We start from the raw sequence: 65815 nt of genomic DNA, 5'->3' as shown, positions 1-65815 counted from the left end.
CTTTCTTTCTTTCTTTCTTTCTTTCTTTCTTTCTTTCTTTCTTTCTTCTCTGTGTGTGTATACATGTACCACAGTATATAGAGGATAGAGTGTATAGGGGTTAGAAGGCAATGTATGCAGCTGGGTTCTCTTCTGACGTGTGGGTCACCTGGGATTAAACTCAGGGTGCCAGCCTTGCCTGCAAGAGCCTTTTCTCACTGAGCCATCTCACTAGGTCAACGGTAGAATTTTTTTTTTAAGAACCTTAAAGAAACCACTGATTATTAAAAATCGGTATCTGTGAAAGCGGAAGGGGGACTGATTGAGAAGAGGAAGGGGAAAAGCAGGATGTGTGAGGTAATGGGAATGAATATGGCCAAAATACATGAATATGTATGCTAAAATGTCATAGTGAAACTCAGTAGCGTGAATGATTGGCATTTACTAAATTCTGTGGCTAAAACAGAACATTTATCTTTGAAATCACCAAAGAAGATAAAGAGACAAAACCATCAGACTATGTAGCACAGAGCGAGTATAACCGGAAAAGAAACTGAGCGTGGAGATGATCAATATGAAACATCCCAGCATTCTCAGTTCAGTTAAAAACCATTATTCATGCCAGGTACAGTGAAGCACCCCTTTAACCCCAGCATTTGGGAGGCAGAGGCGGGTGTTGAGTTCAAGGCCGGCCTGGTCTACATAGTGAGTTCTAAGCCAGCCAGGGCTTCATAGTGAATCCTATAAAACAAACAAACAACAGCAACAACAAAACCCAGAAATATTACTGGACTCGGCTCTAATCAAGATGTAGAAGTGACACAGTGTTCAGCATCACAGTCTTGTGACAACAGAGAAAAAGAGAAGCAGAAGCAAGCTCTGACAGCAAATGGCAGAACCGGCACAGAGCCTCAGGAATAAGGTCATGGCGCTGAGAAGTTTGTTTTCTGGGGGAGCAGTGGGCATGAGAGGGGAGTGGGGCTCGGAGGGAACATCGTGGTAACGCTGGCATAATGAAGCCTACTACTTCAAAAAACAAATACATGCTATAAAATATATATACTCAAAAGAGGGGGTGAAAGGGCTATTTTCTACTAATAAAGGGGAAATACAGGCTGGGGGTACAGCTCCGTGGTAAAGCACCGGCCCGGTATGCACAGGCCCTAGGTGCCCCAGCAACACAAACACAGAAATAAAGAAGGACAGGAAGATAAAACTGAAGCAGCGCTGCAGTCTCATGCAGGGACAGCACGACACAGAGGCATATAAAGACGGGATTTAGAGATGTGCTAACCAAGGCAAAAGGCGTTGGAAACTTGAACAGATTCAAACGGGCCAAGCAGAAAAAACACACATTAGAATTAAACACACACAGAATTAAAGAATTTGATTGATATTATCTAGTCGTTCTTGAGTCTGTTTCTTTTTTAGAGATTTATTTAGTTATCATTTATACATCATTCTGCCTGCCTGTGCACCACATGGTTGTGAGCTACCATGTGGTCGCTGGGAGCTGAACTCAGGACCTTTAGCAAGAACAACCAGTGTTCTTAACCTCTGAGCCAGCTCTCCAGACCCTTGAGTCTGGTCTTAAGACAATCAGTAACCTATTTTTTTTAAATCCTTGTAGCTCTAAGAAACATTCGCCAAAATGGATTATCTATCTAGCAAGAATAAAACACCCATCAAAAATACAAGGTAGGCCTGGCATGGTGGTGTATGCTTTTAATCCCAGCATTTGGGAGGTAGAAGCAGGGGGATCTCTTTTGAGGTTGAGGCCAGCTGGTCTACAAAGAATTCCAGACAAGCCAAGCTTCATAGTGAGACCCTGTCTCAAAACACAAAACAAACAAATAAACAAAAAACCAAGCCAGAAATTGTATTGCCTATATTCAAAAAGTATATACAAATAGTATAGAAGAAAAATAATTGGCTGTTTAAAAATAAAGTGAAAGCCAGGAGACAAAATGCTTACAATGCAAGAAGTTTTTGATTTGTTGCTTTAAAAAAATTAATTCACAGGATGCAGCCCAAACCATTTGGAGACAAACATATTGCTCTGGCTACTATAATTTATGTTTTGTTTTGTTTCATTTTGTTTTAAGAGAAAAAAGGGAGAGAAAAGTAAAGAAGTGAATTAGGCAATTCACTTGAGCATTTAGAATGAGGGTGTGGGAAGAGTCCCAGGAAAACTGGGGAAATAAAGATTAAAAACAGAAATAGCAGAATCCAGAAGAGTAATGGGTGGGTCGGGGGCCGACACTACACTGGACCACACACGCCTTGTTCTAAAGCAGTCCTCACCTATGATCAAGAAAGAAAATGGAAACATTCATCTAGAAGTAGGAGACTTTAAGCTTGGAGAAGAAAAAGATAATTGCTGCAAGAAACATCCACTGTGTAAGCCACACAAAACCTTCACACTGCTGAAGACTCACAGTACCAAGCACCGATACCAAGCACAATACCAATCACTACTGGGCAAGAAGGAGAAGCCTCCATTAGATGAATAATCATGAAAGAAACAGTGTGCCATCAAAGAAAAGCAGCTGGTGATTCCCGTTTGCTATGAACTTTGTCAGAACACAAGAGAGTATTAATGACTGTCTGCCATCAACGCTCGCCCGAGTACCAGATGCAATATGTGTAGCACAAAAGAGAAAAACCAGCGCTCAGATGATGGCTGCAGGCATCCTAACTGAGAGGCTAGCAGGAAGACTTCGGTACACTAGGATTATAAATACCCTGGCTAATTCAGATCTGAGGCAGAGATATAAACTAGTTTCAACTGAGACATGTGCTAACATAGTGGATCACATTATTAAAGTGGAAATGAAAAGCCGTCTGCTTACACAAACAGTTTCTCATGACAGTTATTTAAATGAAGGGATAGAAAGCACTTCTTAGAATGATAAGGAGTAATTTGCTGACTCCACGGCAACTTTGTGTTTAATGGTAAAATAATAAAAGCGTTCTTATTGAAACCAGACACCAGCATTCAGATAGCCCAGATAATGTACTAAGACATTTGGCAGAAATAAGATTAAATAAGGCACCCCCACCCCACTTCCCTAAAAAAAAAAAAAAAAAAAAAAAAATCAATAGTAAAGGTACAATCAGTGGTTTGAAACTATTAGATTACGTTGGTAAGAACTAACTTAGGTCTTTATCTGACAACAAACAGCTAAAGATACTCAGACTCATCAAGGAATTGTATTTGACAATAATCAAACCAGAGGATAAAGCTAGATGAAAATTCAACAGACAACCTGTTTATAAAAGTCACTAGAAGGGAGCTCTTGGTCAATTTAGTATAATTGAAAAGTAAAAGACAAGGCCTGAGGTACAATTCCTAAAACTTAAAGAAAAGAAAGGGTGGAAGGGTCTGGAGAGTTGGTTCAATGGTTAAGAGCACCTGTTACTCTTCCAAAAGACCCAGGTTCGATTCCCAACACTCACACGGCAGCCCCCGCTCATCTGTAACCCCAGCCCTAAGGGATCTGAAGTCCTCTTCTGAACGCTGTAAGCACGCCTGGCACGTACGGTACAAACACACACGGGGACAGACACTCGTGCACATAAAATAAATAAATTTTCAAAAATTTTAAGAAAAAGAAAACAACACAGCTTTGCAGAATAGAAATTTTCTTTTTAAAATTAAGATAAAATAATATATCCTGGATAAAACAAAGTGCAACAAATATTCTAGGTAAACAATGTCCTTTCTCTATTAGGAGATGCTTGATGAACAAAGGACACAGAGGAGGCTTTTCTGAGAGATAAATGTTGCCAAGCTGGAGAAGCCAGCAAGGACTCACCAATACTCAAATGTGTATGCAAGCCGGTACGTGGCACACAAGTTACAATATTTGCTTAATCATAAGTCACAAAATCCTATTCATTTTCTATTTAGTAACTCTTAGACTTTAAACAAACTATGTACAAGAAGGAAAGTATGTAGAGAAATACGTTCTTTTGGCGTTTGTTCCTAATAATAAAAAAAATACACACATGAAAATGGTAAGCAATGGTTGAGCTCACTACAGTAAATCCACTCAATGGAAAATTTCTGATGCTATGTTTATGCTGACAAGGTTACATAAAAACCCACAGACTATAAAATTATGCATTCAGAATGATTGCAACTGTGATTTTTAAAAACCCACAGAAAGAGAGAGAGAGAGAAAAAAAACTAGAAAAAATTTCCATATGCCAGACAGTGTTGTACTCTAAAACAGTTGGATGACAGGTCGCTTTTCAAATTACTGCCTTTTTATGTATTACTTCTCATGTATATTATTAATATAATAATACAAGAAAACATGGGAACAATGTACGAGCCTGTACAAATTTTACCAAGTGCCAGAAACGGAAGGAAAATGATAAAAATAGCTTTTGAAACAAAGTGTGGTCTGGATGAACTCAGGGCGTGGCAAGGGGGTGAGGGTCACATAAAATGAAAAGAGACACGTTGAACTTCCCAGCCCCTCAGCTGAGGGGGCATTATCTTCCCAGGTCACAGAGAACCTTTGGTTTGTTTGTTTGTTTGTTTTTTTTTGGCGGCAGAGGTCTCACTATGTTGCTCTGGCTAGCCTAGAGCTCACTATGTAAACCAGGGTGGACTCAACCTCACAAAATTTCAAATTTATCCACTATTTTAAACTTTTCTTTTTAGTAGCCAAGGTACAAGGGTAGATAGCTGTAACAGATATCTGTAATCCCCACACTCGGGAAGCTGAGCCAGGAGGACCTCAATTGAGACCAACCTGGGCTATTTGAGACTCAATCTCAAAAGAAACAAAGAAAGAAAGAAAGTTGGTGAGAGTGATGATATCTAATATATGATTCTCTCAAAGCTTAGTGAGCTATTAAAAGACATAAATGCAGACACCTGAGTTTTAATTTTTTTCTGATTTGATATTTAGGCTAAATGATCTTATCTACTTCAAAAAGACAAAAGGAAAAGAAATTTTATGATAGAAACTGAAATTGAAAAAAAGAACAGTCTCCGTATAGAAGGGGCCAATCCTGCTGACGTTAATACAAACACAATCAAGAATTTCAATGTTAATATCCTCTGTGAAAAGAAGCATTCACTTCAAAGTCTAAATATTATTTTATGGATAAGAAACAGAGAAAATGAGAAGGTCTGGGCATACTAAAAAGATGGTTTCACCTTGGTTCATCTGGCTTGTAGTATGCTAAAAAAGGAAAGAAATGGAAAAAAAAATTTTTTTTTTCTAGTCAAAAGAACTGCTGGGGTAGCAGAGACCCTATGATGGTAATGGCTATGACAAATAATGAAATTTGAAACAATCAATTTATGTTCTGATGAGCACAGCGAAGAAATACATGCTGGGAATGTGCCAGAAATGCAAAGCAAAGTAAGAGAAATGGAAAACTAATTGTATTTAGCGACCGTGGGGACTGACTCTAAAAAAATATCATTAATCAAATAGAGAAGGCAGAGAGAGTTCTGGCCAGCCCGGCTCGCAGGAGCGCTAGCAGCACAGAGAGCAAACTCTGAAACAAGGGAGTCTCTGTGGACAGGAGGGTCTCATTCGCCATCCATCCCACTCCTGAGTAAGGGCAGCACTGCGAGCAAAGCTGTTCACACACTCCCCCTTGACTGACACGGAAATGCCTTTTCCACACGTTCTCCTTCACTTCAAAGATTCTCTAGCACAGTCTCTTAAACAACCTGAGTCTGAGATAAAAAATCGGAAGCATGGTGCTGAGCTATTGGAAAGGAGCAGAGACGTGCAAAATCAAAGATGGAGTTGCAGCAAATGAGAATTCCTAGGTATTCTTTCCTGGGCACAGGAAAGTAAGAAACGAGGGAAGCTAAGACTACCTTGACACCATTTAAAAGAGAAACAGAGGCAGCCTTTCTTGGCCCTCATCACCCTGGGCCCCAAGGCTGGCTGGCCGCGGCGCAGGTGAAGGGCTGCAGAACCAGGGAGAAGCAGATAGGAGGAGCTGAGCTCCCGACCCACCCATAGAGGGGAGACTCCATGCTCTGGAACTCAGGACAAGTTCCACAGAGTTACTTCGTGGGAGCCAGAGGAAGAGCGGCCACCAGGGCACCTGCCCGTTCTGAGGGCAAAGAGGCCTCACTGTGAGTGAGCGAGCGAGCGCCCAGTCACTGGATGTACACAAGCGGAATCAGGAGGCCTGCTTATCCAGAATACTGCAGAGAGAACGCGCACATATACTAGGGTCTCGCTGCAGGATGTTTTCGTTTGTTTGTAGCCCTAAAAGGGAGTCTTCCCTCAGCATACTGTTGTTTTCTAAAAGCCTAATAAAGAGAAAGAGTACCCACCCCCTGGAAAGCACTGGCCCCAGGCTTTAGTTCGCTTCTGGCTCTATTAGAGGACAAAGCTTTAGCTTTTGTTTTGTTTTTTGAAACAGCGCTTCTCTGTGTAGCCGTGGCTGTGCTTTGTAGATCAGGCTGGCCTTGAACTCACAGAGATCTACTTGCTTCTGCCTCCCCAAGTGCTGGGATTACAGGCATGCGCCACCACAGCCGGCTGCTCTAGCTGTTCTCTCCTGCCCGTAAAATGCTGCTTAGGCCTGGGCATTTGGAGTCAGCCTCGACACACTGGCTCTCACCACCAGCGTCACCACACAGGAATATGAACTCTGACGACTGTCGCCCCCGTGCCTGGGGCTTCCCCCACCTGCCACATTGGGGCAGGGCAGAAACTGCATCTTCACAGCTGAGACGGAGAATCCGAGCTGTAAGGCTCAACACCATCAGGCTCTCCTCTCCCTAAAGCAGCCTGCGTTTTCCAGACCTCCCAGGTGGCAAGCACAGCACACCCAAGAACGTTTGCAGGCCAAGAAAACGTCCCTCAGCAAGCTCATCTGTGCCCACCCCCTGCTGTAGACCCCTAGGGGCTAGACTGAGATGGTACCCCAGATCACGAGAGAGCAAAGCTGCTGTAGCTTCAGGAATTCAGCTGGAGGGGGTCCAAGCCCCCCCCCCTCCAGTGCCAGCCCCTCCAGTTTCTTTGCTTGAAGCTCTGGTATCCGTGGGGTTACCAGGTTAGAATGTAAATACCAACCCAAAAGCAGTAGAAATGAAATGACTGTGCCTGAGCGGGGCTTCTGCAAACCAGAGTTCGAGGACACAAGCGGGACTGGAGAGGCTCAGCCAGCAAAACACTCACTTTACAAGCGAGAGGGCTCAAGTTTGATCCTCGGCACCCCCACGAAAACTAGGTGCGCCCCTGCAATCCCATGTCTGGAAAGACAGAGACAGGGGCTTGCTGACTAGTCAGTCTGGTCATGAACGGGAGACCCTGACTCAAAAAATAAAGTGGAAAGCAATTAAGAAAGACACTCAACCTTGACTTCTGGCCTACACCCCCCACGCATGAGTATGTACATACAAACATACACACATGTATGTACACAAGTGTATACACACAGACAAGCACAAGACAAAGCATGTGGATCTCCTTGATTCCGAGAGGTACCATGAGGATTGAGTGGATGGGCGGGTGGAGGGGTAGCTCAAGAGACCAGCGATCTGATCGGCTATGTGCTAAGTATTCCACAGAGGGGGCGGGATCCATCTTGGATGTTGTGGAAATTGTGTCCCTTTTGCAAATGAGGAAAGCTAGGCTCAGACAGTCTGCCCAAGGTCGGCTGGGCACAGTGACTCCGGCCTGTAATCTCAGCGCCCCCGGAGGCTGAAGCAGGAAGATTGCCATGAGTCCAAGGCCAGCCTAGGCAACACAAGAGTTGTAGGTCAGTCCGGGGTACAGACTAAGTGCTAAAAGGAGAGGAAAGTTTAGCGGGCAGAAAGGGACCAACTGGGACTCGAATCAGACAGCCACATTCCTGGCATCCCATAGGATTTGCCCTCTGTGGTCAAGGGGGGACTAGCAGGAATCACTTCTGGGCACCAGGACGGATGACCCTGCTGTCCAGAGATGGTGCCATCACGAGAACCTGTCTTGTTTGCCTTTGTATCACCAACTCATACAAGAACTGGTCCTTGAGAGGGTCCTACTAATGAAAGAATGGAAGGCGGGCAGACTGATGGATTGCAGGGACTAGTGAGCCCCGAGGGGGGCAAACGAGATGAGAAGAACCCTCCGAGAGGCTATGGGTTCTTTGCACGCCGCTGCCCCCACCTCGCCCCCACTGTGAGCGGCATAAAGCCAGACATTTCCTGACCTGTCCTCACTGTCAAGGAAGAATCCAGAAGTTTCAGGGCTCTAAATGCTGGTGTTTTCTCCACCAGGCTCTCTAGGAGACGCTTGGCTGCAGTTCAAGGACAATCCCTGCTAGAGGATAGCAGTCCAAGCTGACCGTTTGCTCCCCAGGGTCCCGTCCTTTAGTGCCCTCAAGAGCCAAATAAAGAGACTAATACCACTCCCTCCCCGCCCCCGCCAGAGGTAAACTGAGGCAAGCAAGTGACACAGCTGGTAAGCTCCCACACACACCCTGGCTCATCAGGAGCCTCTTGCCCAGGGTTGTGGAACAACTCCTGAGCACATGTAATCTCCGGTGCTTGGTGATTTCCCAGCAAGATTTCGGGGGAGTGGACTTCGGGCCAGGGGAGGCTGGTGGCACGCAAGCCAAGAGCGCTGGGGAAGGCTCCTGCGCTGCTCATGAGGAGCTCCCCCACCCCGACCTGCAACCTTGACTCAGATCAGGAGGAAGTTGAGGGTTCGTAGAAAAATGTCACCCATTACCAGGGACAAACCAGGTCTTCCTGCTGCAGGCTGCAGCCATCAAGGAGTGCATTCAGGGGCAGCTTACTGGCCTGCTACCTAGGGAAGCCCACTGATCTAGGACAGGTGTGGATAGAGCCCAGACCTTCAGGAAAGCAAGGTCAGGCCAGAGGCACTGGGCCTCAGTTTCCCTAAATGTCCCAGAGACTGTTACCTGTAGGTGGTCCAGTGCAGCTGATTAAGCATTGAGGTGTCATTTCTCCTCCAGGACCCAGCTACCTGCAAGCTCTGGGCAGAGCCACTTCCCCTCTTTGGGCCTGAACTTCCTTGGGGGGGGGGGATGTCTGTGCAGGGGTGGGGCCAGAGACTCCCAGGCAGCTCCAAAGTTAACCTGTTTGGCTTAGGGGCTCTTCCTCAGGGGCATAAAAAGGGGCTCAGCACCACCCACACCCCTCTGAGCAGAACTAAAATGTTGGGCGAGGACAGTGAGTTTCTGCAGAGTGGATGTCCACTCTCTTCTGTACCTTTAGCTGGACACTCACTCAGCTTCCAAAAAATAAAAGAGCCAAGAATGAGAGGGTGGAAGATGGAGGATGAGTGTAGGCTGTCATTCCCTCAAGCACATCACCCAAGAACAGAGGCCAGTTGAAAGGTGTTACCAGGACATCTGGTACTTTTGGTTTAGGACAGGGAACTATTGGCCAGAGAAGAGGGTGGTTAATGAAAGGCATCTTACTTAGACCATGAATATGAGCAAGGCCCCATAATCCAGCGGGGCTTAAGTCAGACCCACACAGGTCTGCAAGGATATTTCCCTGGGTCCCTTCTTCAAAGGAAAGCTGAGCCAGCCCCTGCAGGGTACTCAGCAGGGGGCCCACACACATTCCAGATAATTAGGAAAGTCAGGCAGACTTGCAGCCTGGCAATGCAGCTCTTGTGCCAGGAGGAGCCAGGGGGCCCCTCCGAGTGTCAGGGCAAGGCTATTTTTATAGATGGTGCATGCTGTGACTTTCATGGGTCTGCAGGAATAGAAACTCCCTAAGGTGGGCCTGGGTGATTCATGCTGGTACACGGGTGCTCCCTGAATAAATATCGGCTTCTGTGGGAAGCAAGGGTCCTCCAGAGCTCAGGCTCCTGGCGTTCAGCAAAGACATTGAAGGATCTGTGATAGCCATCCCCCCACGCCCACTGTCTCTGATCACCACCCCCACACGCCCCAGGCTGTGAGATGGGTACCACCAAGTACATTCTCTGTACCGGGACATAGAGACTAAACTGCCCTAGGAGCCAAGAAAGGACCCTGAGCAGACCTTCCTTAAGTGAGGCCACACCCTAGCCAGAGTCTGACTACAGGGCAAGGCAGAGAGCATCTAGACCAGGGCATTACAACAGGGCAGCTGGAAGCGTGATAGGCAGGAGGCACACGGATGCCTCATACTCACCCTGTTGCCCAGAGCCTGGGTCTGGAAACCCAACAAAGGGCTGACACAGGCCTGCCACTGCTCAGAGCGGGGCTCACCCACCTCCTGCTTTTACTACTTTCTTTCTCTTTGTGTGTGTGTATGTGTGTATTCACCATACAGCTAGGATTAATGGTGTGTACCATCCCGATTCGTATATTCTTTTGCAAAAAGAATATGCCTTGCTGTTGCTTGCTCTTCAAATGCTTAAATGTCTCTTCATGAGTCAAATACATGAGTGAAGACGTTCGGTAAAGTTTTGTAAACTGCCACTGTCCTGCCTCCCGTAAGTGCTCTTTAAAGCCTGGGAAGATGGAATGTCTCAGTAGCAGTCAGGCAGAGGCCTGCCTGTGGTTCAGAGCCCTCTCCCTAGCTCCCCACATCCCTTTGAAACCTGAGAAGTCATACATTAAAAACAAAACAAAACAAACAAACAGAAAAACCAAACCCTTCACAGGGGTTTCTTAAGCCTGATATCACCACCTTGATCTGTCCTGCCCGCTTTTCCTCAAGAGCAAGCTAGAAGCTTTGGCAGCTCGGGGTGGGGTGGGGTCCCTGTCTCCTTCTAGAGGGATGACCCTGAAGCACATACCTCCAACTTCATTGAGTGAACCAGGCATCAAGAGAGCTCCAGGAGCAGCTCCTTCTCGGGCAGAGAGCAGGGCCTTCTGACTGCTCGCCAAAGAGCTGCTCCACGTACCACATCCTCTCCTGAGGGCTGCTCCATTCACCCCTTCAGCCATCAAAGGCTCAGCACCCTCTCTGAGGGACAGACAGACTTGCCTATGTAGGAGCTTAAGTTGGGCCAGGCAGGGAGGCAAGGAGAGGAGAGAGGCCAGAGCCACAGAGAACAGCTTTAGTGGCCTTCTCGTACACAAGGGTTGCTTGACATTCAGAAAGGTCAGGGGTGGGGGTGTCTCTAAGGCCAAGGGTGGGGCTGTCTCTGTGTAGCTGAGGTCCAAGGATTGCAGGGAATAAGAGCAGAGGCTTGAAGCCAGTCATCCCGGAATAGGAGCTGCTCAAAGGTCTCCTTGAACAAACACACTGAACAGGAACATCATATTGAAAGTTGACCAACAAAAAGAAAAAAAAAAAAAACATTGGATGTTCCTCCAGCTCATCTCTAAACACAGATCAACTCGGTGGATGGGGCAGATCAAGGGCTGGACACAGGTACTGCCCTTCACAGGCAGAAGGAAGGTTAGGGTAAGGGAAACAGCCATGCTGAGAAAGAATTGGGACAGGAAGTGGGGAATGGGGTGTCTGGAGAGGAGGTCACAGGGTCACCAGAGACAGCCTGATTCCTAAGGAAGCCCAATAAAGCCCAGAGAGTGGCCACACCCCTTTAAAGAGCCTGCCAACTTCCTCATCTTCCAGCTGGGGTCACAAGTTCAGTCAATCAACAAACACTTGCTAATTACCCTTGCCTTAGCTTAACCTAGCCTGTCCAAGACAGACAGCAGCACCTTTCTCAAAACCAGTGAAGAGCAGGTGGAGAAAGAGGGCCAAGAGACCCCAGCAACTCAGCCAAAGACTCTGTCCCTAATGGATATAATTGTCTCCCTTTGTCTGCTATTGTCTCCCTTAAAGAGTCTGAGGAAAGGAAAAGGAGGGATGCTCATATCATCCTGATTATAGCAGCAGGATACCAGCCCGCAGAGGAAGCCTTAACAGGAAGGGAAAGACAGGATAAACTGAGGAAGGAGAAGCCAGGAGAGGAAGATGGGTTGAGGAGCCTTCACGTTCACACAGTAGCTGCTTGTCTCACCTCTGCTCCAAATCCCAGGTTTGGTCACACTTCTGTCCCCAAGCCCAGATGACTCCCATGAGTGGTCAGAGAGTCCCAGCTTTGCAGTCTCTGCCAAGTCTCCAAGGGAAGTCCCTTTTCCTGCCCTCCAGGTGGACCAAGCTAGCTACTAGCAGGGGCTCAAGATGTCCAGCCTCCTTGAGAGTGGTCACATGGACAGCTTACAGAGAGAAAGGTGTTACACACTTCTTGTTGAGGCAAGGACAGCAGCGCTTAGAATGCCCCTCCCCTCCTCTCCCTTCCTGTAAAGTTGACCGCCTAGTTCAAAGAAGGAAGTTCTAGGTGCTCAGACATCTGTGTGTAACCTGCCTGCTCTTGCCGTCATGATGGTGGCCAGTTCCCTCACAGGCTCCTGGCTCCAACCTTCGATGTCCTGCCTATTGCTGCTCCTGGCTATTGTGGCATCTGGACACTCATGAACATGCAGATGCAGACAAAAATATTCTTCAACCCTGATGGCTGTCCTGGTGCTGAAAGGCTACAGGATCCAGAGGAGGCCCTTCACGATGAAGGTTCTGGAAAACAGACTTTATCCAAGGCTTCCCCTTCTGCTGAAGGGCAGGAGCGAATCCTGCGGTTTTTGTTAACAAGGTCCCCATGGTGGGAGGGAAGCCCACCAGGACCTTTGGCGCTTCCACCCTACCCACTGCGTAAAGCCTCCAGACATCATATAGATACTGAATGAATGCTCCTGCTTTAACACCACTGGCCTCATCCTCAGCTTCTGCTGGAGCTGAGAGAGGTCTGTCTTGAGGTAGAAGACTCCTGGGCTGAGCCAGTGAGTTGGCCTCTATCTAAATCCAGCACATTTTCTCATCTCTGATGCCACCTCTAATCCCCTTGACATTGCTCAAAGTCACAGCCACCAACTCATTTTTTTAAGGGAAATTTCTTTCTTTCTTTCTTTCTTTCTTTCTTTCTTTCTTTCCTTCCTTCCTTCCTTCCTTCCTTCCTTCTTTCCTTCCTTCCTTTTTTCTTCCTCTCTCTCTCTCTCCCTCCCTTCCTTTCGTTCCTTCTTTTTTTTTTTTTTAAGAGAGTCTCTCCTGGCTGTCCTAGAACTGGCAATTTAGATCAGACTGACCTTGAACTCACAGAGATCCACCTGCCTCTGCCTCCTGAGTGCTGGGACCGAAGGTGTGGGCCACTAAGCCTAGCTAGCCAAGTCCTTCTTGTTTATTTCTTATGGACACAGAGAAAGGAGCAGGTAGTGAGACGTATATTTCCTTTTTGTGTTTCTGTTGCCTAAAGCAGTCTGTGTCCTCTCCCCACATGCCCACTGGGGCCATACTTCTTCATGCTTCGGCTGCTAAGTTTCTATCTTGGTCACTGTGAACATGCCCTTCTCTCCTCATCCCTTCCCACCCCTCCTCTACATATGTACTTTTTTTTTTTTTAAATCTTTGATTTTTTTCGCATGGAAATCACTAATTCTGTTGCAGTGACTTGTACTTTTGTTCCTGCAAAGATCCGTTGCCTCGGACCCTTTAACAATGAGAACATCTTCAACCTCAGGTACTTTTCTTTTTAATGTCCATTGGTGTTTTGACTGCATGTATGTCTGTGTGAGAGTGTCAGATCCCCTGGAACTGGAGTTACAGACAGTTGTGAGCTGCCATGTGGGTGCTGGGAATTGAACCCGGTTCCTACGGAAGAGCGGCCACTGCTCTTACTTGCTGAACCATCACTCCAGCCCCTGTCTTTACTGTCATCAAATATCAAGTAAGGCATCTTCGGTGAAAACAGACTGACTCAGGCTCACAGTTTCAGAAGGTTCAGTCCATAATCCTTGGAGCAGAGAAAGCGGTGTCACCAGAGGCTGGGGAGGATGAGGAACAGGGATGAGGAGAGGTTGGTCAATGAGTAAAAATTACACCATATTGTACATTTGCTCTGTTTTGTTTTTTGAGACAGGGTCTGTGGTGGTTTAAATAAGAACGACCCCCATAGACTCATAGATTTGAATGCTTGATCACCAGGAGTGGCACTATTAGGAGGTTGTAGCCTTGTTGGAGGAAGTATGTCACTCAGGGTGGGCTTTGGAGTTTCAGAGGCTCAAGCCAGCCCGGTGTCACTGTCTCTTCCTGCTGCCCACTGGTCCAGATGTAGAACTCTCTGTTATCTCTTCAGCTCCACGTCTGCCTGCGTTCTGCCAGGCTTTTTACTGCGTAACGAACTAAACCTCTGAACTGTCAGCCAGCCCCAATTAAATGTTTTCCTCTGTAAGACTTGCCATGGTCATGATGTCTCTTCACAGCAATAGAACATTCACTAAGACAGGGTCTTACTATGCAGCCTTGGAAGGTCTGAAACTCACTGTGTAGGCCAGGTTGGCCTTGAATCTCAGAGATCCTGCTTCTGCTGACTCTGTCCCCCAAGTGCTGTGATTAAAGGTGTGTGCTTCTTTGCCCCAATCCATCACCATTTTGGTTTTGTGTTTGGTCCCCTCATCCCCACCTCTGGCACTGGGCATGGAACCCTTGGCATCTTCCAGATAGAGCCCATTCCCACCATTAAACTGCATTCTCAGTGCTACTGTGAAAAGAGATCTTTTCAATGTTCTATCACAAAGAGCCAGTGTTTGAGATGACGGATGAGTCTTAACCGTTATGAACTTGTACTGAAGGTTCACATGGAACCCACAAATCTGCACAGTTATGCTGTGCCAAACTGCAAACGAAGAAGATGAGCAGCTGCCCAAACCTCGTCTACATGTTGTCCAAGATCTGACTCTAATCCACTTGCCTCGATCCTTGTAATCCCTGCCCTCCACACCCTGGCCTCACAGTGAAGCCGACCCTCACCTTTGCAGGTTAGTTCCCCACCCTATCCAGAACACAGCAGCGTCCCTCTCTGTCTCAAAGAGCCTCCATGACTGTGCGCAAGATCTCCATCCTCCTCCAGGTCATTCCCAGCCTGGGTGAGTGCCTCAGCCCTTTTCTACCTCACGTGCAGACCAGCAAGCCCCTGGAAAGTACTCCAGGACAAATGTAGCCCCTCAAGACGAGAGTCTCGGCTCCAGGGCCCCTTTCCTGGGGTCGTCCAGCCCCATCCCACTCTAGCATCTCTCATCTTTTTTTTTTTTTTTTTTTTTTTTTTTTTGAGGTAGGGCTTCTCTGTGTAGCCTTGGCTGTCTTGGACTCGCTTTGTAGACCAGGCTGGTCTTGAACTCACAGATAGCTACCTGCCTCTGCCTCCCCGAGTGCTGGGATTATGAGCGTGTGCCACCACGCCCAGCGAATCTCCTCATCTTAAGGACCATCCACAGACACCTTCATCTCTAGCTCCACCAGGCGAGCCTCTGTTCCCAGGTGAGCAGCTTTAGCCTGGAGCTGGACCCTGGCCAGCTTAAAGAAAACCTTCTACACACCTCCCTGGGGCACCTGCTCCATCAGGAAGCAAATGCTGTCCACAGCGTGAACCTGAGAACAGAGGAAATGTGAAAGGCGTCACAAGAGTACAAAAGGCTTCCTGTGAAGTATGCTGTCTGTACTCTAGGATTTGGGGTGACCGGAAGTCTTGACTCCTGGGTTATATAATTCTTACATTTCAGAGACGTCTGCAAAGGAACACCCAATTGTGTTACATAAATCACATACCATTATATGAAGAGACATCTATTATGGAAGAGAAAGTTTTCAGTGTTCGTTAAAATAATTGGATCTATACTTCTAAATGAAAAGAGCATGGGCATGAATATTTATAAGACAAAAGCTCAGAAGCCTCTTGTGGAACACCCCCAGAGCGCTGAACTAGAAAAGGGGTGAGGTATGATAGTCTTTACCGCCCCACCCCAACCCCATGTGGTTGAATTCGACCTGTGGGGTTGAATGTCCTATTCTCATCCTGCAAAGCGGGCCTGCTCCCTTTGCTCTAGGCCTGCCTCTCGCCACCCCTGAGCCCTTCACTTCCCAGCCTCCTGCAACATTCCCACACCCAAGCACTAGCCCAAGCACTCCCAGCTGCTCCCACTAGACCCTCTAGGTCAGTTTCCACACTTGTACAGTAGGCACATTACAGGAAAGTCTCTCTCTCCCTGCTCCCCACCACTATCTCCTTATGGAATCCTAAAGGAACTGAGCCAAGCCAGATCCAGATTCCAGAGCCTCTGACCACCCCATCACTACTTCTGCACCCCTTCTTCCCCAAGTCCCACCCTATTCATCTAGGTTCCTATCTCCCACCGGCCAGTCACCTCCCTTGTTGAAGCCCACAGATTCTTCAGTGCCGTCTCTTCTGCCTCCTCTTCGTTCTGTACCCTTTTCTTGCCTCCCCCCTTCCCTCTGGCCCTTCTCTGACTCAGTTCCCTGAGCTAAACTGTTCCATTTTCTCCTGAACACTTGCCTCCTCCTTGTTTCCTCTCTAGGGCTTCCTGACAACAACCCCGGGGCCCATGACAGTTTGTACTTGGGCCTCTGGAAGCTGTAGGACACACACACCTAAAAAACAGACACATGCTCATGTACACACATGTACAAAGAAAAACATACAAAAGCATACTCATATGTGGACATCCTCCTGCTCCCACAGGTGCACCCAAGGGCGCAGGTGTGCAGGACCTGCGCAAGCCACAGCAGACGTCAGGGAGACAAAGTCAGAACTCCACCTGCGCCCTCAGGAATCCACTCACTGACTCCACTACCCCTGAATCCACTCACCCACTCGTGAACCCCATGCAACTTATTAGCACCTCTCCTGTTGCTGAGCTCCTCCTGGGCTCTCTTGACACCCCAATCCTGGTTTCCCAAGCCCTTCTCACCAAGGCACTTCATAGCAGAAAAGGAGCAAGTTGTTGAAGAGACACCCATAGGGGTTGGAGTCAGTGCTGGCATCTTGACCTGAACCAGTGGCAAGGACCAGTGAGTGGCCTTGCTGCCATGTGGCACAATAACACTCACAGCAGCCAATGGTATGGTATGACCCCAGGCCTGGGGACCACTTCAGGATGCAGCTGGGCAAGCCGAAGGTGTTTTTCCCTGAGGGCGCTTGGAAAGTCCTTAGCCTCTAAGCCTTCCAAAGAGCCACAGACCCAGTAAAAGAAGCCAAGAGGTGAATGCTATGGAGAACAGTCTACGAGAAACAAAAACCCCCATTTGGGTTCATTTGGATGGGTCTTGTGTATGGCAATTTTATTAGGATTCTATCCAGATATAACACTATATAAGAATGTTTTAAATATATACATAAGTAGAATTTTTATTATGATTGCAACTGTGCAAGTAAATAAGCATTGGATAGATTGTAAGTATTTGATAGATAAATGGAAAATCTGCAGGAGGAAATGCTCGTGGCGAGAAGAACAAATTAGTAATATTGGACAGTTTTCCCCCATATTTCTATAAGGCATGTAAATAGCATGATGCAATAGAAATTACCAAGATGCAGAGAATAAAGTCACCAGGTCTCTTTCTGGATATCTCCACAGAAGAAGGATGGAATTTGGTAGAAGCTAAAGGAGCCAGGCTGACTGAATTTGACACTGAGGACATTTTCTCACTAACCTGCATTTTACCAAAGCCAACTTTCAACTTTAGTTTTTGGTTCTGATAAACGGTCCAAGGTATGTTGACCTCAGTGGTGTTTTGAATGCTTATCACACACAAGGCCCCAGGTTCCATTTCTAGCACTAAAAAACTGAAAATATCTAAGCCACACATGTATCGAGGCCCTGCTCTGTGGCCAGCGTGGAAGTGTGGGTTCCAGGAGTGATTAGGAGAATTGGAGCCAAGGAACCGGCTTAGGCATGGCAGCACCAAGAGTGCTGTGATAGTCTAAGTTTCTGATGCAAGGACTAGACGGGCTGTGTAGGAAATCAGGACAAGAGGAGTGGGCTGGGGAGAGAGCAGCTCCTGTTAGGACTAGGGGTTTAAAGTTGCTGAAGAAGATGCTCCATCCATACAGCAAGGCAGTGGGATGCTGGAAGGCTGCGAAGTTAGTACTGTGAGGAGAGGAGGAGCCCTTGAAATGCGTGTGGAAAGCGAGCAGGAAGCAAACAGGGGCGGAGGAAATGACTTAGTGGATAAAGGTGCTTACTGCTAAACCTGACAATCTGAGCTAGATCCTCCCACGTGGTGAAAGGATAAAATTGACTTCCTCGGGTTAGCCTCTCACCTCTGAACTTGCACAGTAAATAAATTAATGCCTTTGCTTTGTTTGTTTGTTTCGAGACAGGGTTTCTCTGTGTAGCCCTGGATGTCCTGGAACTCACCCTGTAAACCAGGCTGGCCTCTGCCTCCCAGGCACTAGGAATAAAGATATGTGCCACCACCACCCCACAACCTTAAAATTTTAAGTAGCAAAAGTCTGGGTGCTGAGACTGTGGCTCAGAGTGTTTGGCTAATAAGCACTAGACCTTGAGTTTCACCGCTAGTGAAGAGGGGGTTGGGGGGGCTAGAAAATGAACTCTAGGAAAGAGCAGTATTAAAGAGATTGGCAGAGAGGTTAGAACCACAAAGATGGAAAGACGTGGGTCAGACACAGGAGACCTACAAATCACAGGGGCCCCAGGGAAATTTCAAATGAAGGGGTTGGCACCTGGGAGGGGAAGGGAAGAGCATTGTGGTGATGGCAGTACTGTGTACACAGGCTCAGGACCTGGGAGCGGTTCAAAGGTTAAGGAGAGCAGCAAGTATGTGGATGTCAGCTCACAAAACTTGGGGAGCGCTTGAGGGCAGGCTGTTCCCCAGGTGTGATTGTTAAGTTCCCATTCGGAACTGAGTTGCTGGAACTTCATTTGGTCATTGCTCGTGCCCCCCACCCCCACCCCGCCCCAAGGCTGCTAAGATGCTAGAGTAGACGCTAAGTGGGAAGGGAGCCATGCTTAGAATGCTGCCACGGCTTCTGTGGAAACAAAATTGAACTGACTCTTTCTCTTCAGACTGAACCAGATTTCCCAAGCCAAGTACTGTTTGTCCAGCCTTCCTTGATCCTTCATAGTCTCCTGAGAAGAATATTAATATATTTGAGAACACAGCTAGTTTCCTTAAATAAAACGATCCTGTATTCAAGTTGGGCTTTTTGAGTAGAAATATGAAAGTATGTTATATAGTGAATTAGGACGACAGTGTTTTGTTTGGTGTGGGGTTAACATTTGAGCCACTGAACAAAGTTCTATTTCAGGTATTCAGAGCAATATCATGTGATAAAGGCCTTATCTCCTAAGAAGAACAGTGATAGGAATTTCTTGAATTCTGTCAACTATGAAAATGGGTTTCACCACAACCACCAAAGAAAATAGGGGGAATTTGACTCAGTAGGATGATAGAAGTACTTCCTTTAAAATTTGGTTAGACTCACTCTTGTAGTAATGGTTTGGGGCTGTGTAAAACACCCCCCCCCCAAAAAAAAAAAAAGCTGGAGAGGCAAGGACCTCTTTTTGCTGCAATGGAACAACTTTTCTTTTTCTCTTTTTCCTTTCTTTCTTTCTTTCTTTCTTTCTTTCTTTCTTTCTTTCTTTCTTTCTTTCCTCCTCCTCTTCCTCTTCTCCTTCTCTCCTTCTTTCTGAGACAGGGTTTCTCTGTGTAGCCCTGGATGTCCTGGAACTCACTATGTAGATCAGGCTGGCCTCAAACTCAGAGATCCACCTGCTTCTGCCTCCCAAGTGCCGGGATTAAAGGTGTGCCCAGGTTCAATTTTTCTGTAAAAGACTATGTGGTGGGGCTGGAGAGATGGCTCAGCAGCTAAGAATACTCGGTGCTCTGGCAGAGGACCTGGGTTCAGTTCCCAGCTCCCACATGTGGCTCACAACCACGTATCAGCTTCAGTTCCACAGAATCCAGTACCCACTTCTGACCTCTGATGGCCCTGCACACATTTGGAGCACATACATACACTCAGGCACACACACGTACACAGAAACTGTATGTATAATATATGTATTAGGCCAGGCAGTGGTGACACACACCTTTAATCCCAGCACTTGGGAGGAAGAGGCAGGAGGATCTCTGTGAGCTCAAGGCCAGCCTGGTCTACAGAGTGAGTTCCAGGACAGCCAAGGCTACACAGTGAAAGCCTATCTCAAAAACAAACAAACAAGCAAAACAAAACAAAAACATATATTAGGATTATGTGAGGTCAGTGATGAGACTCCAGTGGCAGAATGCTTGCCTACAATATGTGAAGTCAGGGGTTCAATCCTCAGCACCCCATAAACTGGGCACAGAGGTCCACCCTCGTAATTCCAGCACCCAGGAGGCAGAGGCAAGAGGTCAGAGGTCCAAGGACATCCTCGGCTACAGAGTGGATTTGAGGCCAGCCTGAGACACATGAGACTCCATCTTCAAATAAAAACAACAGTCAAAACAACCTAATGTCTTTTGTCCCTCCTAAACTATGTGAAATGACCACAATAACAGTGTCTGGGCTCTTAACCTATTCTCATATTGCTCTGGGAGCTGTTGTTATTTCCCCAGGGCTATTCACTTAGAGGAGAGGCAGGGTGCTGAGGACACTGTATTCTGTGAGTTCCAGGTGCCCATTTGGATGGTCTAGAAAACAGACTTCTCTCCAGAACTCCTAGGAGGGTCATGGAGTCCAGGGCTTCCCGCACAGCCACAGCTGTACACCGGGTACCCGTGGGCTGTTTAACATTGTGTGGTAGTCCCTCCTGTTATCTTTGGACTTTGGAAGGATGCTACTTGGGAGTGAAAGAAAACAAAGCTCCCTCAGTGGTGTGATTTGTTCACAAGAGCCTGATTTCACAAGAGCCTAATCACTCTGGGGTCTTGATAGAGAACTCCAAGAGAGGCGGGGCCTCCTCCAGAGTTCTTTAAACATCGTTTCTGGGTTGGGGAGATGGTTCAGGCAGTGAAGTGCTTGCCACACGGGCACAAGCGACTGAGTTCGAACCCCTAGCACCCACATAAAAACCAGGCACAGTAGTATGTGTATGTCTGTAATCCCAGCATCAAGGTTGGAGAATGAGACAGGAGGACTTCTAGAGCTCACTGAATATCCAAGCTAGCCAAATAAATGCTCCCCCAGCATCCATATGTACACATTGACAAAGAATCTCTCTCTCTCTTTCTCTCTCTCTCTCTCTCTCTCTCTCTCTCTCTCTCTCACACACACACACACACACACACACACACACACACACACAAATTCAGAGCTCATGGTTGCTATTTCCTAACAGACTGTACTCACTTCGGGACTCAGCAAACTCAAGGCCATCAGCCAACGGGATCAAAGTTCTTTAGCTGTAGATGCTAAAGAGTTCTGAGTTCTGAGGAAGACCCAGGACAGCTGGCTCTGTCTTCTGGGCACTGACTTTTAGCCCTCAGACAGCTGGCTTTCAAGGCTGGGGTGTATATGTGTACAAAGGCTAAAAGAAAGCAAATATGGACTCTGACACAGCATTCTGGGGTCAAGTAGTGACCCCATCCAGCCTACACACACAAACTGACAGCAACCTGTGCCTCAGAGCAAGTTCGGAAGAACAGCCAGGGCTCCCAGGGTTCACCTTCCATGGGTGTGTGGCCCTGCTGGCAGACAGAAGAGCAGAAATATTGTCCTCTGGCCAGTTTCCTTCCTCTGCTTCTGCCCTAGGGAGCACTGGGGGCTTCAGGCGTTGGTTGTGGAGGAGACTTCTGGGAAAAGGAATGAGGACCTTGTAGAAAGCCTAAGGCCTGAGGGTTGGAACTTTCTCCTGCAATTTTCTTAGGGGAGCCTGCAGCCACCCCAAGGAAGCAGAAACCCTGTCCAGAGTTGGCTGGATGCTATAACCAGCCACAGCTGTCATCAGATGTCCCAGAAGTGCCCAGAAGTCCCAGTGAGCAAGAACCCTCTTGCCAGGCTGAGCACAGCTCTGTCATCAGATGGTTCTGTCTATTCCCCAGGTCCTGACACCCACCCTGGACTCCCCTGTGTCCCCAGGTGTCCCCAGGCCTCTCTGCCACAGCAAGCTGTGTGCCCATCACTTCCCACACATGTTTCAGCCCTCTCTCTCTCTCTCCGGGAGCACCAGGGCCCTTACACCTCCTGGCTTTCCCCTGAGGGGAAATGTCTCACTAAGAGGAACTGGACTGTGACCAGGGAAAGCTCAGGGACAGATGTGGTTGCAGTCTCTCATCCATTCTGAGTCATGCAGCTGTCCCCTCCTGTCCTGCAGGTCTCAGGTTGAATATCACTCCCCAGTAGGCCTCCTGGTCCCAGCCCAAGTCAGGTGGCTCCTGCCATCACTCCATGGCTTGGCTTCATCTTCATACAAAATGTCGAGGGCTTGTTTGGTATTTGTGTCTCTACACTGTGGAGACACACTGTAAAGGCTCTCATCTTTTTGCCTGATAGGTATAGAAATGAGCTTAAAGCACATTGAGGTGGCCATAAAAAGATGACCTTTGGTCTCCAATAGGTGTGGGGCGAGGGGAGAGTCTGGCTTTTATTTCCTGAATCCCAATAGTCAAGAATCGTAAGGCTGAGAGAGTCTGGCATCAATAGGAGTGGCAAGCTCCCAGCCTCCACCCCAATACCCCATAGCAGGGCATTACCCGTGAAGCCTATGACCTGCCAAAGAAGGCCCCAGTAGACTGGTTCTGGGGAACAGGGAACACACAGACACAGGGCCTATGGTCTCTTCTAGATAAAAGGGGCTGCTGAAGAAAAGAGGACCCTAATGGCTTTTTGGGGGACCTAAGAATGGCCCCAATAAGAAGTTGCTCCACTTTTTTCAGCCTGTGGATGAAACTCAAAAAGATTACCTGCCTAGTGACCAGGACAGACCCGCAGATGCTAGAAGATTCACTGCAGGGAGAGAGCTACCTTGAGTTCCTGGCAGTAACTACATGGCGATAACCCATCATGTGCCAGCCCCAGTGTGCAACAGGCACATCACTCCTACGGCATACAGAAACCCAAGGATCCAGTGGTGGGAGATATCCAGATTCCCAGAGAGAGACGGCAGGAGCAAGTGGTAAGCAGTTGAACCAGAAAAGTGCCAAAGGGAAGTGAAGGGTAAAGGAAGACTGCAGAGTGGAGGGCTAGGAAGGAAGAGCAGAGCTCCAGGCACAGGCCCTGGTCCTGGTTCTGTTCTTAAGGCTTTGTGAAAAGGAGGTTATGCATTGAAGAGGGGAAAGAGGAAAGTAGTGAGGAGAGGGGAGGGTAAATTCTGGGGAAGGAAAAAGAGAGGAGAAAATGAGAGGAGAGAAGGAGAGGGGGAAACAAGAAGGAAGAGGTGAGGAGAAGAGCCAGTAAGAACCAGAAGTTCTGTCTGCAGCACAGCTGTACCTATTATAGAGATGTGAACACTAAGGTTCACTGCTGAATTCTGGCATGATCAGTGCTTGGTCTAGAGCCAGAACCTGGCCCCTGTTCAACCTGAGTCAGAGTTTGTCAGACCCTGCCTTGGCCTAAGACACATTCTGGATGGATCACATTTTAGACTCCCCTGAGAGCTTGGTTGACTATTGCCTTCTGGAGTGGGTTGGGGGATGCATCCTCACCTCACCCACAGCCTAGCCACTGGTTGAGTGTTTGGGAGATGACTGGGCTCAGGGATTTTCTGGCACGACCCTGTGTCTGTGTCTGAGCATCCCAGGGTGGGGTAGAGCCACAGCAAGAAGGAGCCAGGGCAGCACTGGTCTACAGCCTGGACTGAGAGTCTCCTTCGAGGGTCTGTCCCAGAAAGGATAAGCAGCTATGGGGATTTCCCGATGCCTCTCCTGATCTTGTTGGCCTGAGACCAGTGATGTCAGTGCTCTCTCAGTGAACACACCTTTTATTGTCATTGGTCAGAGCAGTACCCAGGTCTATCTGGGTCCTAGGAAGGAGCTAGAAAAGATGGTGGCAATCACATGATGTAAGGATGGACAAATCTCACCTGCCCACGTGGGACCTGATGCAGTTATTTTGGACTTCAGGGACCCAGAAACCACAAATCAGCTCTGTCCTTCACATGGAATCTGTGAGCTACATACACACCTGCCTGTAGGTACTAAGAAAACCCCCAAAATGGAGAGAGCTTGCGTGGGGACCCAGAGGGACTTTGATTCCAGTCGCCTCCAAGGCTTAGTACAGGGGACACCCTCAGAGAGATGACTGTGGATTGCCAGAGTGAAAGCAGGAAGTGTATTCAGGGCTGAGACTCACTGTCCTGTCATGAAGGCCTGGCTTCCGCTGGGAATTAAGAGAAGCTGGATGTTTCTGAAGGCTTTGTCACAGACGCAGAGAAAATTTCACCAGAGTTCTCTGGGCCCAAGCCACTGACCCAAAGATCCCAGAGAGGTTCCCACACCTGCACTTATGATAACCAAGAGTCCTTGTTGATGTATGCAAGAAACAGGACAGACGCTGCCCTGGGCCCTGCAGATGTCCAGGTGTCAATGCATGGTGAAGGACCCCAGTGTCCACAGCCTCCCTGTGATGGGAACAAGAGGCCTGGCTGTGGCTCCCTCCTTCCTTCAAGGACGGGTTTGTGTCTGGCTTAGGGGCTCAGGTTTTGTTGATGTCCCTGTAAGGTAACAGGTGGACAGGACATGGAGTGTGCTAATGAGGGCAGAGGCTGGGTGACTGAGCTCAAGTGTGAATGTGGGGGTGCCAGGTTCACGGGACAGAGGAGGGGTGAATCTGCTGCTGTGGTCTGAGGAAAGACGGTGAAGGAGATTTAGGCAGGTGCCGAGGGAGAGAGGATTTAGAGGCAAGTGCCAGAAGGGATCTTGGTTATTTCCTGTACATTAAGAATAGACCCTTGGTCAGGCAGAAGTGGTGCATGCCTTTAATCTCATCTCTTGGGAGGAGGGCAGGTTGTTCTCTGAGTTTGAGGCCAGCCTGGTCTACAGAGTGAGTTCCAGGACAAGCAAAGCTACACAGAGAAACTCTGTCTCGGGAAGAAAAAGAAAGAAAGAAAGAAAGAAAGAAAGAAAGAAAGAAAGAAAGAAAGAAAGAAAGAAAGAAAGAAAGGAAGGAAGGAAGGAAGGAAGGAAGGAAGGAAGGAAGGAAGGAAGGAAGGAAGGAAGGAAGGAAGGAAGGAAGGAAGGAAGGATTCTCCAGACAGCAGGTGGCACAAGCCTGTAGCCTCAGTACTTGTAGGCTGAGGCAGGAAGCCCTTATCTCAAGTGGAAACAAACAAACAAACAAACAAACAAACACCAAGAAGAAACCCAGAGATGAATGACTCCATTTCCTTGAAAAACCAAAGAAAAGGAATGGGGGAGGTGGGGAGAGGGCAGAGGCATGGGGCCGTGGTGTTCAGAATATACAAAGGTTCATGTAAGAATAGAAAGCTCTAGAGATCTATTGAGCTGAATGGTGAAAGTCATTAACAGTAAAGTTATGGATCTGGCAGTTGCTCAGAGCATTTATCAAATGTTGTCAACAGGAAAAAAAATGAGCATGTGAGTTGACGGAAGTGTTAACTGGCTTGATTTGATCATCTCACAGTGAGTGTATACATGTATCAAAACACCACTGTGGTGCACCGTAAGTAGACACAATATTTGGCTCAGGATGGAGAAGAAGACGGGCCTGCATGTCAGGCTGACAGGCCTGGAGGGATGACCGAGGGGGTATGTGGTGCGGATTAATGAAACACAGCTGCCAAAGTTGACGGTCAAGAAAGCTGAGCCAAGTGTATGGGGGAAGTTCCCAACAAAGCAGCCAAGTTCCCATTGCAGCCCTCACCTAGACCAACCCAAGTCGGGGGGGGGGGGGGGGGGGCAGCAAGAAAGACTGGTCTACCAAGCGCTAGGGACCTTGGGGGCTATGGGACAGAGCCAGCACAGTAAATACGGTGATTCTTTGGGACAGTCCTTCCAAGCGAGAGAAAAACCCTGTTAGAGAGTAATAACCTGTTAGTGAACCCCAAAGTAAAGAATGTTCACAGTCTGTGTTGAACCTGGGCCCACCCAACCCTGTCCTAGGGTTTCCCATTTGAACTGGATGTGGCTCAACTTTCCCCCCTCTGTTCTTTCAGTCCTATTGCCAGAGACTCCATTACCTGCCTTTGCCACCTCTTCAACTGCTGCCAAGCAGAGCGCCCACCCTGGCCAAGACCTCAATTTTCCAGCCACTTCCTCTTGGCCTGTCCCATGGTTACTTTGTGGTATGCATCTATTTTATTGAGGTATGTCCATATTGTTTGAGGAATGTGAATAGGAAATGGGGGTGTATGGGGGGTAATGACAGATATCTGTGACAGCAGATGACCTTGGCAGAGGCCAGACAAAGGCAGGACATCGTTAGATGGGCTGAAACAGCAAACCTCCGGGCTCCTGTCAGCTGCTCTTGAACTGAAGCCAGCCAACTGGGAGCTCCCAAGCGAAGGGCAAGAATGTAATTAAAGAGCACACTGGCAATCTAGAAGATTGTATCCAAGTTGCAAATGTAATAAGGGATTTGGTTGTATTTTTAGCTGGAGGGGAAATAAGACCCGTTTCGTATGCCCTGCCCCTTGCCCAATAAAGCTGAGTCCCCTGTTCAAAGCACTGCTGTGTTCAGCTTTAACTTGTCATCCCCAAGCCCTTTCTAATGAAGTGTCAACAAGCTACAAGCTAAGCTTGCAGAAACACTCTCCTAGCTCTGGGCTGTCCTGGGGAAGAATTCTCTGCACTGCACCCAGTAGGCACAGGCAGTATGCTGTCTCCAGCCCAGGCTCCCCCTCATCAGTACTCTTCCCTGTGCTCGGCACTCCCCTCAGCAGCACAGGTGTGAGCCCTGACAACGGTGTCTTCAGGGGCTCTGTGGCTGCCCCTCACGAGCTTCTGCTCCCCACCAGCATCTTCTGCCATCTCCCTGCTAGCCTTGATACCTGCAGCTCACCAAATGTTGGACCTGTCACCAGTGAAGACAAGGCACCACAAAATTATCTGGACATCAACCCACCCACTCCTGACTAAGCCTTTTTACATGACTCCACCACCACAAACCAGCACCCACGCCTCTAGGTAACTCTCCACAACACCACTGTCCAAGAGAAGCAAGACAGATTAGCGAGCCTTAATATTGCTTTTCATTACAAAGCAATTTTTTAAAAGTTGATTATTCAGGTGCAGTGGGTACAAGTCTGTAAGTCAAGCACTTGGGAAATAGAGGCAGGAGGATCGATAGTTACAAGGCCATCCTGAGGCTACATTTCACTGTTTCAAAACACCAAGGGGAGGAAAGGGGGGGGGGGCATTGGCAATAATCACCAAAGACAAGAAAGCAATCTTTCAGCCGCCACATATCAACTAGAGCCCACTTTCCCTCTCTGCCTTTGGGTTAGTCTTTTAAGGATACAAAGAGACCTTGGTAGGCACATGAAGAACCAGCTGCCTGTTTTCAGTTAAGGCTATATACATATTCATTCCGCCAGTTTACAGGTATTTACTAACCATTATCCAGTAATAAATCATTTTGCTTTCCTCTGAGATTATTATTTTAAAATAAATTCCTCGAAGTGTCAACGGACACTAAGTTACTTAAGTCCTTACATAGCACAAGAGTACCTTCTTTGAAGGAAGGGAAGAACCCTCCCCGGATCCCTCTGCCTCCATCACTGTTTCTCAGAGTGTGACCCAGGTACCCATGAGGGATTCCGGAGACACTTCTAGGAGATGCACAGTGTTAAAAACATGTTCACGATAGTACTAAGATAAACATTAACTTTTTCCACACTTCCTCTTGTGAGTGGGATTTTCCAAAGGCGTGTGACATATGACATCACAGCAGATAAAATGCACGTTAATTTTTTTTTTTTTGCTTTAGAATTTACAATTTTTTTTTTTTTTTTTGCTTTAGAATTTACAATTTTTTTTTTTTTTTTTTACTGAAAACTATTGTTTGGAGGCTGGAGGAATGGCTGAGTGATTAAGAGCTTAAGAGCACTAGCTGCTTTTGCAAGGGAACCAGGTTCGGTTCCCAGCGCCCACATGATGGCTTGCAAAGGTCTACACCTCCAGTTCTAGAGGATCTGAATCTCTTTTCTGATTTCCACGTGCACCAGACACAGAGGTGGTGCGCATACATACATGCAAGCAAGACATTCATACACGTAAAGTAAAATTTATAAATCTTTTCCAATTAAAAACTATCATTTCTAGAAGTATTCAAAGCATTCTGGAATTACTTCTAAACTAGAATGATCCGCGTAAGGAAAGGGATTGGTATTCTGGATCATTTCCCATGGATTAAGGAATCCAGGGCTCACACTGTTTGAGAGCCGCTGGCTTGGGGGTGCCAGGTCAGAACGTGTGAAGGAGGGTCACCGGGATGTCAAGCAACTCTGCACTCTGCTATCTCTTCCTTGCTTGTATTTTTTTTTCTCCAATCCCGCTCCCCCTCTTCCCAGTTCTTGTTTTTCTTTCCTTTTTCTTTTTTTCCTCTCCCTTTGGTCTTTCATCTCTCATAACAAAAGTCACACAGATAACAAAACATTCCCTTCTTCCTTTGAACTGAATTGTTTTTCTCACAACTAAACAGAAATTGGATGACATTTGCAATCATTTTCATGATTACTAATCCCATTCAAAATAAGTAATATGTATACTTTTTAAACACATCTCACACGTAAACATAGAAGTGAAAATGAAACGAGATTTCTTTTCCATAGCAAGTTGGCAGAGATTTATCAAGTGGGCGGCTGCCACCCTTAAGCTGTGTGTGGTTTCTAGAAGGCAGTTTGACAGCTTGTACCGAGAGCCTTCAAAACAGCCTGAGCCTTGACACAGTGGAGCATGCTTGCTCAGTGCCATTTAGAACTTAAGAGCTGACTGATATCCTGAGAACTGAGAATAAGGTAACTCCCCTCCCTTTCACCAGATCCAGAGAGGACTATGTTGAGGACAGGCAGGGTTCCCAGACCTCAGGCAAAGGGCCTCTCATTGAGACTGGTAGATGAAGGCCAATAGAGAAAGCCTGTGACGGGACCAGCTCTGATGCCCAGAGCTGCATACTTGGTGTCCATTACATAGTAACAACCTCCCACCTTCTCCAAGCCTTCAGTAATGACATATGGATCATTAAAGGCACAGCCTAGAAAGGAGGTGAGATGGCTCAGTCTGTAATGTCCTTGTGCAAATGAGGATCCCCAGGATCCTAGCTTAAACAACAACAATAAAAAAAAAAGTTTGCCAGAGCAGGGTCTGTCTTCCCAGTACTAGAGATATAGAGACAGGAGGATTCCTGGAGTTTGCTGGCCAGCACACTGAATTAGTGAGCTCTAGCTTTAGTGAGAGTTTAGTCTCAAAAAAAAAAAAGGTCTCAAAGATTGAGAAAGACAACCAACAATTTCTGGCTTACACACACACACACACAACCTGGTCTAGACATGTGACTTAGAAGCCAGCTGAGGTCCTAACACACTAAGCTTTTAACGGTCTACAGAGAGCCGTCGCATGGCCTGGTGATGGACACAGCCACCCCAAGCTGTCTGCAAGTCCCCAGAGCAGGGGCTACCGACCCCTCCATGGCCCTCTTTGAGTGCAGCTCTCTGCTTTCCCCATGGCCATTCCATCTCTCCATCCCTTTCTCGGTGTCCTGCCAAGTATACAATCCATGTCACGGGCATTTCTGATGTTGGGAGCTGCAGAGAGACAGAGAGTTCACATGACAGAGCATGTGTTTTAGGTTACCAGGTGGATATATCCACTGCCAAAATGCCCTGCGGCCTCCATGACCCTGGGAGCATCCTTCAGTCTGTGCCCAGCCTCTCTTGGGGCTGCCTTCTCTCCCTGCCCTTTTACTTCCCTCCAAGCAGTGGATGGCTCTGAGCTGTGTCCCCAGCCCTAGCTTGTCTAATCTTCGGATTGAAAAATGCAGTGATTTGTTAAAGCCAGCAAGAAAGCCAGCCAGCTTTCCATCTACCATCAGAAAAAGAGAACCCAGGGCCGAAGCTGACTGTAATGAAAGGTGTTAAGAGCGGGACTGCCAGGAGGCAGGGGTAGCTTAAGAATGTGCAGCAGGAGCTTGGTTAAAGATCTTGAGCTTGAGTCTGCACAAAACCAGAAAGAGAGACTGGTTGTCCCCCAGGGCTTCGAAACTTCCTTCCCCAGGGGAATCCCAACAAGAGTCATCACAGCTGGAGGCCCAGAGGCCTGATACACCAGCCTGGAAGAACAAGTCATGTTAGCTGGGCTCATTTTGAGAGCCTCAGCTTCCAAAGCTGCTAACCCACTGGCTACCGATCAACAGGGCTTTGTCTCACACAAGCCAAGGTGCCCAAGAAGCCAAACCATAAGCAGAAGGCTGTAGGGCAAGTCCTGTGACTCAAGCATTTCACAGACTCTGCTCTGCAACCCTCTGCCCCAGAAATTCTCCTGAACAGTGCTTTAGGCAGTCAAAATGTCCCTGCTTTGGCTTCATGCAACCTGCAAGCATATTTGGACCAGGTCTTATCCCTCGCAGGGTGTAGCCTACACGGAGAGAGCACTGTCCAGGACAGTCCTTTACAATCCTCTGCAATGGCATACTGGCTGGTTTTATGTCAACCTGACACAAGTTAGACTCATCAGAGAAGGGAATTGCAGTTGAGAAAATGCCTCCGTAAGATCCAGCGTCAGGCAAACCTGAAAGTATTTTCTTAATTAGTTATTGATGGTGGAGATCTATGGGGGTTGCCAGCCTGGGCTGGTGGTCCTGGATCCTATAAGAAAGCAGGTTGAACAAGCCATGGGGAGCGAGCCAGTAAGCAGTTTTCCCCTCTGAATCAGCTCCAGGCTTCTTTCTGAAAAACAGACTTTTTCAGAAGGCTACAAATATCAACTTCATCAGAGAGAAAGAAATCACTTCTGTCATAAACGGGCATCTGGTAACTGGTGCCCAGGACCAATCATAATAATAATAAAGAGAACTGAGAACAACAGACAGAGTAAAATCTGAAGGACAAAAGCCAAAACCAGCTAAATGCTGAAAGTGAACCTACACCTGCAGGAAGTGCCTTCCCTTCCATTTTTAGAACACAGAGATAACAGCAAGAGCCTTTGCGGAGCGGTTGTGAGGATTCAGTGAGTCAATATTTAAAGTCATGCGGAGCACTATCTCTGCTTCGACAGACCCACCCCTGAGTGGGGGATGCCTCCTGGTAACCGCTCAGATTTCAAAAGGGCGAGGCAAGAGGCAGAGTGTTTGCCTCTGTTCCTCGGCCTTCCCTCTTGCCAACATACCTTCTCTGGGATTAGAACCAGAGTTTCTAAGCTTCTGTCCTGGACCAAAGACCAGCAATTCTCCTGGAACACTCCAGGTTTTTGATGTCAAGTTGGGACTGCTGGGCTACCCAGCCTCAAGGACACAGCAATTCCAGGGTTGTCAGACTCTCCGGTGAGGGACAGCTGTTACTATGTAAACATCAGCTGTTGAAACTTCAGATTTGGAAAATGTTGTATATATAGCACACCACTAAAAAAACCAAAACAAACAAACAAACAAACAAAAAAAAACCACACAAGAGTTGTTATTCAATTCCTGCATTCTTTTTCCCTGACTCTGAAATGCCCAAGAAAGCCTTCCTATACCATCCTTCAAGCAATACCCATCAAACAATTGGAATTGGCAGGTGAGAAGAAACGTGGGTCTTTTGAGGTTTTTTGTTTGTTTGTTTTTGTCTTGTTTTGGTTGGTTTGTTTTTTGTTTTGTTGTTGTTGTTGTTGTTTTAGAGTCTTGTTATGTATCCCAAGCTGTCCTGGAACTCAGTGTAGCTAGCCTAGCCTTGAACTTGTGATCCCTCATGTGCCTCTATGTTGCAGCTGCCATTAGAGACAGATCCCTCCTTAGATTTCTCTTGCGTTTATGTGACAGTCATTTCTCCTGTCATCAAAAGCTGGAACCTACCTCATTTCTCCTTTCTGTAGAATGATCATCTCTTCGTACTTTGAGTGGCGTTCCTAGCATACCCCTGGGATTATGGAAACTAAAACAAACAACTCTGCAGGCTTAGTGATTCTGTGTTATTTCCTCACAGAAGGCCCAGCAGATAGGTCTTGACTTCCTGCTTTCTGTGGTTCCTTAATGTGACAACCACTCAGTAGCCTCATTATGAGTAGGTGAGACAGTTAATCAGATGTTCTTACAAAAGATAAAAAAAAGAAAAAGAAGAAAGAAAAAGCTTTCACACAAACTCCTTGTTCAGTATATATGTGAAATTCCCACAACCAAAACACAGGCTCTTTCTTGATACACATTCTCTTCAATCTGTTCAAGCTAATTCTCACGTGTAAAATTAGTGGCAGTGTCAATATTCAGGACTCTATTAAATGCCAGTTGGGATGCCCTTCCAACTATCAAGCTAAACCATGTACAGTTCAAGTATAAAGACATTTACCTACCCAGCACGGTAAATCAGATGTCTGTAAAGAAGATTCCTACAGGAAGCATGGCCAGAAAAGACTACGGTGACATCTTTAAACCAGAGGTTCTCCGATTCTCCAAAAGGTGAGGAGGAGCCCAAGGGCAAGGCCGAGGACATCTCTTTTGCTAGCATTCATCTGAAAGTAAGGTTTCACTCCTGATTTTTTATTCCTTTAAAATTATTTTTCATTTTCACATGCATACACACACTAACTAGAGAGAGGGAGGGAGGAAGGGAGGAAGAGACGGACAGGGGAAGGAAAAGAGAGGTTGTACACATGCCATGGACTGCGTGTAGAGGTCAGTTCTCTCTGGCCACCACATGGCCTCTGGGTATCCCACTCAACAAGTGCACTTAGCTCCTGAACCATCTCCCCAAACATTTTTAGTTTTTGTCTTGTTTTTTGAGATTGGGTCTCTCGACTGTGTAGCTCTAACTGTCCTGGAACTTGCTGTGGAAGCCACGCTGGCCTCAAACCCACAGAGGTCAGATTGCCTCTGAGATTAACGGCATGTGCCACCACGCCCAGCTCTGCCCCCCTCCCCTGTTTAAAAAATATTCTTTAAATGTTAAATGTGCAGAAAAGATGAAAAACAAATAAGCATTCATTTGCTTTTTTACCAATTGTATGTATTGCAGACGTGCAGGTAATATCATAATTACATACATGATACCCACACCACCATCACGCAGCATGGCCCAGAAATTTACCATGGACACAACGTTGGTGATTTTCATTTTCAGACAGGGTCTGACTGTGTAGCTCAAGCTGGCCTTGAACTTATTATGTAGCCAAAACTGGCCTTCAACTCTTCCGGGCTTGTTTCCCGAGCCAAGAGTTATGGGCATGCGCCACCACGCCCAGCCTGTGATAACATAGTTCTGTTACTCCTTCTTCATTTTAGTCAAAGTCGTGGCTTTCAACTCTTACATTTGAAACCCCAAAGGTTCGTTTTCGAACATCGAGCAATGGTGGTGTGTGTTGGGGGGCGGGGGAGGTCGTTCCACTCCCAAAGCAGAAGGTGCCGTATTTGTGGTCTCTACTTCTCTCCCTCCACACACCTCTCTCTCCTTCCAGCTGCCCTGTCTGTTGAATATGTTGTTCTAAGCACTGGGTTAAAGAGCTCCGTGTACATCAGCCTGTTCAAATACTTCCAGCTACCCTGAGGTAAATACGGTCAGGGTCGATTTAAGGGTGAGGAAACTGAACGTGGAAAGGCAGTTTGCCCAAGGTCAGATCCTCTTGACCTGAGAGGTCATACTCCTGACCAGCCAGACTCCTGAACGGCTGAATTAGCCTTTTCATAGACACGGACCGTAACCTCAGCAATCTTGATGGGTAACTCACAAACTCCTCATCCTTCCCCGGAAAAGCAGTGACTTGAGGCAGGAATCAGCTTCGGGTCTCTGTGCTTTCCCTACTTATTCCACGATGAAGAGACACTGTTTCAAAGAGGAAAGAGGGATTGGGAAAATTCCTGGATGTCACATTCAGGAGGTGGCTCTTCCTGGAACTTACCTATCCCTTTGAGAGCCAAGATCGCAGGGTAACCAAGCTCATGTGCCGGCAAGCTCAGCTGAGCAATACACACAACCCTTGGGACAGCCAGCTGGGCAAAAGATCCTGTTCACAGGTGGTCCGTTTTCCCACAGCTCTCCCCTTGCACTGGGTCTGTATAGACTCTCGGCAACCATCAAAGTCACAGTCTGAGCCCCGAATATCACATTGTTTACCAAGTCAAAACAAGACAGGGAAACACACAAGAAGCAACTGTGGAGGGGAAGATAAAAAATATGCTCAGTGGAAGACAGAACGGCCAGGAAGTTCAGAGGCAAAGCAGGTTGCTGGGGGTTCAAGAAACTTCCGTGGAAGACTGAGGCAGGGTCATGAGTTTGAGGCCAGCCTTGGCTAAATATTAAGACCCTTATTGCATGATGATGATGATGATGATGATGATGATGATGATGATGATGATGATGAAGTAGAAGAAATTCTAAGAGGAAAGTAAAAAATACAGACCAGACAATCACTACTCTACAGACTGTATAAAAATCTTGCCCTTTGAAATTTTCTAGTATTTTTTATTTTTCTACTCCATGTCTGTGTCTGCATAACTTGCATCAGACAAAGGCAAAAAAAAAAAGTGTCTTTGGAAACCCAAACTATATGGCAAGGAGACAATCTCATTACAAAACCATGTAGAATTCTGACTGACAGCCACCATAAAAACATAAAAGCCAAGAAGCCATTGGCTGCTATCATCTTCAGAAGAAAGGAAAGAATTAAAGCAAACCGAAAACCCAAGCATGTCCCAGAGTCCCTTGGAGGACTGAAGGCATAGGGAAGATTTGCCGATGGGAGGCGGGAATAGAGACACTTAGAACTTACCAAGAGGCCATGGCAGAGCCAGCAAGACCTGGTGTAGCTCTCACCTGGAAAGTGCTGAGTCCCTGAAGGCAGAGCGTGTCTGAGAGCGAAGACCTGCAGGGATGTGAGCCTAGGGCCCTCCACTTCCTTGGCATTCACTCCTGAAGCCAGGTCAGGCTCTGAAGATGAGACAAAAATCCACAGGCTTCAGACAAGGGGAGGGGAAAAGTAACCCTTTCACAATAGGCCCTGGGAAAAGTAACCATTTTCAAAGTCCAGTACATTCTGTGCTCCTAACCAACAACCTGCCATGAAGGGACAATACTTGACTAGGGCCTTATCTTCCCAAAGGGTCAGGGCAAAACCACAGTCCCAACCTCTTGGCTGCCCAGTCTCACATCAGAGCAGAAAAAAAAGAAAAAAGAAAGAAAGAAAAAAAAGGCCAAGAACTGCTTCTGAGGGTCACTTCCCAAGGGCTCAGGACCCCTGAGAGTCATCAGAAGGTTCCAGAACACTGCCTTGTAGTGCTGGTTCCTTTGGGCCACCGTTTCAATGACCGAAAACTGGTAGTTTCAACAATAGAGATGTATCCTCCCAGCAGTGGAGGCAGAGGCTCTAAAACCAGGACACTGCAAGCACCACGTTCCCTGAGATACCCTGCGGGAATTCTTTGCCTTTTTCTGGGTTTTGAGAAATCCTGACCAGATATCTGCGGTATTCCTTAGCTTTTACCAAAGAGGAGACAAAATTTTACATCTAGTCATTCTGATAGTTAATGGTAATTGTTAACCTGACAGAATCTAGCTTTACCTAGGAGACAAGCCTCCAGGGTAATTGAGGTGGGGACCTAAAAGTCTTCGGCATCTTTTGAAGGTTTGTGTCCTAGACTGCATACAGAGGAGAGAGCTGAGGGCCAGCGCTGGTCAACTCTTCTTCCTGACCACAGACCCCGTCTGACCCGGTGCTTCATCCTTCTGCTGCCTTCATCTTTGTGTCAAACTGTGAGCCAAAATAAACTCCTGTTGCTTTTGTCAGGATAGTTTATCACAACAACAGAAAGGTAATTGCCACAGCTGAGAGTTCTCAGCCCAACATTTAAACAAACACAGGTAGATCAACAAGAAAACAACATAGGCCAGGCATAGTGGTACACACCTGTATTCCCAGCAGAGGCCACCTGTATTCTCTGTGAGTTCGAGGCCAGCCTGGTCTACAAAGCCAATGATACACAGAGAAACCCTGTATCAAAAACAAACAAACAAACAAACAAATAAATAATGAAACTCAAAACAAACAAATGAAAAACAACCAAACAAACAAAAAACCAAGGGCCCTTAAAAGAAAATTGTCTAGGTCCTGTGCTGATAGCAAATACCACAGACTGAGTAATTGTTAGAGCATAAAATTTCTTATAGTTCTGGATGAAAGGAAGTCTAATATTAAAGTGCTGATTGGTTTGTAGTTTGATGAGAGTCCATTCTGCATCCATCACCCTGAATATGAGGTCCTTACATAACAGAAGTAACAAAAGAAGCCCCCCTCAGATCTCTTCTACCTTAGCATTAATCTCACAAGGGTGCAGCCCTCAGGACCCAAGCTTGACCCACTAGGCCCCACATCGTAACACTGCTCTGAACATTCAGATCCCAACATGTGAATCTGGGGGACACATTCAAACCACAACAGAACTGAAGACCCAAAGAAGCAACTAGACATGGGCCAAGAATAAATAGTAAATTATCCAAATATGATTAGGCTGAATGAAAATGAGGGTATGACCGCCCCAAGGTGTGGCTGAGGAGAGGGTTTTATTGTAGATAGGAGGCCAGAGGCACCAGGAAGAGTCCAGACTGATCAGGGTCATGAGAGGAAAGAGAGAGGGGTGAGTGAGAGAGGAAGAGGGGAGAGAGAGAAGAGAGAGGGCAAGCTGAAAAAAAGGAGCTGCAGACCAAGAAGCCAAGAGACGCAAGAGATCAAGAGCGCCTATGACCAAAATGTCTGGGTTATATAGGAAAAAGAGAAGCTGGAAAGGGAAGGAACGCCCAGCCGCTGGGCTGGAAAGGTTTAGGGGTGTCGGTGGGGTGAGAAGTACTGGGAGGAGCCACGGCATCTGCTATGAGACACCCCTACTCTCACAGTGAGGAGCCCAGCAAAAACACCAAGCTAGCCACCAAAACATTTGCAGAGAACCTAGCACTGACCTGTTAGCTCAAGCCCCTTTGCCTATGTTAGGTCTCAAAGAAGCCCAGGACAAATGGCTAACTGAGGTACCTATTAAGTACCTATTAACTTGTCAGCTGCCTAACTGGAGAGCTGGGTCTCACCCAGGCCCCAGAAGTTCCATTCTTTTGACCAGAAGGAAGAAATTTTCCCTAAATGGGCCTTTAATGCTTCTGTGGCAATCTCGTCTTAACTAATTATACATGGAAAAGACCCTGTTCCCAAACAAGTCCCAATTCTGAGATTCCAGGTAAGATACATTCTGGAGGTGCTCCAGTAAGATAAAAGGATAGCCAGGCATTGTGACACACACCTTTAATCCCAGCACTCAGGAGGCGGAGGCAGGTGGATTGCAGTGAGTTCAAGGCCAGCCTGGTCTACCAAGGGAGTCCAGGACAGCCAGTACTACATAGGAGACTCATTACTATCACCTCCTCACTGAAGAGCTCATCCAGCCATGTCCATCAGTCATCTAACCAAGGGACTACCCTTCAGGAAGAAGGAGGTTCAACTTAAGCCATGCTAAAGAGGTAGGACCCTCTGATGAGGTCATGTGTTTTTCCTTCCCAGAATTCCCATGCCCTGGCATAATCCCTCTAGCTGCCATGAAGAACTTTTGGATCTGTCCATCTTTCTGAGTCCTGAACCAGAAAGACAACTCTCTCTTTTTCTTCTCTTCTTGCAGATGCTGGCCAGAGCCTCACTCTGCGTTTTCTGGTGCTCTGGGCTTTTTGATTCTTTCTCTAATGTTCCCGGCTACACAGCTACTCATCTACCATTTGGCTGATCTCCACACTGGCTTGACTCAGGTGGCATAGCTTTTTCTCTTGCATGCCTCTTGCTTTCTGTTTGTGACTGTTTGAATAAGAATGGCTCATATGTTTGAATGCTTAGTCATAAGGGAGTGGCACTACTTGGGAGGAATTAGAAGGTGTGGCCTTGTTGGAATGGTGTGGCCTTTTTGGAGGAAGTGTGTCACTGGGGGGTGGGCTTTGAGGGTGGGCTTTCAAAAACCCAAGCCTGGCCCAGTGTCCCTGTCTTCCCGCTGCCTACAGAACAGGATGTAGAACTCTCAGCTGCTCTTCAGCATCATGTGTGCTTCATGCCTTCACACTCCCTGCCGTAATGACAATGGACTAAACCGCAGAAACTGTAAGCCAGCCACAATTAAATGCTTTCCTTTGTAAGACTTGCCATGGTCATAGTGTCTCTTTATAGCAATAGAACATGCTGACTAAGACATTTAAACCTAAATCTTGCACTAGGACCTCAAATGTGGATTAGTGGGGCCACAAGACCTCTTTGTTCCTTTATTCTAATGTAGCCACCTTGGTGTAAATCCCTGCTTTTCATTTTTGTTCCTTTGTTTGTTTGTTTGTTTGTTTGTTTTTTGAGACAGAGTTTTTCTGTGTAGCCTTCGCTGTCCTAGACTTGCTTGGTAGACCAGTCTGGCCTCGAACTCACAGAGATGTGCTTGCCTCCACCTCCTTGAGTGCCGGGATTACAGGCATGCACCACCTCACTCTGCTTGCTTTTCATTTTCATTTCGCTCCTTTAATTGGCTTATTGAGGACTGCTGTCACAGCCTGCCTGTGGCACTGTTGGAGGTGGTAGAAACATTAGGAGCTGAAGCAGCAGAGAAGAGTGTTTTATCATTGAGGGCGTGCCCTGAAAGGGGTATAGGACCAGGCAAGACGGGTCATCAGGACCAGGCAAGACGGGTCAGCAAGTTAAAGGCACTTTCTGCCAAGCCTACAGTCCCAAGTTTGATTCCCAAGTCACACATGATGGGAGTAAAGAATCAACTCGGGCTCTCTGTCTTCTGACTTCCACTCATGGGCCATGGCACCAGTGCCACCCCGCCTTCCATCACGCATACAAAATAAAGAGATAAAATGTTTTGTTTTTATCTTTTTTCTTCATTTATTTATTTATTCACTTTATATCCTGATCACAGCCCCCTCCTCCTTCACATACCCTATTCTCCCCTCCCCTTCTCCTCAGAGAAGGGGGAGGTCTCCCATGGGTACCAACCTGCCCTGACACATTAAGCTGCTGCCGGACTAGGCACATCCTCTTCCACTGAGGCCAGACAAGGAAGCCCAGTCAGGAAAAAGGGACCCATAGGCAGGCATCAGAGTCAAAGAGGGCCCCTGTTATTGGGGCACCCACATGAGGACCAGTCTGTGCACCTGTTACATGTGTGCGAGGGGCCTAGGACCAGTCAGGGGACCTGAGCCAGTGGTTCAGTCTCTGTGAGCCCCCATGGACCCAGATTAGTTGACTCTGTCAGTCTTCTTGTGGAGCCCTTGACCCCTCCAGCTCCCTCAGTCATTCTCCCAACTCTTCTATGGTCCTCTCTGAGCTCTGTCTAACGTTTGGCTGTGGGTCTTGGCATCTGTTTCCATCAGCTGCTGGGTGAAGCCTCTCAAGAGAGTTATGCTGGGCTCCTGTCTGCAAGCACAGCAGAGTAAGGTTAACGGTGTCCAGCATGGACTCTCTCCCATGGGATGAGGCTCAAGGAGGGCCAGTCTTCAGTTGGCCATTCCCACAATCTCTGCTCCATCTTCGTCCCTCCACATCTTGTAGGTCTTGTGGATAAGTTGGTGTCCTTCTCCCTCTACCGGAAGTCCTGCCTGGCTACAGGAGGCGGCCACTGCAGGCTCCGTATCCCCTGCTGCTAGTCTCAGCTAGGGTGACCCCCATAAACTTCCTGGAAACTCCCCTATCCCAGGTCTCTGGCATGTCCCAAAGATGCCCCCACCTCCAGTTTTATTTTTTTATTGACATAATTTTATTTTATTTGCATTGATGTTTTGCCTAAAGTTGTGTGGGGGGGTGTCAGGTCCCCTAGAACTGGAGTTACAGACAGTTATGAGCTGCCATGTGGATGCTGGGAATTGAACCTGGGTCCTCTGGAAGAGCAGCCAGTGCTCTTGACCACTGAGCCATCTCTCCAGGCCTTATCTTGTTTTTAAAGTGGAAGGATATTAGAATATTATGTTTTCTTCCTTTCCACTCCTCTTACCTCTTTTTTATTATTTTTTTTTCTTTCCTGGCACCTTGAAGTGAATAATTTCCTCTGCTACACATTCCCAACACAAGCCCAGAAGTGACTAGGCCAATCATGAGCTGAAGCCTTAGAAACAGTGAGCCGAAATAAGTAGTTTCTCCTTTAAGCAAGGTATTTTGTCACAGGAAAAAAAAAAAAACAACAACAACAAAAAAAAAAAAAAAAAAAAACCTAGCTAACATAATTTGACCATGAATCCTGAAAACTACTACAGTTAAAATCATCCAGCCATAGGGGAAATCACCTTGTAGACATTCCTACTCCCATTCTGTCCCCCACTCTAACCCCATCCCCAACTCCCACTCCCACCTCCATCCCTATCCCTCCACTCATCCCCATCCCCCCTCCAAGCCCCTTTCCCATTGCCTCACCCCACCCCGTCCCCCACTACCTTCCTTATTTCCCATCCCGACCAATCCCATTTCCTACTCCATCCTCCACCCCAACCCACATAAATGCTTGGGAAACTCCTGAGACTTTGAGGGACTGTCTGTGGAAGGCTTGAGGAGGCTTGAGGGTAAAACATGGAGAGTCTGGTTTGATTTTTGGCCATAGTGGGAAGCAAGACCCATGTGACTTTTTACAGGAAGTGGTAATTCTTACCTTAGGGACCTCAAGGCCTGCGCTCACCAGCACTGGAAGCCAGAATAGTGCAAGAGAATGGTTTGCTAAAAAAGTCCCCTGAGGGTCTTGTGGTCAGAAGGCTGTTCTCCTCATTCATGTGGCTTCTGTCAGGATGTCTGGAGTTGCAAGTTTGGGCCAGGTAATGTCGACCACATTGTTTTTAAAAGAGCCCTAAAGGTCACCCGTCCCCATAACTACTTCACACATACCCTTCCACCTCCGCTTCTGTAAACTCTACAGTGTGAGTGGGGCAGTGGTATGAAATGTTGAGGCTCTACAATCAGCCAAAACTACACTTAGCATGTAACAGGATTCCAGGGTGTAGTCATGAGTCCTCAGTCTCCACGTTAGTAGAATAACAGACACTAACCTCCCTTATAGTAGAAAGGAGGTTCCCCTCCAGCCTCAGAAACCAAAAGGGGGGGATATCTCCCTCCGGCCTGTACTAACCAAAGTAGTTTTGGTCACTTCATACCACTAGGAAGGGAGGAAGGAAAGAAGGAAGGAAGAAACGCACCAGAGAGGCAGAGCCAGGATTCTAAGTTCCAAGAAAGCCTCGACTCTACTGAGAGACCTTATCTCAAAAAAAAAAAAAAAAGTTAATGAGCCAGCACAGAAACTGCAGTGTTCATACATTGGATGCTGGTGGCATAAAATGATATGACTGGTAAGGAAACAGTTCTGCTAGGAAAACACATCCCAGAGCACATGCTTACAGTGTGCAAGCACGTGCTTTGCTCTCCAGCATCCTCCACAAGAAAATGTGTGAACAGCTACTACGAAATTCGGTGAGCCCTTCCTAGGAATACTCCCAAAGAGTGAGGAACTGGCATTCAAACAAAGATCTGCATCTGAGCATGAACAGTACTGTTCACCAGACCAGACGAAACTGTAGGAGCAGCCCAGATGCCCCTCATCTGGAGGATGGACAAACAGGCTGCAGAAAACCCATATGATGGATATTTCATCCTAAAAGGAAACCAGGACTGAGCAGCACTGTGAATGGATGAATATTGAAGAGAAGCCAGCCACGAAAATTCTATATAATGAATTTTATAATTCTATATAAATTCTATAAAAATGAAGCATCTGCAATGGGCAAATCCACAGACACAAGTCAGCTCCATGGCTGCCAGGGCTGAGGAAGGGGAAGTGGAAAGGGATCAATTATCGGGAATAAGGCTTCCATGGCTAATACATGCATAACCTAGTGAATGTCCTAAAAGTTACTGAATGCATACTTTAAAAGAGTAAAAATGGTGCATTTTATGTTGCATGAATTTGGCCTCAATTTTTTTTTTCTTTTGGTTTTTCAAGACAGGGGTTATCTGTATAACAGCTTTAGCTGTTCTGGACTCACTTTGTCGACCAGGCTGGCCTTGAACACACAGAGATCCACCTGCCTCTGATTCCTTGAGGGCAGGAGTGTGGGATTACAGGAATATGCCCTGTGCCTGGCTGGCCTCAATTTTTAAAGCACATACACTCTCTTTTTAAAAATATGTATATTTAATATTTGTATATATATATGTTTTTTAGGTGTATGGATGTTTTGCCTGCATGTATGTCTGTGCACAACATGTGTACCCGGTACCCTAAGAGGTCAGAAGAGGGTGTCAGATCCTCTGGAACTGGAGTTACAGAGGGCAGTGGAACACCATGTAGATTCTGGAAACAGAACTCGCTGAAAGAGCTGGGAATGCTCTTAACTGCTGAGTCATCACTCCTGTCTTCACTTCCATCATTTTTCTTGAGATATATCCAGAGGCGGCTCTGAGCTTCTGATCCTCCTGCCTCGGTCTTCTGGGATTGCAGGTGTGAGTTGCCACACAGAGAGAAAAATTAGCTCTCCGCTTGTAGCATTTCATAATCCGCCAATGTCAAAATCCCTCACCCAAAAGATACCTCCAAAGCCCTGTTTGCCCTAATAGACAGGCAGGAAGGGCTCGATGCAGGATGACCTTACTCCCACTCTGAGCCTCGTCCTTGTTCTTTCTTATAACCTTCAGGATCTGGGGATGTACAGGATCCAGAAGGAGCTCCATTCCCAGCAACAAGGCATGTCACGTGGTCTTCTGAGGTACCCGGCATTGGTAGATTCCACAGAAGGGTTCCACGTGAAGGAAGAGTGTTCTAGCAAAAGAAGGGGAAAAAAAGTGAGTAGTAGGCAGCTGTCAGTAGATAATATAGTTTAGGGTAAGAAGCAAAAAGAAAGAAATACTGAACTCGATACTGAAAAGAGAAAAATCAGAGTGTGTGGGTGTCGGTTATGTGAAGAGAAGTACACATATACAAAAGAGAAACTGGCAGGGGGAGAGAAGGCAGGGCCATGAAGGCTTGTACACTGTCTCAGCTTCACTTCAGAAACACACACACGCACACACACACACACACACACATATGTTCCTTGTTATATATTATACAACATAAATATATGTTTAGCATATTCAAAAGCTAAAGCCTGAAATTTGAAAGGGTAGAGTAATACAAACAGACGACACAAACCAATCTGATATTACACTCAACTGAAAACCATACAGAGCCAGGAATCAACTGAAGTCCTCTGCCTGCACACAATGAGTTTGTTCTGAGACAATCTGGTACTGAGTACATTTACTGATTCTGGCCTTATCATTCTGAAACTCTTCCCTCCCTGCACGATATAGTCTAAAACAAACATACACACATGCTCTTTACTGGAAAAGAATAGAGGACACTAGCAATTAAGTAAAAGTTAAAGAAAAACCCTACAATATTGCATCTGAGATGGAGAGACCAGTTTGCCTCATGATTAAAAGCAGAAGAGCTTCCTGGTTCTGTCCACTGAAGGACACAGAGGCTCCGACAAGCCAGTAACCACTGGTTACACAGTGGGCACTGGTGCCCATAACTCCTCCACAACTCACTACCCCAGGAGCAAGGGCTCCTTGAAACAGGTTTGGGGCTAAGAACCTGTCTCACAAGCCTAGAATACCATGTCTGATCAGAAAGAGAGGCGGGACTCAAAAGATAAATGTGATCTTGCCAAGCAAATTCAGAAACTGACTTCAGGCTGCTCAAAGATGGGACAATTGGAAAATAAAAACAAGGGTAACCGGCCGCTACTACACACGTGCCCAGTATACTCAAGGCAAAACAAGGCATCTAATCCCCTGGCACTGACGTTACAGATGGTTCTGAACTACCACTCAGGTTCTGTCAACAAACCCCAGGTTCTTCGCAAGAACAGCAAGAGCAGCCCACCCCCCACCTCCCCAAATTAATTTTTTTTTATTGGAATTCTTGCAGAAACAAAATAACTAGTAGGTGTAAGAGAAACAGACTTTAAAAACACCATCCTGCAGCCCCCAGTATTTTCTCCAAGCAAGCACCATCAGTTACTGGGTGAGCCTGGCACCCCACTGACCCTCTTTCACCATGTGAGGGTCCCACAAACTCCTGATTACAGACAAAAATGGAGAGAGGCCTGGTGAGCACGTTCGTGTATCAGCGGCATACCTGGCATTATTTGATCTCCGTCTGATGTAATGCATGAATCACTGAACCCAAATTTTGAGTGAATGATTATGTTAATAAAGGCACGGCCAGAGCTGACTCTTCCAAAAAAGGTAACGCCACAAAAACAAACAAGAAACGGTAATGACAAAAAGACAAGGAAAGATCTATTGTAGATTAAAGACACAGTGACTAAACAACACACATGAATCTTTACTGCATTCTGGGTTAGGGAAGAAACATTCTCCCTGTAAAAGTCATCTGGGGGACATCTACAGAGCCCCAAATGCAGATTTTGTGCTGTGTGCTGCTAAGGCTTCGATCACAGCACTGTGGTTCCATTGGCAGGGTGACCTTATTAGGAGATGTTGTATCAAGATGCTAGCAGTTTGACTGCAAATTGTTTAGCAAAATAAAAATATTTAGAGAGAGAGCGAGAAGAGAAAGGATGGGGAAGGGAGGAGAGGGGAAAGGAGGAGACAGGAAGGGAGGGGATGGAGAGAAAGAGAAAAAATGGCAATACATTAACAGATTGATCAGTAAATCCTTGTACTCTTCTTTCAAATCTATATGCTCCAAATTTTCAGAAGTTCTGGGGGGAGGTGGAATGGCAAAGCACACAGAGAATGCTGTAAGAGAGCTAGCGGCCAGACGCAAGGCACCTGCCACCATGGAGGTTAGCCTGGCTCTATTACAGCAGCCTCATCCTCCGTTTGCAGTTGCCCTGAAAAGGGGAAAGTCTGCCTTTCAGCTTCGTTGAACCTCTTCCCACCCCTACCTCCAGTTTAGCACCTGGCAAAATCCCTAACCCATGTGGACACTGACCCCTGAGTGCCTAGTTCTGGGCCTCTGAAGCCCCTGGCGGCTCTCAGCCCAGTGCTCTCTCTGGTCTAGGACACCTGTTCCTAGGTGGCCCCTGGACTCTGTAAAGGAAACCTCCTCCACTTCACAACATCGCTGTGCCTCCAAATAGCATCCACGGCTCATGAAATGCTCAGCAGGTAAAGGCACATGCTGTGTAAGCCTGGTGACACCAGTTCAACCCTGGAACTTACATAAAGGTAGAAGGAGAGACCTGACTCTACGAAGTTGTCCTCTCGCCTCCACGTGTTCACTACGACACAGGCGCATGCGCACAGGCACTACTTTTTAAAAGTTAAAATAACATCCATTCAGCTATTTATCCGATTATCTGACCAGTATTCCTGCAGCACCAACAACGCCCAGGCAGTTTGGACCAATGGGAGAACAAGGAACCATGGTCTCTGCTCTCACAGAACGATTAACAAGACTCAGAACGAAGAGGGAAAGGGAGGGCCCATCAGAGATGGCAATGGGAGGAGCTATCTGAGCTGACATTTGAGTGACAGGCAGTGCTCAGGTTTGAATATGAGTTTTGGGAGACCTCCAAAGGCCAATGTGTTAGAAGCTCTGTCTTCCTGGCAGTAGTAGGAGAGAATGGGGCCTTTCTCAGGACGGGCCTCTTGGAAGATTGATTGTGGGAGATTTCATACAGTTCTTGAGGGGTGCTGGTTAGTCCTGCGAGAGTGAATTGCGTTTTTGTTTGTTTGGGGAAGGGGTATTGGTATTGGTTGTTTTTTGTTGTTGTTTTGATTTTTTTTTTTTTTTCTAGACAGAATTTCTCTGTGTAGCCCTGGCTGTCCTGGAACTCAACCTGTAGACATGGCTGGCCTCAAACTCAAGGATCATGAGTTTGATCACCTGCCTCTGCCTGCTGAGTTCTGGGATTAAAGCCATTCGCCGCCACCACCTGGCATGAAAGAGAGAATTGTTGTCAGAGAGTAAACCTGGCTTCTGAATTTCCTGAACTCAACATGTGACTGCTTCCTTTTGCACATGAGTCCAGCACGATACCATCAGCCACATTATGATGTAGCCAGAGGACATCACCAGAGCTGAGTACACGTCGTTGCTGCACTCCTGAATCTACGGAACTATAAAGTAAACTGACTTTCTTCAATAAGTATCAGCCAGCTGATATTTAGTGATACTGGCCTCAAGTATTTTTGTCATAGCAAGAAAAAAATAAACAAATACAAACAGGAAAATAGTCTCCAAGGTTTGTTTGTTTGTTTTGTTTTTGGTGTGTGTGTGTGTGTGTGTTAGGTAGGTTTGGGGAATGATAAGAAAAGTTTTGAGGAACACTCTCAGGGTTCCAGCTTATAAAGCTGACCAGATGACGGTGGCCTTCTTTAGGAAGTTCTAGAAGAAAAAGATGCCACACAGGCTGCTGAACACACACTGGAGAAGCTCACGCTTTTCTATGGGTATGTGAGCTGCTCATGGATTGGTGGCCATAGAAAAAGCTCTGTAAGGCAGGAACTTGTCTTTTTTTTTACAGATTTATTTATGTATGTATATGGGTGTTTTGCCTGCATACATCTGCATTATTCCAGAACTAAGAAATTCTTGATGCATGAAATGTGTTGTCTGTAAAGTGCATCAGTGGGAGAGAGTCTCCCTTCCAGATGGAAACTCCAGAGGAGTGGGGTAGCAGAGCACACATGGAAGAAAGGTGAGGGGTGAGGGAGTGTGGAGCAAGCACCCAGGAATCACATAACGTGGCGCTTTTGCACCAAGACCACAAACTTAGTAACTTAAAACAAAAACTTTAATCTCAAATGAAGACTAGAACCTCAAAATGAAGGTGTCAGCAGGGCCACCCCCTCCAGAGCTCTAGAGAACAGGCTGGTCTTCTCTCTTTCAGCTGATGGCTTCCAGCGAGCTTGGCTTGTAACATTCTAATCTCTGTCTTTGCCTACATCTCTTCCTCTGTCTCTCTCTCCTCTGAACGTCTTTAGAAGGACACATCTCATTGGATTGGGGGCTCCTCCAGATAGTGGTCCAGTGAATCATTTCCTCATGGGGTCTTTCTGATATTTGCACAGACCCTGTTTCCAAATAAGGTCACCTTTCCAAGAATTATAACTTGGACAACACGAGATTGTGTTATCAGACCATCGGGGATGGGAGGCAGTGGTTAAGCTGGCTTGCTTTCTGACTTGGTGATGGCGTCTTGTGGCAAGGGCCACTCATTCTGGAAGTACACTTGAGAAACCCATCCCTGCCGCAAGTTCTCACCACTGAAGAAAACGAAAAGCATTCTGGGAAATGCTGGTGGACTCCATCTATGCAAATGATCCTCTCTTCAATGGCTGTTCCCACACCCCCTGCACTGAAGTTCTTTGCTCTTTAACCCAGAACCCAAATGTCTTGCCTTTTGTGCAACTTATGGCTTCTGACATTGGTATTTCTTGACCGACCAGCCTTATGCAAATGATCCCTTGGCAATGTTTCCTGAGCTGCCAAGTGATGGTTTTTGTTCCCATTCTGTCCCTGGTGCCTACGAATGGAGTAAGAGTCACAATAGTCCAGTAGTTCAAGCTAACACGGCTGTGGCCCAAATCAGCCTGTAAAGCTTACAGTGTCAACACCTCCATGCTCCAGAAAAAAACCCACTAGCCACCCCACATTCCAGGTAGGGCTCCTGTGCCCCGGGCAGATCAAAGCATGGGTGAAAAGTGGCAAGAAAGGAATGTGCTACCAAGATCTTTCTCTTTTCCCCCTCCACACCAGGATTCTGTAGTTAGCTTTGCCACGTGGTGAGGAGGAATTTGCAGCACGTCATGTCTGTGGATGAGCCAAGCTGGGCCCAGCTTCTCAAGGATAGGTGAGCCCCTTATGACTGAGTGGGTCACCAAGTATGGCAGAGAAGTGCTGCCAGAAGTCACCCAGTAAAGAAAAGGGACCAAGGCGATGCCCACACCTACAGCTTTACTATTCCAAGGGATTCATTCAGAGATCACCCAATCCCTTTGCACAAAAGGAATTGCTGGTAAAAAGTTAACACGGAGCTTAAATCACCTCTTTTGCCCTTCTAATCTTCCCTGCTTCCAGGCTGAGGGCTCTTCCCTGCCTGACTGAAAGGTCCTAAGAACACGGCTCTTCCTTCCTGGGCGGCTGTCCTCCCAGCCACAGGGATTCTTTCACTCTGAGTATCCCTGGCTCTATATCATACTTCGGTCTTCTCCATCTCCAGCCTCATCTCCCACAACCCTTACAGCCCCCTCCCCCGAAGCAGCCCAGGGCTGTAGTCTGTGCTTTGGAATAGACCTCCCTGCCAACACCTGGCCTCTCTCTCCCTGCAGGCATCAGTGCCCTAAGAAGGGTGGATAATAGTTGAGAAATGGGAGACCTACCTTGCCCTCCTTTCTTCTAGAACTCAGCAGCATCGGAAATTACAGTATGGCCCACCCTCTAATGCTGCTTCCCTCTTACGCCTCAGGGAAGACAGGAACTTGATTCATTCTCAAAGCCTCCCTCAGAGAGGGCCTCCAAGTTTTGGATGAATTAAAAACATCCACTGAATGTTTTTCCTGTACAGCTCAAGGAAGCTGCATAGGAAAGTTACAACGTCTTTGTCCTTCCACACCCACTTTGCTGCTCTCTCTACCTGGGGTCCCTCTTCTCTTCCCTGAAGGCAAACATCACCATTCCTTCAATCTTTGGAGTCAGTTGAGAGCTGAGGGTTCTTTGCTGAGGACTGGAACTGGGTCCCCAGGAGTAATTAAGCAGAGAAGGGGGACTCGAAGGAATGGGACCCCTGGGCAATGGTTTCAACCCCACGCACTCCTCCGGCCATAGCGGTCCTGAAGCTTTGAAGGGGAAAGCAGCGAAGAACAAGCTTTGAGGAGAGTTCCAGCTTTGTGTCCAGCTCCTCTGGTATCTCACTTCTTCGCCCACTGAGGACTCCTCGGTGTGGCGGGGTGGGTGGAGGGGGAGCCCTAGATCAGAGGCAGGCGACAGCGTCTCTGGTCCACAGACCTGCAGCCATGCAGTGCCCCCTGGTGGTAGAAGTCTCTGGCGCACCCAGGCCAGAGCTGCAGGCCGGCTTTTGGTTTCTCTAACTGGGCAGAAGACATAACCTCTTATTCCTCCTACGCAAGATAGAACTTGAGGTCCTTTCTCTTTTCTTTTTCAAAAGTAATGTGCTTCAAATTACTCGAGAAATATGTACAATTTCTGTATTATGTATATTACAAGTTCTAAAAATTAAAGTACCATACATTTATTTCTTCAAAACACAGGCAAACAGAAAGAAAATCCCTTATCAATTTGCCAAATATTCAGGGCTTCCAGTTAAATTTTGATTTGACTCCCATAAAGAACAATTGCATGGGGAAATTATAACTGATATGAAATTCAAATTTAGGTGCTTTTTGTGTTTGCCAAATCTGACTCTATACCCTAAACATAGTTCTCTGTTTCTGGATATATACGTTTTTTTATGAAAAGAAGAGAGTGGTGCTCATTAGGCAAACTTTTCAGCAACTTAATTTTTCTACCTAGCAGCCTGCCATAAACATCTCCCCACCTTCAATGTTTTGGAGTGTTTGTTTTTTGAGACAGGACCTCAAAAAATTCTGGCTGTTCTAGAACTCGCTCTGTAGACCAAACTGGCCTCAGACTCAGAGACCAACCTACCTCTGCCTCTACTGGGACTAAAGGCATGTACCACCATGCCTAGCTTACTCCAGTGTTTTTGTTGTCTTAGTTTTTGTTTGTTTTGATTTTTTTATGACCTGGACTTTTTGATATCTGAAGATGACTCTAGCACACTAGCTCTTCTTTTATCCCCAGCCCAAGAGTCCTTTTCTGTTCCTTCGCAGGGATGCCTATCTCCAGGAATGCCCCTGCTCCTTGCTGACACTCCTGAGGATGCACCAGCCTCAGCTGGACAAAACAGATAAGCAGATGTGGGGCTGTCGATAGACTGATGCCCTGGTCTCAGGACTCAGACTGTGGGAGTCCCAGGCTCCAGTTCCATCATCTTACCCGTTACCTGGAACTGCTCAGTCACACTTCCTTGATTGTGACACAGGAGGAGTGGTAACCATGGTGATCATGGTGGGGTCCAGTCTCTCCCCCGACTAGATGACAGTCTCCAGTGGAAAACTTCTTGTGCCCATCAAGATGTTATATTTTTATGAGATATGCTCAAATTCCTTATACATTACAAGCATTCCCCTAGGAACCTGGAGAGCTGCCTCAGCAGTTAAAAGCACTGGCTGATCTTTCAGAGGACCAGGGTTCAATTCCCAGAACCCACATGGCAGCTCAGAACTAACTCCAGCTCCCGTGCAGCCAACACCCTCACACAGACATATTCAGGAAAAACACCAATTCGTGTAAAATGTATACATCACCCAGAAACAGTGAGACTCTCCCATATTTGAGGTGGTGGGATCAGGGTGGGGGATAAGAGAAAGTTTGGGATCTCCGTGTAGAGAAAGAGGGTTTGGGTCAGACATACCGAACTTGGCTCCTTGCTCTGCCATTTTCTGGTTATAAGATTTTGTGTTCCCATCCTAGAACACACCACAGTTGCATAGGCTTAAACCAACGCATCTCTGCTGTCTCCCAGTTCTGATGGTTGCACTTTCTCCCTGAGCTCCTTCTGGAGGCTGGAGAGCCCATTTCCCCTACCTTTCCAACTTCTAAAGGCTACTCTAGCTAGTACTTAGGCTCTCCACCAGTTATCTTCAAAGCCAAGGTTCTGACTCTCCTAGATAATCCATTGACCCCTTCCTCCCCTCTGAGAATCTTGGGGATTAGAATAGACACAGCCTGGGAAATTCAGAATAATCTATTCTAAATCCATGTGTAACTTTTCATCCCCTTCCTTGGGTAACCTAACATGTTCATCATAGGTTAGAATGAGGGCATCCGTGAGGGGCTAACAGGTTGCCTACTGTAGAACTATGGCAGTAATGAAACCTCCAACAGACTGGATGAAGTTCCTACAGTGAGTGTAGATAAGGAATAGTGATTGCATTATAGTCATCTGTTGCTCTGTATAATCACCTCAGAACTTAATGGATGAAGACAATGTCATTTCTGACATTTGGGTCAGAAACTACACTGCAGCTCAGGTGAGTGGTTCCAGTTGATGTCTTTCCCAAAGTTGCAGACAAGATTATATAGACTCCAGTCATTTAAAGCTGACTGGGGCTGGCAATTCCAAGATGGCACCTTTAACAGGTGCCAATAGGAAGCCTCAGTCTCTTGCCATGTGGACCTCTCCATGGGGCTGCGAGCATGTCCTTATAGTACAGGCGGGTGGCCTCCCCCCTGAGATTACTTATCCAAGCAAAGAACACAAACTACAATGTCTTTTGTTTTTAATATAGCCAAGTATATCTTTGTTATTTGAAATAATTCAGAAATGATTAGTAAAAATTAGTCATAACATTACTCAATTTCCCTTAGTTCAAAAATATCAGACTATTATCAAGTAAATCCTTTCTCAGGGCTGGAGAGATGGTTCCATAGTTAAGAACACTGGCTGCTCTTGCAGAGGACCCAGGTTCAATTCCCAACTACATCCAGCAACTCACAAACACCTCTAACTCTAGTTCCAGTGCCCTCTTCTGGACTCCACAGGTACTGCATGCAGATGGCACACATACAGATGAGCAGGTACACACATACATGTAAATACAATTTTCTTTTTTTTTTTTTTTAGTTAAGGACAATTCTTTTCCAAGTTAAATGTCACACAGGATGCCAAATATGTCCACCAGGCACCACACAAGTTGCTTCAAATGTGATCAGGACCACTCACTCCCCAGCTTATGAATTTTTGAATTCAACCTTTTTTCTACGCAGGACCTCACTGACTTTCTAAAACATAGAAGTCAAACTTAATGTAGTAAAAGAGCTATTTTCCCTTTCTTCCAAAGAAAGGATTTCATCATTTGGATGGAACATAAGCTTTTCCAACACGTTGTGTCCTCAAAAGCATGAAGAGGCCAAACTTTGCCACCCAAACACCTAAAGCACATGGGAGGTTGGTCAGGTATATCTCTCCTGAATCCCCTTCTTCCAGTCCCCTCGACCTTCCCAGTATAACCTCCAGAAACCTGTGTGACATGGGGTCAGCCCCATTTCTTAGAAGGCATTTTCAGCTAATCCTGCCTTCGTCCAAATCCAAGACCTACCACCTGCTGAGTGAGCTAAGACTATAACCTCCCTGAGCTTTTTCTGCTGCCATAACTTGAAAAGGTGATCTCTCTGCAGCTGTCCCCCACAGAGAGGAGATATCTAAAACACCCAGCATACAGGAAGACTCTTTTAGGGGCAATTTTTAGAGAACAAAGGAGCCTGTCAGATGTTGATTTTTTTGTTCACCCCCTCCCAAGGGGTGAGAGAAGTCACCAAGGGTGGAACTGATGTCTAAGCAGCCAGGTGAAGTTTTCACTTCCTCCCAGCCTGGGTTGCTCATGCAAAATGAATGGAAAGGATGCATCTGCCTTCCAAGTCTTGAACCAAAAGGGAGACTGCCTTTCTCTCCCTTCTTGCCCATCGTCTTGCTAGCCAGGAGCTAGGGTGCCCTGGACCAGCAGCTCTGAAGGCAGGAAAGAGGCCAGCCTCTCCCACTGAGGATGACAAAGGGCCACACCACTGACATTAGTGGCTGCACCACTGACACATTTCTTATGTGTCTTTGGATCTATTACATCAACTTTAATGCAACCATGGAGTCTAAAGGTTCCAACCATTAACCCCAATATTCATTATCCAACACCAGCTGTCACAACAGAGCTTTTGTCTCTAATGCCACTTCAAGGCCTCCCTCTCCCCTTCCTCAAAGGATAGGGCCTGTGAGCTCTAGGGACCAACTGACTTTCATCTGCTCATCTGTCCACCTCACAGAGTCTGGTAGGCCTGCCATCTCTCTGTCCCTCTGCGACAATGTGGCTTCAGTGATGAAGGGCAGTGCCCAGTGACAGACCTGTACAAGCAACCTCTGACAGCTCCAACTGGAGTTGAGCTGATGAACAGCTATGGAGGGGACAAGGCAGCTCAATCTGGAGAGCCGGAGACTTATGATCCTAGGTGATCCTCCCCAATTTGGGGCATTTTCATATAAACTGGATTAGAAAGCAAAGGTCAAAACCTAGGTAAGCCTTCTTGCTGCCCATGGCAAGCTCAGCCTCCCCTCTCCCTCAGGACTGTGCCGTTCCTTCAGCCAGCCCCCTAAGGAGAGGCCAGCCACTGACCTGCTGGTGGGATTTGCTCGCTTTAGCTGAAGGGGTTCTGGAGGTGTTCTCACCAACAGTCTGGCTGGAGGGCAGCTGAGTCTCTTTGGACAAAAGCAGAGACTAAGATGGGAACAGATTCATCACTGTCCAGTCTGGTTCTGCCAAGACAGCCCATTCTGGCTTTGTCTGAGGCTCCCTTTGAACATTTTAGTAGGATTTCAACTCGGGATTTTCACTATCATCTTGCCTTCATGCTTGTTTATATTTATACATTAAAAAAAAAAAAAAAAAAACTTAGACATTTTCAGAAATTCCTCTCCCCGCCCCCTCTGGCAATTTGGAGATGTGGTTTCTCTTTATAGCCCGGTCTGGCCTGAAACTCACTCTGTAGACCAGGCTGGCCTTGAACTCAAGGAGATCTGTTTTCCTCTGCCTTCGGAGTACTGGGATTAAACGGTGTGTGCCACCGCCGACCAGGCTACAAGGTTTATTTTTAAAAAGAAAATTAGCAAAAGGAGCAAGTTATCCAACTACCAGAATCCCAGTCTCTAGTTGTGTCGTGTGTAAACCACAGCTGGTCCACTGTTTTTAAAACGTCTGCATTTTTCTTGAAGGTTTTGGCGGTAAGGAAGTCCACCTACGGTCTGGAAAGATGTGCCCTTTGACTTCACTACACACACATACACACACACACACACACACACACACACACACACACACACCATGTGTTACCCCAGCATCCAACATCTCCCTGTGTTGGAAGATTCCCAAGGAATAGTGGGGTAGAGGCCTTTGACTGCCTGTGGTGGGAGGCTGTGAGGCCGAGGGGTATTGTGACATGCTCCGGGGAAAGGCAGTTTTTCCTTTGGCCGACGGAGGCCCCAGCCCATTGGGACAAGGGAGCGGGACCGACATGGAACAGAGGCCTGAGGAGCAGCCCTCCAGGGCCCCGAAGGAGGAGAAGGTGGAGGCGCAGACCCTGAACCAGGCTATCTTCGGCCGCGGCCGGATGCTGCTGGTAAGAGAAGTCTTGAAGCAAGAAGAGAGCTACACGAGCCTGCAGAACTCTGCGGGTCAGCCCCCAGAGGACCTGAACGGCGAGCTCTCCAACACCCAAGCAACAGACGGCCAGAGTGCGTCCAGCAGCTGCAGGCGGGGACTCAAGCGCCCCGCTGACAGCCTGGCCGACAACCCGGAAGCCCCGGTCGCCAAGTCCAGGAGCCGCACGCAGGAGCCGGAGAGGCCGCAGTTCTTGGGTCTCGACGAAAAGGACTCGCCCGGTGGCGCGGCGGCTGAGATCGCCGAGCTGTGCTCGGAGCCCGGCAGGCAGCTGCTCCTGGTGCTGTGCCACGCGTCGGCGCTGGGCACGCAGCTGCCGCGGCTTCAGCTGCTCCTGCAGCAGGTGCGCGTCCAGGACCGCCGCCCGCCAGCCGCGCTCGTCGGGATCCTGATGCAGCCGCGGCCGAGCGAGGAGGCCGAATCGCGCCGCCGTCTGGAGGACCTGCTGTGCAGCGTCTTTGCTTCAGACAACCCGGAAGTCGAGGTGCACACAGCAGTGTTCTCTCCCAGCCGCCCCCAGGGTGTCCTGGACGTCCAGCGCGCTGCCAGCCAAGCGCACATGCCCCCCCTAGTGGATCGCCAGACCCAGACGGATGGTGAGGGGCCCGAGGGTGGAAACTGGGATTGTTGTTCCCTTGAGAAGTGGGCAAATCCCCGACATTCACAGCCCCTGTGTGATGGCGTCTCCAGAAGTTTGGGGTAATGAACCAGCGTCCTTTTCCCAAGATGTAGGGGGCTGGGATAATCTGAAAGTGTTCGAGAATTAACCCAGAGGTCGACCTCTCCCCTCTACCTGCCCTGCCTACAGTTGAAGAGAAATCACGTTTTTATAGCGTCCTGATGGAATATTGTAGCACCTAAAACAGCTCACCCCCTCCTCTCCAAATGCCCTGATGGATGCCCTTCTCAAGTTCCTTAGTGGACTCCCTAGTCGGACACTCCTCCAGGGGATAAAAGTGACAATAAAAGAAACCTCATGTGAGCCGGTCACTGTGCTAAGGGCTTTCACCTCTTCACAGCAGCTCTCTAAGGTTGGGACTTCAAGAGTTAACTGGTTTACCACTGGGGGTGGGGTGTCTGGGGTTCCTCCCCCCTTCAAAGCCCCTAATATTCTTTCTTGTGGCCCTGGGGGCTGATTTGTGGCCTACGGTCCTTGAGCAGTAGGCTCTTAACGCGAGCTTCCGGCACTCTGTTTCCAGAAGCCCCTTCCAGCACAGCATCAGAAGCATCCTGAGCACAGGCCCCTTGATGCCCCATTGCAGAGGTTCTGCTGCCTTTCAGCTGGTGACCATAGTAAACTCCCTCTCATCAGACCCGTTACCCTCCCGGGTGACACTCAAGGATGAAAGACTGCTTGATGCCAGATTCGGCAGAAAGAGGCTAGCTTCGGGATAAATGGTGACACACCCACTCTGGGGTCTCAAGGATCGCTGATGGGGGAATGGTATTATCACATTCCACACCTTGTCCTCACCATCCTCCGACCCTTTAAACTCATTCTTCTCCTAAAAAGCTGAGTACAGTTTCACTGGTGCTCCTGGCTAAGAAAGCCCACACTGATGGGCTCATTCCAGTGGTGATACTCCTCTAGGGACTACAAGAATCTAGTCCATCTTTGGCAACAGCCCCTTAGTAAGAAAACTTCCCCGACTCTGCCTGCAGCTGTTCCATGGACACCATCCTACTGCTTTCACTCTCTTCTCGGGCAGCTTGCATAAAAGCTGCTGGCTCTCCTTGCCCGGATCTAGGGGGTGGGGAGTGAAAGCTAAGACAAAGCAAGAAGTAATCCTAAAGTTAAGTAAACTATGGCAGCAATGTTGAGGGACCAGGTTCTTGCTGCGGAACACCCATGAGGACTTCTCCCTCCCTGCTCCACATATTTTCTCCTCAATGGGAAAAATGCTCCTCAACTGTCTTCTTTCAGGAGCACACATCTGTGTGTCCCCGTGCCCTGTTGCCTCTCTTTAGGTGAAATGGAATAACTATTTCGTGGCTATTAAAAAATTCTACCCATATATGTCCCCACCCACACTGGACTCATTTAAATCAGTTGTTTTCGACCAGAAACAATGTTAACACCTTCTTGAAGTTCTGGGGATATGTAACCACACCTTGAGGTCTTTTCCATTATCGTGATGGGGGTGCTGGCCAGAGAGGCTGAAGGGCTTCTTATAACACACATCACAGCCTCTCCTGGGAGACATCCAGCCCACAGTGAGGGCTGAACCTGAGAAACTGATTTAAGCCAGGTTAAGCTCCTCAATCAATGTCTTGATCAACAGCTGAAAAGGCAATTTAGGCAAGATGAACCTCGTGCTGACTTCCAGCTTCTCTGATTCTAAACGGCATCCCTTCAATTGGTCCATCCCTCTTGACCTCAGGAAACAGCCAACTTCTTGTAGAGTCACCTGCCCACTGGACCTCCTTACTCCAAACAATCAGATAGAACCTGAGCCCACTGAGCTTTCCTTCCAATTCTCCATGCCTTTTTTCAATCTTCTCATGTAAGCAACTTTAAATTTGCTTTTTTTTTCAATTCATTAATTTCAAAGCCTATGTAATCTGACTCCCACTGACTACTGGAGTCATATAGAAAGAACTGGAATTTAGTTGTAAGGATGCCACCAATCAACTGGAGGTGGGGGATTTCTGTAATTTAACTTCTCTGAACCTCAATATCCTTTTTGGTAAAATAACACCAATGATAATAATTAACAGGTAAAGTCTTCGCTGGCTCTAGAAGCTTGAAACTAGATCCTCTCACTTCACTGCTGCCGTCGGTCTGGGCTTTGTGTGGGGCTGGCATGGAGCCTTTCTGGCTTGCTGGCTTTCCCTGACCTTATCCCTTGCCCGCTCGCTGTGGCCTCACGCCCTCCTCCAGCTTTGGAACTCTGGGTAGGGCAGGTGTACTTACCTCTACAGCTTACCTAGCTCATGGAGGAAGTTCCGTCTCTTGCTGGGAGCACATTTTTCTATTGTGATGTGTGACATTTAGGCTATATTTTCAAAATGCTTTTCACTCTTCCATCCTAAAATGAAAGCCACATTGTCAAGTTAGAAAGAGTCACCGTCTGTTTGACCCAACCATTGTGTGGGGGAGGTAATAAGTCTGTTTCACCAATGAGTTTGAGAAATTATTTCTCAGTTTTCTGAGAACTTGCTCAAATTCTTGGCCAAAAAATCAAAGGGTTCTTAAAACGTTCACACACACACACACACACACACACACACACACACACACACACACGTTCTCTTCCCACAAGGAAAGAGGGAAAACGTTTCAGAGATGATGGGAGGCAAGAGGCCATGGAAGGTAAATGCTAAAATTAGTCAAATCTTCAGAAAAGGTCCCTTAAAGCACACTACATACATGGGAACCATAAATGTTTGTGTTTGGAGGTGGACATATGCAAACCAGCAACAGAGCTGAGAATCCCATCCAGAATGTCTTTGAATTAAGAGGTAGCTCACTTGGACCCAGGAACACGCAGCAGAAAAGTGTCTGAAACGGGTGCTCTGGTCACAGAATCATGGGGATCCAGTTGTCATAGGCCCAGAGACTATCTTAATCAGGCCATGGAGGGACAGGGCAGCTGCTGCCCCCTGCCTGTTCAAGCAAGAAGCCCTGGAAGAGCAAAGATGCTACAGGAAAGACTGTGCCAGAGCCCTAGCTACAGGGGCCAGCCTGGCTTTTGTGACCTCACAGGAGGTATGGGTGACTCTTGTCTGGTAACCTTTCTTTAGTCAAAGCCCAGAGCCATATCTATACAGGGGAGCCGACCTCCTTAAAGAGGGAGTCAGGAAATTTACAGCTCCATGTAGCTCCACGGTTTTACTCTAAAAAGACCACCATGAAGAAGGTAAAAAAGAAAAAGGCTGAGTCCAGGCGCCGGAGGGATTCTATCTCACGGCAGGCTAGCTCCGACTCTTCACAGCAGCCCAGCTCAGAAACACCGCTGTCATGTCCAGAGCCGATCCCGCCACCACTGCAGCCACAGCCTTGCCAGTTCAGCCTGCCTCCGCAAGTTAACCCCGAGCCTACCTCACAACAGCCGACACAGGTTTTCCCAGCTTCAGAAATCCATGCTCCATCTCCGTTTTTGCTATCTTCAATGGCTGAATCCAAAGACACTCCTCCATGCAGGAAAGAAGGTGGGCAGACTTCCTGCCTCTGCAGCTCTAGCCTTCTGGCCGATAGAGTCCCAGAGCCAGGGGCAGGTTCCTGTACGGTGATGGTGTACGGTCAGCATGCTGGCTGCCGCCATGTTTACGAAGTGTGGAGGGGCGAGAGTTTTCCGCGAGACCAGGATTTCCGGGTTTTGTCATTCCAAACCATCCCAGGTCTCGCTGGAAACAGCCTTGGATATGTTCCGTTTATGGGAGACTATCTCATTAGGAGTCAGTCAGCAACTGTTCAGAAATTAACAGCAAAATACGGTTTAGAAGACAGGAAGCAGTCCCATGCCTTGTGGCTACTTTTTATCCAGCTATTCTCATGAGAGGTCCGACTACTCCAAAGACTATTCCAGGGAGATGGGTTGGGGATGGCTGTGTGACAGTTCATGAGAGAATTTGGGGTTTTCTGTTTGTCAGGTGAAAAATGGGAAGGTTGTTCCCCCCCCCCCATGTGGTTCCAAGAGGTCTGACCTTGGATTCACAGGGAGGATAGCTAGATCAAATACAGGATTCCTGGCTTAATCCTAACTTCAGATAAACCACAAATAATACTGCAATTGTTGGTATGTGTTCCAAACAGGCATCCTGTATTCCTGAGACAATTTCTGAGAAATTGTCATCCTTTCCCATAGAAGATACTAAAATAGGATCAGACCCATCTATTTGATCAGAGCCTCCACAGAATTACTCTTTCTCCAGAAAGACCTTAATAGACACTCCCAGAGGTGTGCTTTGTTGATAATCTTGGCATTGTCTAATCCAGTCAGGCTGACAAGATTTGCCTTCTTGTTTGTTGATGTTATAGTGGGCACCTCATGTTGCTTTCTCAAGGAATCCTTTTCCTCTGAGAAAGAGCGAGAAGGAAGATTGGAAATATGGGCTGAAGACTTTCAAATTTATGATGTCACTTTCTAAAACCTAGATTTAGCCAGGCGTGATGACACTCGCCTTTAATCCCAGCACTCAGGGAGGCAGAGACATGCAGATCACTGAGAGTTTGAGACCAGACTGGTCTAGAAAATGAGTCCATGACAGTCAAAGCTACACAGAGAAACCCTGTCTGGAAAAAACAAAATAATAATAATAAAACCAACATGTCTTAATACAAAATATTGTGGCTCAAGGCAATACTAGTCCTTCATTAGAGTGACTGTCATTAAAAAGGACAATAATAAGGTGGAGATTTGAGATTTAGAATTTAGGATATACACTGTTAGTAGGATGTAAAGTGGGGTGGCTACTGTGGAAAATAACCTGGAAGTTTCTCAGCAAAACATCGTTACCAACTGACCCATTCCATTTCTGAGTACAGAATTAAAAACACATTCATGCAGAAACCTATGTGTGACTACCCTAACAGCACTGTTCACAATAATTAAAAACTGGAAACAACCCAGTGTCTACCAGGTGATGAATGTGTACCAGAATACACTGAAATACTACTTGTCAGTGAAAAAAAAAAAAAAAAAGACATGGTTTATTGATAATTGTTACAACACAGATGAGATGAACCTTAAACATATCAGTCTAAAGAAGCCAATCCCCCTATATCCATATGTGAGCAGGAAGTGTTGTGCTTAAAACTGAACCAAAAATAAATTTTATGTAAAAAAAAAAAAAAAAAAAAAAAAAGAAGCCAATCCCCCTAGGAATTGACATATGTATGATTTCATTTATGCAAAATGCCCAAAGTAGATTAATAAATTGCCAGGGATGGGAAAGAGAGAAATGGAGGTGTCTGGTGTTGGAATGAGGTTTCTCTTTCAGGAGATGGAAGTGTTTCAAAGCTGGTCACACAACTTTATAAACGTCCTAAAGCCACTAACACACTAACAGTAACTTTAAGGACAGTGAGAATTACATATCAGTGGCAACTTTTCAAGCTAAAAACAAAAGTGTTGCTTATAGAATTCTTGTTTTCTCCTGTCTGAGGAAATCATGTATTTTATAGATAGTCTAAGCAATAAGTACACCAAGCTTACTGATTGACCAACCAGCTTCATAGAGCTTATGAATGAAGCCCTTGTCAAACCCAGTTGGAATTATCCACTAAAACGTCAGCTTGCCCAGAAACAAAGGGTACCATCTCCCAAGTCTGCTAAGTCATGTCCCAGAAGAGCACAGAAATGGGAGTATTAGGGAAGTGTTTCTGTAAGAATAAAGCGAGTGTGGTGTTTGTTTTTTGGATGAGCTGGTACCCACTACATAAATGGAACATGGCACACCAAGTCCAGGACTGCAGCCTCTCATGGGCTGGGCCTGCTTGCATCACTTCCTACCAGTTCTGTACGAAGGCTTTTCACTGGCCTAAAAGTTAGAGATCTTGAGCCTAGGTCCACTTCTGTAATGCACTTGCTGTACAGTCTTTGATCCTCAGCTTCCTCATGTTAAAAAAAAAAAAAATGAAGTCAGCAGCATGCCATGCCTCAGGATTGCAATCATTAGACATGGATAATGATGAGAAGCACCATCCTGTGTAAGCAGTTGTCTCTTCATTCATTCTTCCCAAGTAACACCAGTGGGTAACCTGCTTACTCCTCCAAGCAGCTGGTCCCCCCTTGTGTTTGGGAAGGGGTGGCACTGTGGATGAGCCTTCTTTTAGGTCGTTGGCTGCCTTCTATAAGTCATTCAATCTCACATCTTTGACAATGTCTTTAAAAAGCCTAGGGTTTCCCTTGAAACCCCTGCAGCTGCCACATGTGACTTCTAGAATAGTCCGAGAGACTGTGTCCCACCCCCAGGAGCCAGGTGCAGCCCTCATCTCTCTCCTTCTCTGTCCGGCAGTGCCTCTGACCTATGTGGCTCCACCCTCCTGCTCCTGTTCAGCCTGCCCTGGCAGCTCTACTTGCTGGCGACGTTTGGGGCTGTGCCACAGCCGCATCTTCGATGTCCTTCTGCCTCGAGACTGCCCAGCTATGCCAGGGAGAGACTCTTCAAACCTTCTCACCTTCTACAGGTTCCCGAGTGGGTGGGTGGGTTAAAGCCTTGGTTGTATAGCTCCCGGGCCAGGCTCTTTACTCTGATCTTGTTAGCAATCAGTGTAAATTCCTCCAAACATCATGGGCCTTTCAAAACCAAAGCCTTCCTCTTTAAATAACCAAGTCATCTGCTTTGGCAGGCAGCCTCTGGTGGTGCTTTTCCTCCTTTTTCCACACAAGCCTTTTTTCCTGAGAACACCATCCCACCTAGCCCATTGCAAACTCCATGTCACTCAGGAACTTTGTGGTTACTCACTGGTTGGCCATTCACTTACTTTTTCGACCAATATCATACACAGGGAGGATCTATTTATTAACCCATATATTAATTATCCCTGGAGCTCATTGATAAATGATCATAACTCAGTGGCCCCTTCTAATAATAGTAAAACCTGCCCCATTTAGAGTAGCCATGCTGTTACGGGAAGTCTCCACAAGGCCCATGTTTTCCAGACTGGTCTGTTAGTAGCAGCCTCTTCCTCCATTATCTCATAACACAGTCTCTGTCCTGCTCTTTCCCAAAACCACCAGAAGAAATGTCACCTAGCCACCGTCATTCATGAGAAGGTCCCCGTCCATGTGAAGAACAGACTGAAGATGCTGTCATTCTTGCAGGACTGCTGGGTCATGTGTGGGGGCTGGGAGAGGGGCCTCTACTGAAAGGAGCAGCCCGGTTGTACTCAGGACCTTACACTTAGGTCCTTCCACTTGGAGATCTCATATCTTATGTCAGGAGCACAACCTATTCTCTCATTCTCCTCTTCTCCTATCCTTTCCAGCTCCCTCTCTTGCAGAATTAAAAAACAAAAACAAAAACACAGAGGCTGGGCTGGTCTGGGGAGGAGAGCACGCATACAGTCAGAGATAGCGTCTAGTGAGTGCCACCCAGGAAGAGTCCATGACTCACGCACACAGTGTATCTGTCCCTTCAGTCTGTCTGCTGCCAGGTGGCGCTGTGGGTTCCCATGGGTGAAAAGCCAAATCTTCCTCTGGTAGGAAGCTAGATGCTGTGAGGGACACCTAAACAAAGTCTTCACCTTCCGATGTGCTCAGCCTGTGGAGCTTGCTTAAGACATGTGCATTTAAAGACCTGTGCACAGAACAGGTAGTACGTGGTAAGGGAGGGCTTCTGGGAGTTTCAGAGTAAGGCAGAACCATGTCAGGGTCCACAGCATTGAGTGCCCAGTGTGTGAGCCAACTCCAAAAGTGTCCTAGGATCCCTCTATGGCTTAAGATGGAAAGGAGGGGCATTCTAAGCTATAGGGAAAGTCAAAACACAGTTCAGACTTGGGAAAGACTTTTTCCATGTGAGCCCCTGCTTCTGCAGTCTTTTCCTTCTCAGAGGACTTAAAATGGGCATTTATGTTAGACAAGAAGCTCTCTTTCAGTCAGTTTTCTATCAAACTGGAATCCTCATCTTCTGAATGGCTTCCTTGCATTTACTAATTCACTCTCTTGCTGCCCGCTCTTTGTAGTGAGTGTAACTAATGTTATTTCCTCTAAAATGCCTCAGAGAGTTGTTGTGAAGCTTAAAGAGGACACTGAATGGGAGGTGTCTGGTCCGAGGTCTGGCACATCATGATCTGGACCACCCTTGTACCCTGTTACCCTCTAGGCATCAGTCACAGGCTGACTGAGCCTCCTGCCCCAGGGTCTTGTTGGAAGCTCTGTTGGAAGGGGGTGGGGGCAGTGTGTCCCTTTAGGAGGTGGAGATCAGGAGGGGACCCTGTATATCCCACTGTGGCCTTCCAGCACACAGACACTAAAGCCTTCCTCCCCAACCCTTCCTCTCTGCTTTGCTTTGTTAGAAAACCTTCAAGGAAATACTACACTCCCCGTAACCTACGTTCTTCAAGCTCTCGGAACTATTGCTGTGGTTCTGGGGGCCCTGGGAGCTGCCTACTTCATCACTGAAGCGTTGTGAACTGGAGCCCAGGCCACGGTCCCGCAGGTAAGAGGATCACCGTTTCCCTTTATTTTAAAAGGCTATCTCAAGATGGACTAGTCCTTCCGCATATTGGGGAAAGCTCATGCTGCCTCAAGATGGGCTACCATGACTCTCTTGGGCCTCTCTGGAGACCACTTATCAGAATCATCAGGACAAAGCCCCTACCTCCTCTCTTGTCCCCTGACTTGCTATGGCTTCACTAGTCCTGGATGGGAAGAAGTAGGAGGGGTGGGGAAGAGATTAGTCCCACCTCAGAGCCTTTCTCAGATGAAGGGTCACCCGTCTCACCATCTCTAGTCTGACCTCTCTATGGTGGCTTAGCATCTCAACTTCAGGAGCTATTTCCACTCACGCCAATGTCCTCCAGCCTCTTTCAAGGCCATGCTGGTTCTTTGGAATGTGTGTGATCTCTCCCACTTCTCACTTATATTGCATCATCTCAGCATATGAAGATGTCTTTCATTTTATTCTGATTTCACCTGAAGCCAGGAGCAGAGCCCAAAACAAGTACTGGGTACACCAGATACCTTGAAAAAGTACTCTCAAGAGAAAGCAGGGCTGAGTGGGGAGCCAAGAGCAAAAAGGAAAGGAGAAAAAGGAAAGGAGAAGGCTTCAGCCTGGCCTCATGGAGTCCCAGAATGATATCTGTACAACAGAGCCACTCCTTCAAGAAACAAGAGACTTCCCCTTCCATATCCCTGTGTCAGTTGGTCAGTATGTGGCTATATGGCTGCAGGGAGGAAATTTGGGTCTTTGTGTAAAAAGCAATTCTCCTCAGGCTGAGAGCAAGTCACTGGAGGAGGAGGTACCTCTTGGTCACCAGCAGCCAAAATTCACCATTCAAAGAGCCAATGCATCCGTCAAGATGGAAACAGAGGAGAGGTGGTTACCAAGAGCACCCACAGTCATCCCAACAGCTAGGTCTCGTTCAGCAAATGCTTCAAGGGTGATGGTTGAGGCAGGGAGTGAGAGCCAAGGGAAACATTTCAGTCTGCCCTTCAGCACTCTATCATCCACGGGACTGAGCGTCCATGGGTGTAGTCAAACACGGCTCTGGGAATCGAGGCTTAAAATGCGTAAACATCCAAACCCTACAAATGAGTCCGCTGAGAGTGCAGCATCCTCTCTGGAGCTCCTGATGACTAGTCTAGCATCATTTAGGGACTACTATGAAACCATCCTGATCTCCAGGAGATGTCACAAGCACAAAAGAGCTTGGCTTCCCTCTTCTTGGACTTGCTGGCAGTGGTGGGTTATTTGTAGGAGACATCTGGTGATTGATGTATCTTGTTATCATGTCAGCATGGTGGCCAAGAAAATGCTGGCTCTGGAGTTAAACTGACAAGTCTCTAGACTGTGCCACTTGGAATCCTGGTGTTCAGGGTGTGTTCTCTGACTGTCATCTCCAGAGGAGCGTGACAGCTCTCTCCAAAGAGGATTCAAAGAGGGATATTCAGAGTTGAAGTCCCAGGGACAGAACTAGGAGTTCGTTGCCTATTGATCCGATGATACACGCACCAGATGGTCCAGTGGCAGGCTGGTGGTGCTGCTGTACCTCAGTGGCAGCCTTTTATAGGCACCCACTGAGGGAGCTGCATTACTTGTGGTCTAGCGTATTCATGTGTTCATGGGCCTGCTTTTTCTGATCTGATTTTGGTCCACATATTCACGCGTTTTCCTGGCTTAATTGGTGAGTTCATGTATGGTGGCACTTTATTTGCAAAAATGAGTTATCACCCTGTGCCTCATGGTGCTTGTCGAGCAGATGAGGGTCGTCAAGCTGCTGCGTTACACAGTATGGAGTAAGAGTGCAGAGCACAGGCTGATTGCATAGCATCCAAACCAGAAAGGGGCTCAGGCCAACCAGGAAGAAGTTAGGTGCAGGAGGGCAGCCCAAAGTTCGCATTGCCATGGACAAGGATGTCTCCAGAAGGTTCTACGGTAGGAAAGATTCATAGACAAACCTGGTAGAACACAGAGAAATGACACTCTAAAACATATAGGAAAGGACTATGTGAGTACATTGAGTCTTCCTGAGCGTCAAGGCTCAGCCCTTCATCCCTGTGAAAGGAGAAGAGGCAGTTGGGTGTCTTTCTCTATCCAGAGCAAAAAGTCATCCGAAGAAAGTGGCAAAGTTGCCCCCTCTTAGAGAAAAGTGCTTCCAGAACTTTCTTTCCTAAATCTCAGAGAACCAACCTCTCCCTCAGTATTATCCTCAGTCGATAATAAAGCAACAAAGCAAAAGGTTCCTTGGGGAACCCTTGAATATGGTAAAACTCAACATCACAGCCAACCTCTGGGGAAGGGGGGGCCCATCTTAGCTGCTCGGGGAATGGAGAGTTAACAGGGAAGGCGTTGACATTGGTTGAGCCCAGGAGACGCTCTAGGACTTTACAAATAGTGTCATAGCCTTGGGTAAAACAGTGTGAAACTTTGAAGAAACGAACAAGAATAAAGAAGAGATCAGTGAAGAAGGAAGAGAAAAAGAAAGAAAATGAGGTGGAGGAGGAGAAAGAAAAAAGGGAGGAAGGAAGGAAGGAAGGAAGGAAGGAAGGAAGGAAGGAAGGAAGGAAGGAAAGAAGGAAGGAAGGAAGGAAGGAAGGAAGGAAGGAAGGAAGGAAGGAA

At 47.2% G+C, this 65815-nt stretch overlaps 2 protein-coding genes across 3 annotated transcripts in view; one reads left to right on the top strand and one right to left on the bottom strand.

Annotated features, from left to right (window-relative positions):
* Window positions 1-12002, bottom strand: part of Gpr55 (G protein-coupled receptor 55) — a 23219-nt gene extending 11217 nt beyond the window's left edge. The window contains exon 1 of one of the 2 annotated variants that reach the window (XM_055616953.1): window positions 11895-12002. Coding sequence is in view for 1 of the 2 variants with exons in the window: in XM_055616951.1 (XP_055472926.1) it covers window positions 10719-10869 (151 nt within the window). In the remaining variant the exon portion in view is untranslated. Of the gene's footprint in view, window positions 1-10718; window positions 10977-11894 lie in introns of those variants that run through there. The other variant, XM_055616951.1, reaches the window with a different exon arrangement.
* Window positions 12003-57939: 45937 nt separating this feature from the next.
* Window positions 57940-63156, top strand: Spata3 (spermatogenesis associated 3). The gene is made up of 3 exons (XM_055616485.1): window positions 57940-58240; window positions 61049-61220; window positions 63051-63156. The coding sequence occupies exons 1-3, from the start codon at window positions 57940-57942 to the stop codon at window positions 63154-63156; spliced, it is 579 nt and encodes a 192-aa protein (XP_055472460.1).
* Window positions 63157-65815: the final 2659 nt, after the last annotated feature.

This window comes from Psammomys obesus, unplaced genomic scaffold (genome assembly GCF_907164565.1).
Source record: "Psammomys obesus unplaced genomic scaffold, mPsaObe1.curated_primary_1811, whole genome shotgun sequence".
NCBI lineage: Eukaryota > Metazoa > Chordata > Mammalia > Rodentia > Muridae > Psammomys > Psammomys obesus.
The sequence above is the reverse complement of the archived record's forward strand: the minus strand, read 5'-3'. Positions and strand labels throughout refer to the sequence as shown.

Excerpts from the sequence above, each read along its gene's own strand:
- Spata3 (XM_055616485.1), top strand. The coding sequence starts at position 57,940 with ATGAAGAAGGTAAAAAAGAAAAAGGCTGAGTCCAGGCGCCGGAGGGAT. Across the intron at positions 58,241-61,048 it reads TCCTCCATGCAGGAAAGAAG|TGCCTCTGACCTATGTGGCT; the intron begins GTGGGCAGACTT and ends TCTGTCCGGCAG. Across the intron at positions 61,221-63,050 it reads AACCTTCTCACCTTCTACAG|AAAACCTTCAAGGAAATACT; the intron begins GTTCCCGAGTGG and ends TTGCTTTGTTAG.